This window comes from Trichosurus vulpecula, chromosome 7 (genome assembly GCF_011100635.1).
Source record: "Trichosurus vulpecula isolate mTriVul1 chromosome 7, mTriVul1.pri, whole genome shotgun sequence".
In the NCBI taxonomy this organism is placed as follows: domain Eukaryota; kingdom Metazoa; phylum Chordata; class Mammalia; order Diprotodontia; family Phalangeridae; genus Trichosurus; species Trichosurus vulpecula.
In genome coordinates this window covers 230,994,146-231,066,234 of record NC_050579.1, presented here as the reverse complement: position 1 = coordinate 231,066,234, position 72,089 = coordinate 230,994,146, and the positions used below count along the sequence as shown (strand labels likewise).

The window sequence follows — 72,089 nt, the reverse complement described above, 5'->3', positions numbered from 1 at the left end:
AACAAATACAACGGTGGACTTGTTTTTAAAATGTTGTTATTTATTTGTATAGTGGACATCACATATTTCACTTAGACTTTAAAATAAATTTTTATTCTTTTTATTAAAATGAAAGAGTGCCTTCTCTCTCTCCTACTTTCTTTCTCCTCTCTCCTTATTGAGAAGGAAAAAAACAAAACAAAACAAAACCCTTATTACATTTACAGACAAGCCAAACAAATTCCCACATTGATCATATCCAAAATACATATGTACATATGTCTCAATATATAGACTCTGAGCCTATCACTTCTCTGCCAGAAAGTGGACAACGTGTTCCATTATGAGTTCTTTAGAATGATGATTTCTCATTGTAGTGATCAGAGTTGCTTTAGACTTTAAAACTAAAATGAGAATTATTGCTTTGCAAATGCTTGTAAAGTTTTTGTTGCATCTTCATTCTCAATTTGAAGTGTCAGTATAATAAATAAATAAAATGCTATTAAAAATAAAGGTGATCTTATTATTTTCCCCATTATATAGTTTCCTATACAACTTGAATATATGTTATTCATTCACTCATTCATTTGTTAATTTATTCAAATAAACTGCTTGGAAGTACAGGTGATACTTACCAGACCCATCCAGTGGTAAGTGGGTAATGTTTAACTAGTTCTCTGAAAAACAAAAATATGCATTTGACACACTTTTAAGTTTAATCTGTATTATTAACATTTCCTCCTTAATTTCTTAAGTATAGATAATCAATATCACAATAAATAAAGCCCTGATCTGCAGTGCTTGCCAATTTCTGAGGTGTGAATAAATGCTCACACTAAAAATGTAATGACCAATGCTCTCCAACAATGGGGAGCTGGCTCCAGCACACCCCTAGTCACTAGTACTAGTCACCTACCACTGATCAGCATGGGAGCTTTCACCTTCTCTTTTTCTGACCCGAGCCAGTTGACCCTTCTTTAGGCAAACTAGTGGACTCCACTTAGGGACTCACCATATTAATGCCCAACTTGGTACACACATATGATTGCATAGCAGCTCAGAATTCCCAAACTCAAAACATCTCCTCACCTTAGGCTTTCTGCTAGCCACAATTACAGGTGTGTGCCCTTACACTTGGCTTGAACACATGTCATACCTCTAATTCACACATAGTAATGGTGATTTGTAAATACTTTTATTACCAAAACCTGCTGGGTATTTATTATCAGTGTTACCGTAACCATTTTACAGAACAGGAAACAACCTCGGAGAGATTAAGTGACGGGCCCAGGGATTGCACAACTAGTAAGTTTGTTATACTCTGAACGACTATCAAAACTAGAACTCAGGACTCTTGGCACTAGTTTCAGTGCTCTTCCTGCCAAACCATGGTGGCTCCATATACGCTAAAACTTATCACTTGACTGTTAATTATATAATCCTACATATCACCCTAGCACTTCAGGGAGTTGTACAGTTTTACATTGTACCTGTGATTCTTGCCTCTCTCCAGGATTATGCCTAACCAGAAGAATAAATCTCTATAGTCAGGGAGCAGATTATTTACTCCCTAAGCAGCCAATAGGTGAATGGAAGGATGCATTCATTTCAATTAAAGTCTGTTTTCCTGTGGTTGGATGAATGCAACATCCCAATCTGACAGTCATATTCTTGGCAGCTGCATCTAGCTTCAATCTTGGCCATAATCCATTATGGGTTTATATAGAGGGATGTTTTAGATCAGACAGAGGTCATATGTACCAGGTGCAAGGTTCTGGGGGGGTGGGGGAGAAGGGTAATTGATAAAAGAAAAGTAAGCATAACTAATTAAATTCTCTTATTGCTGAGTTGGCTTCAGAAATAGAGAAATTTAAATACAGAAACATATCACAAGATCAATAACATGGTGCTTCAACTCCCTGAATCACAAAATTTTAGAACTGGGAATGGTCAAAGGTAGGTGGCAATCTCATCCGACACATACTTGAAGAGAACCCCCTATATGATGTGCCCAACAATTAGTCATCCAGCCTTTGTCCAATCATGGGAGAACCAGCTAAACAAAGGCATCCAGGTGGTAGAATAAATAGAGAGCTAGATAAGGAGTTAGTATTAGGATCCTGTCACAGACACTTAAGTTATGAGACCCTGGCCAAGTCATTTAACATCTCTGACCCTCAGTTTCTTCATCTGAATAATAGCATCTACCTCATAGAATTATGAAGGCTCAAACAAAAAAAGGAATTAACATATTCTGAAAACCTTTAAGTACTTCGTAAACGTTAGTAATTAATGTGACTATTACCTCCTGAGGCAGCCCAATTCCACCATGGGATGGATTTAATTGTTAGAAAGGTTTTCTTGGCATCAATCTTAAATCCTCTTCTTTGCAACAGTAATTTGACTTTGGAGTTAAAAGAAACTTCAGAGGTCATCTAGTCCAAAGGGGTCAAAATTAGCACCCATCAGCTACAAGAGGCTGCAAAACTCCCTAGTGCAGCAAACCAGATGAAAACATAATTGGGAGATATTTAACAAAAATAAATAAAAATACAATACAACATGGATAATGCTATTTTGTGATTTTCTCCTTTTCAGGGCTGCTCATCTACCTTTGGTGTCCACCTTCCACCCAACTCTCACCTGTGGTTCCAAGAAGCTGTAGCGTATGCAGCAATCACCCCCTGGTAAAATCATCTCAGCAGACAGGCTAAACCAAGTTGAAGGGAACCAACAGGTTTCAAACCTGTTGGTGAGTTGTGGGGTGGTGGGGGAGTAGCAGGGGGATGTCTATTCCAAGCACATGAAAATTTCTGGTGGAATAGGCAGATAAAAACATTTTGTTCCAATGGCCATGAAGGTGGCTGAAGCAGGCACTGTGGAGCACTTAGAGCTTGATCAGGCACCAAAGATGCCAAGGTCATCCACTGTATCCCAGTGATGACAGTAACTGTCATCTTGACTTTTATGCTGCCACTGGAATGCAATGATTCAGGAAGAGAGAGTGAGGCTGATGACTTTGTGTAACTCTGGTTCACTTAAACCCAATTCACATTCAAGTCAAGACATCACTGGTGATGTCACTAGTCCTCTTCAAAATGAAGGACTTACAACAATTATCCTTTGGGACAAAATAAAACAATCCTAATCTCTCTTCCCAATGAAATCTCTTCAATGACTTGGGGATAATTATCATACCCTCTCCCCTCTCAAGTCTCCTATAGTCTAAACATTCCTGGTTCTTCTAATTGACATTCCTATGGCATGTATATGAGGTCCTTGTTGTATTCTGGTTTTTTCTTTAGATTATAAATTTCTTTCCTAAATTGTGGTACCCAGAATAGCAAGCACAATATCTTTAGTGTGGCCTTACCAGGGCATAGTATAGAAAACCCACCTCCTTATTTTTGACAAATTGTCCTCAACACAATCTGAGATCACATTAGCTTTGTTTAATTCCTATAATCACATTGTTGCTTCATACTTAGTTTATGATCCACAAAAGCCCCAGATCTTCTTCAGAGGAAGTGTAGAACTAAAGCAACTTTTCTGCATCTTTTTCTTCTTAGACTTGTGAAGTTGATTTTTTGAACCTAAGCATAAGATTTTACATGACATCTTATTAGATATGGTCCATTTGGTCCTAAACTGTCAAAATCTTTTTTGAATTCTAGTTCTGTGAACTTGTCTGTTACCTCCTCCCTCTGTGATATCTACAACTTTGATAAGTATACCAAGTATGCCTTTATTCAAATAACTTATTAAATATTAGATAATATAGGCCCAATTGCAGATTCCTGGCATAACCCACTGAACTGTAAGTATACTCCTGGCACCTCCATATTCCGAGTTGGGTGACTTCCTTCAAGATGGCCTCTAAACAATCTGGGACTATTTGAGTAGGGAGAGAATATCAACTAGGAGGATAGCGAGAAGTTTCTTGTGGGAGATGGCATATGAGCTAGACCCTGAAGAAACAGTGATAAAAAAGTACAGGGTAAGAGGGCATTCTAAGGATGGACACCATCTGTGCAAAGGCGTGGAGTATGAAGAGAGAAAATGGAATATTGAGCTTAGGGAATAGCAAGTAAAAAAGTTTGTCTGGAACATAATGTGAGGGTGAGCAATGTGAAATATGCCTAAAATGGTAAGCTGTAGTCATATCATGAAGAGCTTTAGATGCCAGAGGAGTTTGTATTTTATTCTAGATGAAATAGGGAGCCACTGAAGGTACTTGAACAGAAGAGTGTCATGGTCAGACTTGTGTTTTAGAAAGATTATACTCGAACATATTTTTGGACATGTAGGAATTTGTTTTGCTTGACTATGGATATTTATTATAGCAATTTTGTTTTTCTTTTAATTTTGGGGTGGGTAAGAGGAAGAGAAAATATTTATTAATTGAAAAAATAAATTGAAATTTAAAAAGAAAAAGAAAGGTTATATTTGGAGGTATGTGAAAGGTGATTTTGAGAGGGGAGAGATTATAGCTTCTGATTCTGGTAGGGAAGCTGTTGTAATAGTTCGAATGAAAGGTAACAGAGACCTCAATGAATGTGGTGGTCATGTGAGTGTAGAGAAGAGGACAGAAACAAGAAATCTTGTGGAGTTAGAATTCATAACACCTGACAATTAGCTAGATGTAAAGTGAGGAAGAGGGAAAAGTCAAGGATGGTACCAAGCTTGTGAACAGAGTTGATTAGAAGAACTATCATGTACTCAACAGAAATAAGAGAGATTTGGATAAAGGGCATGGTTAGGAGAAGAAAATGACAAATTCTGTTTTTACCACATTGAGGTTGGGTTTATCTATTAGACTTCCAAGGGCAGATGTTCAACAAACTGTTGTTAAGTTAAACTGGAGAACCAGAAAGTCTTTACTAATGGATATAGCCATCCAGAAGCTATCTGGGTAGACAACAATTGATTGGATGAGAGTTGATTATAACCACCAAAAAAGAGGTTAATAAGAAAGAAGAAAAAGGCTCAGGACTGAGTCTTGGAGTACATCCAAAGTTATGGTGCATGACATAGTGATACAAACGAGACTGTGAAGTAGTGGCCAGATAGATAGAAAGAGAACCAAGAGGTACAAAATCCAGGTCATAAACACAAATCTGGTCATATTTGTCTCTTGTTCAGGAATCTTCAGCAATTTCCTTGACCACCAGACCTTGACCACTCTCAGCACAAAGAAAAGTAATAGTAGCTCCAGTTTGTGCCCAAATTCAAATAGGATCAGTGATGATAAAAAGAAACAACGGGTGAGTAGAAAAGAATATCAGACTTGCTCCTTTAAATGCCCAGAATCCAGAACACCATTAGAGACTGGCAATTTGTGGCCTAACTAGAACCTTATTAACAAGAATATTTAAAATAGTAAGCTATCAGACTAATATCATCTTCTTGCCAAAGGTAAACACCTGGAAAAAAAATTATATGCACTCTTTGTCTCTACTTCCTCTTCTCCCACTCACTACTCAATCTCTTGTAATCTGTCTTTAGATGTCACTGCTCAACTTACACTCTTTACTATAAGGTTATCAAGAATATCTTAATTACAAAATCCAAAGATCTTTTCTCAGTTTTCGGCTTTCTTGACTTCTCTGGAACTTTGGACACCATTGATTAGCTCCTGCCCTCCTCCTGGATAGTCTTTCCTTGAATTTTTTGGTGGAATTGTGCTCTCTTGCTTTTCTTTTTATGTTTCGGAACATTTCTCAGTCTCCCTTGCTGGATCATTACCTATACCTTGTCCCATAATCAAAACGTATCCCTCAAGATTCTGTTCTGGGCTCTTTTCTCTTCTCTCCTGTTCTGTCCCCTCTCCCCTACCCTCTTCTCCTCTCCCTTCCCTTCTCTTCTTTTCTCTTCTTCTTTCTTTCTCTCATCTCCTCAGATCTCATAGACTCAATTATTATTTCTGTCTAGATAACTCCCAATGTCTGTCTGTCTATCTATCTATCTATCTATCTATCTATATCTCTAATACTAATCTCTTCTGAGCTCCCTCGGGTGCTCTATAGGCATTTCAGTCTCAATATGTCCACAATGAGACTCATTATCTTCCCTTCAAAAACTCAACCCTCCTGCAAACTTCCTTATTTCTATTGAGAAGTTAATTATCCTTCTAATCAAACTGGTTCACAACTTTGGTGTCAACTTTGACTTTTTTTCCTCTCCCTTTATCTCACCCTCCCATCCAGTCAAGGGATAAGTCTTATGAATTCTACGTACACAGAACTTTAGCATCCATACCCTTCTTTCTATTCTCATGACCACCAGTATAATTCAGGCCTTTATTACCTCTTACATAGAATATTGCACAAACTTCCAGTTTCTAGTCCCTCCCTTCTCAAATCCACACATCTTCCAATATATTCTTCCTAAAGCATAAATATGAGTATGTCTCTCCCCTTCTCAAGAACCCTTGGTAGCTCCCAATTTCCTCTAGTATAAAATACAAATTCTTTAGATAGATATTTAAATTTTCTCCAAATCTGGCTCTAACCTACCTTCCCAGGATTATTTTATATTAGTCCATTCACACACTCTATGTTCCAGACAAACTTGTCTATTAGCTATTTATTAACTCAGAACTGTCTTCTACCTCTATGACTTTGTACTCACCTTCATTTCTCACAATTCCTAGGTTTCTTCAAATCTCAGTTTACGTGAATCCTCAAAGGAAAGCCTTTTCTGATTCCCCTACTCTTTATTCTTCTCTCTCTTCTCAAAATACCATGTATTTGAAGAGAGCCATACTGAAGAGGGGCTGGATTTGGACCTGTGATTTCATGAGTGCAGGGAATGCTACATGAGGAAATTTCTTCTACCAAAGGAGATTGATGCCTATTTGATAGAAAAATAGTCTTGTAGAGTTGTTTAGGAATTTCTCAAATGTTGTACTTGTTTTCCTATTCCTTCTGGCTTTTTTTTCTGTTCTCTTCACATTTTGGGGAGAGGGAATTCTATCTTTAGCCAACATCTCCTTTCTACCTCCTCTTTCCCTCAAATAAAGAAAAAGAGTGGAAAACCTTGTAACAATTATGGAGAACCAAGCAAAAATAAATTTCCACATTGGCCATATCCAAAAATGTGTATCTTATTCTGCCTTTTGAGTTCATTACCTGTATGTTAATGTGTGAGATGCATGCTTCATTATCAGTGAATCTGGAATCATGGTTGGTCATTGCACTGATGAGTTCTTAATTCTTTAAAAGCTAGTTTTTTACAATGTTGTTTGTAATTTATAAATTATCCTGCTACCAGATGATCGTCAGGGATAGAATTCACCTGTTGTCCCCTAACCTGGCTGGTCTGGTATTTCTCCACCTCAAAACTGTGGGGACCTTTTTGGCTTCTTGCTGTATGTAAAAAAAAATCCAAGAGAGAGCTCTGAGACAAGAGCCAAAGAGTCATTCACTACCTTGGGAAGTTCAAAGAACAGAGACTTTGGGTGGAAACAGAATCTGGAATGATAAAATCTGGGAACAACCATGCAATCCTTCTTTTTTATCCACCCTTACCCTCTCACTCTCTGGTTAAGAAGAAAAAGAAAACACAGAAGAGAAATTGGCCCTGTGGCTAAATGTAATAACATTACTCCTGACAATTGGGTTGCATGTATTGGATTATTTATAATTAAATGTAAGTGATTCCATTAATAAAAGCTAAAATAATATAAAATGTTGTTTCACCTTAGGAAACACAAAAGTTAAGGATGACTTTCGAATGGTAGAAATTTCTGAGACTAAAATCTCTAAAGCTGAAATGTGTTGACAAAGAAATTCCTAACCAAATGCATGCAAAGTGATATGCCATCCATTACTTCATCACTGAAATGCTGATTTTCTATAATGGTTAGGCCATAAAGTTAAGTTTACATTAATGCAATTAATATAAAATGCTGTGCAAAAACATATTTGATAATTACTTTATCAATATCCATGAAAGTTTTACAAAAAATAGGAACATCCATTTGCTATTAAAGATGGATTTGGGACTCATGATTTGGGTGAACTTTCAATTGTTTAAGGCTTTTGACAAGCTCCCAAAGAATAGCCTTGCTTTGAGTTCAATCATTATATAAATTCTCTACATTTCTCTTGTGATTTGAAGAGATGTGTCTCTCAAGTGGTTAAAAGGCTTATAAGACCCTCTAGTCATGCCATCAGTGAATAAGGTCATTCTTCAAAGTCACCCATGACTTTGTGTGACTACTGTGTTCCAGGCACTATGCTAAGCACTATTACAAATATTGTCTCATTTAATCCTCACAACAACCTTAAGAGGTAGGTGCTAGTATTATCCCCATTTTACAGCTGAGGAAACTGAGGCAAACAGTGAGTGAAGTGACTTGTCCAGGATCACCTAGTAAGTGTCTGAGACTGATTTGAACTCAGGTTTTCCTGACTTCAGACCCAGTGCTTTGTCAATTGCACCACTTAGTTGCCTTGTTATCAATATTATTACTATTATTTTATTTTATGTGTTTATTATTTACCCTATTGTATCGATTAAATAATTCAATAGCAAAAATAAATTAATAATTGCAAAATAGAACAAAGACAAATTGGGAGACTAATATTTATCCACTAAACTATTGAACATAATACATTTGTAAGTTGTTTTCTATAGGTAGAAATTAGAAAAACTATGCATTACATGAAAATGTGAGCACAGTAGCTACATTAAAATTTCCCAAGATAAAGTAGTGTTAGCATCTATAAAGCTGAAAAGTGTTGTGTTCTTCAATGTAGCTATGTAAATGACAGTGATGTTTAATGATTGAGCTATTAAATCAGTAATACAGAATCAATCCAAATAATTAAAATCAAGGAGGGTAATGACAACAGAATCTTAGGACTGGGAAGCTGGAAGTGATCCTAGAGATTATCTTCCCAACATAATGCATGAATCCCTTTTGCACCTTTCCTGAGAAATGGTCCTTCATCTACTTGCTTAATAGGGAGCTCACTAATTTTTGTAGTGTCCATTGTAGACAATTGTTAAAGAGGCAGCATAGTAAAATGAGCAGAGAGCCAACCTCAGGAAGACCTGGGTTCAAGTTCCATCTCTGGCACATGTTGGCTCTGTGAGACCGGGCAAGTAGCTGAATTTCTCAGTGCCTTCAGGTATCTCCATAAGAGTTCCATTTCTCCCACCTTATGAACATGACTTGTTCCTGGCAAAACTCATATTGCCAATTCTCTCAAACCAAAATGCAATTACCAGTTTCAATGAGAAAAATTTCTATGCCTCTTGAGGTTCAAAGTTGACATCTATTGATTCTCAATGTTTATTGAATTGAACTTTGAGTGCAAAAATAAGTAAATAAACACTAAATAGAAAAGAAATTGATGAAAATGACACAGGTTACGTCACATTCGAGGGTATGAGAGAAGAGAGGGAGACTTCTAAGAAGACTGGATTTATATGCTTAAAAAGAAAAACAAGTTCTGTGTAAAAGAGATACAGATCACGTACAGTCCCTTTTTAATGTCCTACTATGTATATGCACGTTGGCATCCTATCTGGCATTTGTTAAATCCAAAATTAAAATTAGGGGGGATATCTCCATCGATAAATCCCAGAATCCACCTTTAAATCCCTTTTTGAAAAGAAGCTCAGTTTTTGTCTGGTTCCCATGTTTTGGCACTCCTCCCATTCTCCTCTACTTCTCCCAGATTACCAATAGATTTCCATAACCATATTACCAAGTTCTTCAGGAAATCTGGGTTTTGGTCCAGTTCAATAGCTACTGATTGAGTATTTTGTAAAAGTCACTGTCTTTACTACTACAGGAAAAAAAAGTTAGAAAAAGCCTGGAATCTGGTCAATGCTCACAGAAATCTTATTTCTATTGTGAGGTGGGAATAAGACAAAAATACTATAAATTATAATGTGTCTGTAATCTCAACATAAGGAAGGATAAAATAAGTGTCATAACAAAGTGTTATGGAAATTCACAGGACAGACAGAACTCATCTGGTCAGGCTTAAAAGACTTCGAGAAGGAGGTGTCATTTGAGTTGGGCACTGAAGGATGAGTGGGATATCAATAGCTGCATATATAGCAAAGGGTATTCCAAGTTGAAGGAGTGGCATGAGCAAAAGCATAGAGGAAAATAAAAGGAGTATTTCAGGAAACAGTGAATCATCCTATATAGCTAGGTACAAAACATCTGGACATAGGAAATTTAAATGTCTAGGTATTCCCTTGGTATTTGTTAGTATTGCATCATCTTTCCTCAACCGTAGTGCCATTCTGTCCTTAGACATCTTCTTTCACAGAAATAGATAAAAAGACCCTTTTTGATGTCTTAAGCACTTTTTAACAAATGTCTAAACTCAGTTAGTTAGAATGATTTATTGACAAGGGATTCATCATTAACTGAGGTTTTGCTTGGAATATATATTCAGAGCTGTATTTAAGTTAGCATGAACCACTGTGGGAAAACTGAAATAATTTATTTTTAATCTTCCATGAACTAGTTACTAATGAGCATATTGTATTATTAAGAATATTTTCACCATAAAATTATTTTTTCTATTTTTACTAAAATATTTCCAAAAAGTCTTATTCTGATTCCTCATTATAGCATAAAGGGGATCCTGAGATCTTGAAGGCTATGTCAGTGGAGGACAAGCTCTGGAGGGTACCACCATGTTGAAAAAGTTTGAGTATAGGTCAACAAATGTACTCATAGCTATGTCTGATTTCTGGAGACCAGCCTAAGTAAGTACGGAAAGGTTCATCACCTATAGGCTATCCCCTTGGTGATTAATGCTTTGGCTATGAAAACCAATGACACAAAACACCAATAAAGACAAATTGGCTCTAGGTCCTATATGGTCTTTTTCTACTGCTATAGTGATAGAATGGTGCAAAAGCAGAGGTTGCTGAGAATGGCACAGTTTTAGATCATCTCTAAGAATTAACTCAATTGTTGTTACTCTAAATGTGAGATCTTTGGCAAGCAGTCAATGACTGGACACACTAATAAAGAAATGAATCATAGTGATCTTGAGGTTTCCTTATCAATAAAACCAAAAGAGAAAAAAAGAAATTGCAGCTGAATGGAAGGATGGCTCAAAGTTTCTCCCTGGAGAAGCAAATAAATGAGTTGGCAGTCTTAGTTTTGTTTGAAATGAGAAACACAATTTCATAGGACACTTTATTCGTCTTGTTTTACAGTGTTCATGATAAGCATTTGTAAGAAGACCACTTTGAAGATAATTACAGCTACAACATCTGTCTCAAAGGATGAGAAGGCAGAAAAATTTGGTGAAGAGTGCCTTAAGACAACCACTCCCCCAATACTAAGTCAGTATATACTTTTCTATTCAGTGACTTCAATAGAAAGGTGGATATCATTTAGCAAAAAACAAGTGAAAAATGTCTTGCCAAGCATAGTTCAGAAGTAAAAAAAAATGAGAGGCCAAAAGACTGTAGACTATAAGACTCATGACTATATCTCAAAAATACTTTCTTTAAGAAAAGAATTGGCAGGTGCTGGACATGGTGAGTACAAATATCACCACAAAAATAAATTTGTTATATTCTGAAAGAAAATAACTGGATACCAATATGGGAGTCATTTCCAAATCAGTTACCAGTCATATAATCAACATAGGATAATAGATTTTGACCTGGAATTAACCTCAGAGACCATCTAGTCCAATTCTCTCATTTTTCAAATGATGGAGTTAAGACCTAGGGAGAATAAGTGACTTACCAAAGATTTTACATGAGTAGTAAAGCCTCAGATGCTAAAGCAAAAATCAATTCTGTATTAGAAGAAAGAATAAAAATAAAAAGAAGATAAAATACAATGGAGAGAACTCTAACATGACCTAGCATGACTTATTAATCATTGATGCAGGGATAGGTGAAGGGAAGAGGGACATCAGTTGTAATTGCTGTTGTTTTGTTTTCAGAGATTCAATGACATCACAAAGTGTTACTGATATAAATTAATCACTATGACGAAGAAAACAAAAGTGTCCAGGGTCACCCTTAAGCAGTAAACACTTGGCCTCCTTTCTGGCCAAAGAAATATGGCAATGAAGAATATTAATTTATAGCATTAACTTGTTCCTAAAATATGAAGATTATTAACTGTATTATCTCATAAGTCCATGAGAAATGGTAGATAGAGAATAAATTTATAGAAAATTCAGGAAGAGATCCAATTAAACGATATCATTCTGTGAACATTTAAGGTTGAAACTAAATGGAGGATGATGAAAAAATGTCAATATTTCTCTAACAAATTAGCCTCTACCAATGGTGTAGCCATCATATTTAGTCCCCTATGTCATTTCCCCCAGCCTCCTACATGAGGAAGAAGAAGTGGCGAACGCGCGAGCACACACACACACACACGTAAAGATAGGAAAAGAAGGTGAAATAGACCAAAAAGAGACAAAGGAAGGGTGGGCTGATCATGTAGTAAGAGTAAGGAATAATGGGTGGACAGCATTAATACTCCATCGGTACCCATGCAATGCCAAGAGATATAGAGGAAGGCCTCCAACATATTGGGCGACACCCTGTGAGGAACTGAAAGAGGAATAAAATTGTCTAGGATGAGAAGGCATGAATGGGCTTCAATATTTATTGTAAGAGGCAGTACTCATTTAAGTGACAACACAGACCCATTAACGTATTAGGGTTATTAATGTGAGAATGCACATGCAAAGAATGTGAGTGAATTATCTATATCTTAGATAATTTTGTGTATACTATACATTCCATGTAAACTCAGTTTTCTCCAAGAATGAATTAAGAGGAAATTCTATTTTGATGTATACACACACACACACACACACACACACACACATACACACACACACACATAATGTATGTTTAATCATACTTAAAAGTTGTATTTCAGCCCTACATTCTTCTAAGAGTTTGCTTCCTTTTGTTGTTTATTGTTGTTTGAAGGGGTTTGTTGGTCTATTCATAAAATCATAGATCGAGTGCTGTCAGAAACCTCAAAAGTCATCTAATCCCCAATCTCTTCATTTAAGAAAGGAGAAAATTGAAGCCTAGGAAAATAAATGAATTGCCTAACTTCACTCGGATAGGTATCAGAGACAAGATACGAACTCAGATCTTCTGACTCTAGAACCAGTGTCCTGTTTTATTGCACTATATTTCCTATGTTGTATTTTGGATCCAACCTCACTATTTTCAGATTTTGCCCCCTTAAAGCAATGAGTAGGAGAATTTCATAGTATGAGTTTGCTTTGGACAATGAACCTATCAAATCCAAAGCTAGACCAAAGCACTTGCAGATTCCAGGCAAGGTTTGAAAATTTTGTTCACTGTGGATTACAATGTACTGCAACTATATGTAATTTAGGATCAGAGGTTAAGAGTCACCTTAGACATCATTTAATCTAACCCTTTCATTTGATAGATGAATAAATTGAGACCCAAAAAGGTTAAATGATTTGCCCAAGGTCACACAGATGGTAACTGACGAACCAGGGTTTGAGTCCAGGTGTTATAAATACAGCATTTTCCACTGTATCAGAAATAAGTATCTATTTGTCAACAAGAAAATAATTTTCTGGTCTTAAAAACATGCACATTTATTGAAAAGTTATATACAATATGTTCTTCCTCAAAGTTTCCTGGGTATTGTGCTTACAGGGCTTATTTATCTTTAATCTTAGATCCACTGATCTTGTGTTAGGAAACATATGGATAAATTGGAGTATGTTCAAGGGAGAGTGATCAAGATAGTAAAGCATTTCAAGACATGAGGATGAGTTGAAGAAACTAAGGATTATTAGTCTGGAGAAGACCTAGGTAATCTCTGACAGCCATATTCAAGTATATGAAGGCCTTCTACATAGAAGAATGTTTAGAAATGCTCAGCTTAGCCCCAAAGAGCAGAGCTAGTAACACTTGGTGAAAGTGGCAAAGAAGTAGTTAAACTTGATGTCAAGGAAAACTTACTAGTAACTAGAGCTATCTAAAAGTGGAACATTCTGTCTTTAGAGGTACTGGATACTCCTTTCCTAGGGGGTCTTCAAAAAAAGGCTGTCACCCCAGCAATGGATTTAGAAGCAAAGGACTTAGGTTCAATTCCTGTCTTTGCAATTTACTACATGTTTGACCTTGCACGGATCTCTTAATTTTGGGGGGCCTCAGTTTTCTCACCTAAAAATGGAAGCTGCTGGACCAAATGACTTTGAAGGTCCCATTCAGCTCTAACTTAATAGGTATATTGTATGGAAAATTCTTGGTCAGCTATAGGTTGGATTTTGCAGACTAACTCTTAAATTCTGTGACCTATACCTTCTCTTCTTCATTTTTCTTTCCTCTTTCTCTTCTTCCTCTGCCTATTTCTGTCTCTATCCATTTTTCTGTTTCCTTCATTCTCCTTCCCCCCCATATCAACCCCCAAAGAAAAGCAATACTTAGTATAGTTATATTTCTATTCAAATATACATATTCTCTTCCACAGAATCCTATTCATAAAGACATGTCCTATCATATTAGAAGAAATGCAGCTTTTGTTTTTATGACACGGAGAACATTCACTTATATTGGAAATGTGCTGTAAATAATTTATATAAATGGACAATACTATCAATACTAGAGACAGTGGATGGTGGTGCTGGGGATAGAGTGAAGGGCCAGAGTTCAAATCTAGCCTTTGAAGCTTACTAGCTGTTTGACCTGGGACAAGTCATTTAAACTTTGTCTTACTCCTTTTTGGAAGCTTCACAATGGGGACAAGAATAGTATCTACTGCCAGAGTTGTTTGTGAGATAATATTTCTAAAAACACGTAGCACAATGCCTAGTAAATAGTGGATATTGTATAAATGCTTATTCCCCTCCCTTATTCTCCCATAGCATAGTACAAGTATTTCATCACAGCTTCAGATTTTACCTAATCTTCTTACACAGATAAAATTAAGGCAAAAATGCATAAAGAACTTGAATCAGCTTCTTGGGGAAAAGTACGGTTTCATTTTTCTCAGTACCCGACAGCTCTTAATGAATGTGGGTTGGTTGATTGATTGACTTCATTCTATCAAAATAAAATAGTGAGATAATTCTTTTTATTGAAAAACGAGGAAACAAGGAGGATTTTTCTTCAATTCAAGTTAATTGCCATTTTTTCAAGATAATGTCATTTGTAATCACAGGTAAAAGTTGTGTTTATTTGATGTAGACATTGACTAATGTCTCTTTATTACATATTTTGGATGGATTCTGTGATTCTGTCACAGAAACTCCAGTGGGCTACAGATTTCCCAAATATCTAATTAGTATCAAAATAGTGAATGCATTCAGGTGAATCAGAAATATTTATTCAGGAGTGTACTGGCAAATGTTTAATAATCAGCTCTTACTCTACCCCCCCCCCCCAAAGAATATATATATGACACACTTTTAAGTTTAATCTGAATTATTAACATTTTCTCCAGCCTGGAAATCAACAAAACAATAAATTAAGCACTGGTTTCTAGAACTTGCCAATTTCCAAAGTGTAAAGGCTCACACCGAAAATTTAAGAATTGGCTCGCAGGAATTGATAGGGAGCTAGCTCCAGGACACTCCTTTAATGTGTTTAAGTTAAAAATTAAGAAAAGACATAACCAGAGTAAGAAGTTCATCTATTGTGCCACTGTTAGCATCCTGGGTACTAATTCTAAGCTCAAGGAAGGAAGGAAAGGAATTCATGGTTAGGTGATAAGTTTAAAAAATTCAATCTGTAAGAGCTTTTAGAGCAAAGATGATGCTATAATGTGTTCAAAGACATAAGGAGCTTGGACAGCATCTCAGAATTCTAGTTTCATTTTTGTTGAAAGAGAATTTGCTCTTCTCCATAAAGGAAAGAAAAACTGAGAGAATGAGTGGTCTGTGACTAGAAAAGAAAAAACCAGGAAAACATGGAGCCTGCTCTTCAGCTTTTTCTCCACTTAAAGGACCCTTAAAGCCTGGGGGCTAGGGCTGAGATGGGAGAAGCAAAAATTTAAGTTTTTTTCCCCCCAGGGAAAGAGAAGACTGAAGGATCGTCTAAAGTGGACAATTCTTAGATCAGTTCAAGAACAAAAGAGAAATGGGTAGAAAAATTACTAGGGTTAATTAAGTTATTTTTTTCTTTTCTTTTTAATTTTAAGGAAGCTTGTAAAACAAAACAGAGCAAAATAACACCAACTCATTGGTTTCTACTGAGCTCATAACCACCAGCAGAGGGCTCCTTTCTAGATGGATTTATAAACCTAAAGATGTCTCCATGGCAAAAACAAAAACAAGTAAACGAACAAAAAAAAAAAACCCTATAAATCCTATAAACCCTGCTTCTGTCAATATAAATATACACGTGAGAAGCTATACCTTGATACACAGTTATTTCTATGAAACCAGAAAGTACTGCTAAATAACCGGTCAAATAGACATTTGAAATTGTTTCCTACTTTCTTGGTAAAGTCAAAATCTATTATTTTGCTTTGTTTTGAGTTTTGTGTATTGGGTTCTTTCAGGAGCACCCTTTTATGCAGAATAATAGGGAAAATGTAAATTGAAAACAATCATAGCTAAAAAATTTTAAAAAGAGCAAACAAAGTTATGGAAATTGTTCAACACATTTTAGACTTTGATTTGTTTGGTCTTGAAGTGTTTGAACCAAGCTCTACACGTATAGAAATACTTCTGCTCAGATCAGTAGGAAAAGCACACTTCAAACTTAGAAGCTTCCATTAGGCCTAACTGATTTTCTGAAACCAAAAAGGTCTTAAGAGTATAAATGAAATCCAAGTGGTACAAAATAGCTTGTAGGAAAGCCCAACAGAGGGCGCTATTGTCCTGTTCAATGATATTCAAAGGCTAATTTCAAAAGTTTTTTTTTTCTTTTCACCTTAAAGGTTTCTAAAATCGTTAAAATAGAGACAATGAAGAATAATTACTTAGATTTTAATTATCACAATATTTCCTTATATTTCTGAGTAGCTATGCATATTTGAATTTTTAATCTCATCTGTTTTTAACCTGATTTAAATATTCAGATTGAAATCAATTGCAAGGAATCCCAACAAGTTTGGAATTTTGAAAAAAATTGTGAGCATTAAAATGAACTAAAATTAATTGCGGGTCTCCTACAAGATTTTTAAATATTATGTACATATAAGTTTTTAAAAATAGATCCATTGAGGTTCAAGAGAAAAGTGTAGTCCAGAAACTATTCCATCTCATATCTTTGCCTTCAATAGCCTTTAGATTTGATTTCCTTTAGATAAGTTAAATTATTCCATCAAAAGATATCATAAAGCTATATATTTGAAAGCTGTAAAAGGCATTTTTTAAAATGTCCAGCATCCCCTACATTTGTTTGGAATTATCTGCAAACAAAGAAGGAAACAGTAGTATTGATTTGAATGGGGCAAGAGGACCAAAATCCCATTAATAAATATGGGACTGGTGAATCCGAATTTATGACCCTAAAATATTTATCTAGCGAAAAATTGATGAGGGACTGATTTTACTTTTCCTGGGGGAACTGATATCCAGTGCCTACATCCAATAAGGTTAGGAAAGAGAAATACTAAGCTCTCATCCTTTCTTAAGCTATCTTCTGGGAGCAAAAAGAAAAAAAAAAGCCTTCCCATAAGGAAGGGAAAATCTGCAAAGAACTCAGGCTTGTAAACCTGTGTAAGGCCCCTGTGTTTCACGGGAAAAGTTAAGGAAGTCATAAAATCAAAAGGCTTGCTTGTGAAGGAAGTATTTATTTCTAGATTTCCTTCAATAATGTTACCCGTGTGTTCTTTTTCATTTGACTGATCTGCTAAGGAAAAAAAAAGAAAGAAATCTGTCCTACCACTTATTTTACTCCACCACTAAAGCCCTCCCATACTCCGTTGCCTTTTTCAATTGAATCGATAACCACCACCACACCCCCATCACACCACACCCCCAGTTACAAGAAGCTCTTTCCGCCAGCTGAAGATCTTTATAACCCTCCTCACTGACAACACCACACAGCAGCAGTGGATTTAAAGGCAATCCGCCTTTGCAGCGATTCCCTCTTATCAGTTTTAATAACTTCCACCCCAAATTGCCCTGTTTCCCTTATGATTCCTGCCTGTCATTTATTTTCTTCCCCAAGGGTGAAGAGCCCCCTGTGGGCTCACCCACTGGCTGCTGTGACATTTGCATCCTCTGAAGTAGTCAGGGGGAATATGGGAGGGAGGAAAGAAGCAAAGGGGGTGAAATTCCACTCATTAATTTTGGGGTGCCAAAGTGAGAGATTCTGTTTCTTAAAGGTTCCCATTTCTGTGGTTTTGTTAAATTCGAAAGGCAACTACTTGCTTCATTGTGGGATAAAATGGGTGGGTAGGTGGGGGAATATTTATAGTTCTTTTTATGTAGTCCCTCTACTAAAAGCTTCCAGAAATGTAAGTATTTTAGAACCTTGATCTGGGGTTATCAGAAGCTATCAGATTATAAACAATTTAATTCAAGAAACATTTATTAAGTATCTACTATGACCATATGTCAGTATATTGTCTTCTGTGCCTTTGCAAGCATTCTGAAGGCTGCAAAATAAAATATATTTTAATGGCCCAATCCTATGATAAAGTTTCATAAAATGGAGAATCCAAAGGCATGAGTGAGACATCGTCTGTTGAAATCACACATATCAAAAAAGACACAAGTAATATAGATCCAAGAGCTCAATACAATGTTTAAGTTTCCAAATGTCTTTAGAAAGATGGCCAGGAAGCATTAAAACTGGCTTCCTTGGTGAGCTTTTTTTCTGTGTGTTTTGCAATGAAAGGGGAGCCAAGTTACATAAGTGGGAGCCATAAATATAGAGAGATCGTCTTTAAAAACCCTAAGATACATCTCACAAAAACCAGTTTTCCCCTCCCTGTGAATAGAAGCTTTTGTGTTTAAATACCCTGGTGAGGGTCCCTTTCCCCAAAAATCTACATAGAAATAGGGGACTAATGGTTCCCTCTTTCCTCATTATAAATGGGAAAACCAGGCACAGACTTGGATGATTCATCATTTTGAATAGGGAGGTTTTTAAAAATATTTATCACCTGGAGTAGATATCTATTCATTAAATGAACATTTAGAGTCTCTATTCTATGTATGACCCAGAAGTGCTAATATAGCTAAGAGTGCGTGTGCATGGGTGTAAATACATGTATATCATATTTAAAATATATATGTTGCATATAAGTGCTCTGTGTGTAACAGATAATGTTTTACTATCCGACTGAGGTTTACTTCTCCAGCCTATTGTTTCAGACAACAGATATAAGTTGCGATGGGAGAGGAGCGCCGGATTTGGTGTCTATCCCCCATTTCCAATTATAGATGGATCATTTCAGACAGAGAAGTACTGAGAATCCAGACATCTGCTCTTCACATGAATGCACTCACCTCCTAGAGAACAGGCTGCCATCATGCTCTGGAAACTGGTTGAAAACGTCAAGTACGAAGACATCTATGAGGTAAGCAGGCATCCTTATATACATCTTATATCTATAGATACAGAATTAGAAATTCTTGGAAGCCAAAAAGATAAATTTGAACAGAGATTTACTTGCAGATATCTGTTTGGTTTCCCCCAAGTCCCTAAACTTTTGGCAATGCTTGCTTGGGGAGACTTTAACCGTTGGAGGAGAGACTTGTAATGTTGGAATGGGGAAGATTAAGTGTAGGAGACGCCTTTTTATTTTCTTCTTGTTTAAAAAACCCTAAATATTTGGGGGCTCTAGGGTGGAATCTAGTGTGACTGAATATAGACGGAATGTCAGAGAACGCTGGTAAAGGAAGGCTCTCTATGCTTTGTGCCAGAGAATGATGGAAATTGTTTTAATTTTGAGCCTCATTCGAATGGCACTGAGATTTTTAATTTTCATTTTTAAAAGTATTTCTGAAAGACATGGATGAAGAGGAAAGACATTTTATAACGAGATAGAGAGATTGAAGAAGATAAGTAGGTAGGTAGGTAGGTGGATGGATAGATAGGTAAGTAGATAGACAGAAATAGATAAAGAAAGAAATAGATCAGGCAGCCAGGCAAGTTTCAATAGAAGTCAATTTTTTATTTGGTGTTTTCCCCAGGCTTTACATTTTGCATCGCCAATAGTAAGAACTTACTCCTTTATTTTCCCTTTGAGGGAATCATATTTTCTTCCCATACGCAATGCTTTCTCCCCGTAGCTGAAGCCAACAACCTTTCATCGGAACGAAAAAGTTGAGAAACAAAATAACAAAAAGGAGGGGGGGGGCGCAAAATAAAAAGTGATGCCTCTATCTTCCCCACCCCTAGCCCCACCAGAGTAGTTAGTTTTCACTTAAAGCGCTTTTTGCAGGGAAACTCTATCCAACCAACCTTCTAGGAAAGGAGCGGTGGGGTTCAGCTGAGATCCCTGAGATCCCTTAATTCCTGACCCAAAACAGATTATATTTATTATCGATTGTGGAGCTAGTGCGAAACCCGGGATAGGCGATTAAGGAACTTTGAAGGGAAGAAGAAGGATCGAATCCTTGCGGTGAACGGAGGGAAATTGCTGCTCTCTGAACCGGCACAAGGGTAATACAAGAAGTTGATTTTAGTGATCCGCTAAGAATCCGCTGAGAATTTTCCCGTTTGGAAAGCCCTTGGAAAAAGGGGAAAGAATCAAGTATATAGAAGAAAAAGAAAGGTTGGGTTAGAAGAAAGAGAAAAGGGGAGACTGAAGAGATTGATAAGAGGGACTGGAGGCACAAAAGGGAAGAGTAGAAGCAAAGCGGGAAAGTTAGAAGGCAAAGGGGAGAGAAGGGGATCTCTTTGGCAAGCCTGCGCGATCGTCAGGAAGCATTTAATAAACTTAAGTGATCGTGATCTAAAGTACAAAGGCCATCAAAGCTTCCCATAAGCAGCGAGGGGGTGGGGGTGGGGGACGGAAAGAAAATACGATTCCGCCAGCCCTGGGACGACTTCTGTAAGCCCGGCGGGAAGCCGCCTTCCAGATACTAGGAATGATTCAACTCACAAAAGCTCCCGTCAGGCTAATTATCAACTGAACACGGGCAAAATCCGACAGAGGCAGAATTAGTATTGATGGAGCTAACCGAGTTTTCTCCGCTTTTGACCATTTCTCTGTTCCATTCCTAAGAGTGGAAGGGTAGGTCCTGACAAGCAACATTTTCCCTTGCCCACGTCCCATAGGCTGAGCCCTTGTCTCTCCCTGGTGCAGAAGTTGAAAAATACCTAGTCCTGCTCCAGCTCACAGGCAACCAGCACCTAAATTTTTAAGAGTGAAAGGGAGGGGTAACGGGGGAAGGAAAGAGGTAAAAAGAGAAGAACAGAGAACTATGGATTATATTGCCGAGGTCTTTTCTAGAAGGTTGTTCCCAGTTTTTTCTTCTTTTCTTTTTTCCAGTCATGTAGCTACCATGACTAGGAGCAATGGCTCTTCAAAAGTTGTGTTTCCGTCAAATGTACCTCTTTTTTCTGTCTTTAGCAGGACAGAGCTGAGAGCCAAATAGTCAAAAAGATTTTATACATACATGTATATATGCACACATATATGAACATATATACATGTGTGCATATATGTGTATATCTGTTATAGGAGGGGGTTGGGTTAGTGTAAATACCTTTGTATAAACCTCAAATCAAACGTCTCTCTGAGTTTTAAAAACAGAGATTAAAATATCCTTCCTTCGAATATAAGGCAGGAATGGACAACTACCATGCATGTATTGTGTGTGTGTGAGAGAGAGAGAAGCAGGGAGTGTGTGTGTGTATGTGTGTGTGTGTGTGTGTGTGTGTGAGAGAGAGAGAGAGAGAGAGAGAGAGAGAGAGAGAGAGAGAGAGAAAGAGAGAGAGAGAGAGACAGAGAGAGATACAGGTATTCCTCTGTCTGTCTAAATTCTCTGCTCAGAAAACAAGAGAACAACCTCAGTTCTGGAATGAGCCTATTTAAGAAGAAAGGAAGGTTGAACTTTAACAGAAATGGCAGTCAGGCCAGTTGAACGGGTTCCTGAAACATCCAAAAAGGTTTTATGTTGCCCCTGGCTTTGCCTCGAAAGGATAAATTTAGTATCCTTTCAAAATCATTGCATAAATTTAAAATCTGGGTGAAAATGTGGGGCTTTCTCAGCCTTCAAGAGCATGGGAATGAAATGAAAGACAACTACACACTTTTCTCCACTCCTCTTTAATTTAGCAAATAAATGTAATGTCCAACGTTTAGCAGAAATCCTTAATATCCACTGTAAACAGACAAATTAAAGCGGTTAATTTTTTTTTTTAGAAAGGATTGGGAAGGGCGTTTTATTTTTTTAAATCATTACAAAGCACCAAGGGCAATCAATTTCTGGTATTAGGAATGTATAATTAAATGTAAAAGAAGGAAATATGTTTTTGTTTTTGTTTTTGTTTTTCGCCTCTAGCGCTGCTCTCTCCGACTTCCTTGTTCCAAATAAGCAGTGTCTGGTTTACACATCTCCTCGGCTCAGTTAATTGAAGTTATGCTTCTTCCCTGCTAAACTTTTTCCCCAACTCTGCTTTTGCCAGCCCCCCTCGTCTGATTACATCTAGTAATTCTCCACTGAATGAACGTCATTTACAATAGTAGGGGAGCTCTCGAGCTAGCTGCAGCTTCACGCTCCATTTGTCCTCCATTCTCCCTTTAAAGTAGTCGTGTAATATTAATAGTCATGAATATCAATTATTATGAGGCGGTGTAGGCAAGCGGAGGGAGGAAGGGGCACCGAAGCAGTCTGAGCCTAGCTTTGGGTGGAAGAGGATTGTATCTGGAAACCCAAAGAAGGAGAAAAAAAGAGAAAAATAGAAAGAGAGATAGATTAGCAGATCTCTCTGTGTGTGCTATACACTGCCAGTCTGATTTCGGGGGTGACTTTTTGATGGATAGTCCTGGAAATACCTCAAGCTCTGCTCCTGTGTCCAGAACGTTTCTCTGCCGTTCTCCTTGATTTTTTTTATCATTGTTTTATTTTTAGCAGTAACCAGACTTTTTTTTCCAGATGTTAGTCCACACCTATTCAGCCATGGTGAGTTCGGATCCACGTTGTACAAGAATTGCATGCTCTCTCATTCCTCTCTCTCTCTCTCTCTCATATTCTCTCTCTCTCTCTCTCTCTCTCTCTCTCTCTCTCTCTCTCTCTCTCTCTCTCTCGCCTTTGGCTTGGTAATTTAGCACAATAATTGGAGGAGGCTGCAGCTGCTTCTCTCTTTCGCATTGTGTGTTCTTGGTTTGAGCTGGACAAGTCAGCTGGGGTGGGGGGGGGCAGGGGAGAAAAAACTTTTTTGCCATTGCTGTCAGAGATTTGAACTACTGTTTCTACAAAGGAAAACTGGTTTACTTTAGCGTGGCATATTTACAGAAGAAAGTTAGATTTACTAATTCCCTCTTTTCCCTGGTCTTTCTGTTTAGTTTATGACCCACGCTAAGCTGTGTTGGACTGCACCCCCCAACCCCCACCCCTTCCCAACTCCAAGTCCTCCATTTTCACACCATAGAGTATAATAGTGTTTGAAATGGAAAAGCGGTCTTAGGATTACTCCTAGAAACCACAGTTCAACTTAATTTAACACTGGTTGGAGATATTATTTCAAAGGGAATCAATTTAAATCAGACACTATTTAAGTTGTTTAATTCCATCCGGGGAGGGGAGAGTAGAGAATCCGATCAGTTCCTTTTTAGTATGCGAATATAGCATTATTGTGTTCTATTGTAAGTGACTTGTCATTAGGACTGAACTTCCAATGAGGGACTAAGTTGGAGATTTTAAACAGAAGGTGAGCCGGAATGTATATACGTCTCATATTCTATTTTGTCATGCTTTGGGCTCCTTTAACAGTTAGGAGAAATGATTCAAAACCTTGCAGAGAGCACATACCATATATAGCACTCCTACATTTTTAATTATGGCATTTAGTAGCTTCCCCTTCTCCACCCCTACCACCACTCCTTCTCATTCTCCTTCCTTGGTTTGCTACTCGGAGGCTCACATGTTGGGTTTTGTTTTGGTCCCTTTTCCACCACCATCTCCACGTCCCCCCACCCCATCCCCCTTTCCTTCTCATTTTTCTTTTCTCTCCCTCAGTGCTTTGCCTTTAGGAAATTTTGAACATGTTTGTGCAATTTGAGTGAACTTTGGGTCTAAGTTTCTGGCTTTGATTTATTTTCTTTCAGCCTTTCTCTTTTGTGATTAGTATATTTAATCAGGTTTTCTCCGTTTGTTGTCTGTATTTTTGTTTGTTTTTTTTACTTTCAGGACCGGCATGATGGAGTCCCCAGCCACAGTTCTAGGCTGTCCCAGTTGGGTTCAGTGTCCCAGGGACCCTATTCAAGCGCCCCTCCGTTGTCTCACACTCCGTCCTCGGATTTCCAGCCGCCCTATTTCCCACCCCCCTACCAGCCGCTTCCCTATCACCAGAGCCAGGACCCTTACTCCCACGTTAATGATCCCTACTCCCTGAATCCCTTGCACCAACCCCAGCAGCATCCTTGGGGCCAGAGGCAGAGGCAAGAAGTGGGGTCAGAAGCCGGCTCTCTCCTGCCACAGCCTCGGGCCGCCTTGCCTCAGCTCTCGGGACTCGACCCTAGAAGGGACTACCACTCAGTCAGGCGGCCTGATGTGCTGTTACACTCGGCCCACCACGGACTGGACTCCGGCATGGGGGACAGTCTCTCCTTGCATGGCATCGGACACCCTGGAATGGAAGACGTTCAGGTAAGAAGAGTCTGATGGGAGGGGAAGGTGGGAGGGTGCCTAGGCAGGAAAGACGGGCAGGGCTGAAGGAGGAAGAGGCGCGAGTTTGCTCCATCTCCATCACTTTTGCCGAGGTGCTGAGTTTGGAATCTTTATAGAAAAAAAAGTTATACACAGAGGCCTATAATATAGAAGTGGTAAATTCTGGGGGTTCAGTTATGGACACCAAAAGTCTTCAGAAATTAGACATAGGGAAGATTGTCTTTTAAGATATAGTGTCCAAAACCGAGAAAGATTTTTTTTTCTCCCTCAACACTCCCTTTCTGCGTATTTCTATAGTGCTTTGAACAGAGAATGACAGTCTTTCTCCCAAACACACCCAGAAACAAATTACTTTCCCACTAAAATTAAGAAGTAAAAAAACCAGACCTCCGGAGTGGAAGATGATGAGAGACTTTCCTCTAACTGATATCTATCTTTAGAGCGCAGTCAAAGCTGCTTTGATGACAAACACATCTTAGGGAGTCTTGTGAAAAGTCCACCTATGTCCAAGCCGGGATTCTCCTATGTTGTAGGGTACAGAGTGACTCTTACAGGTAATTCGAAATGACAAATTAAAGACCACTTTGTGGGGAAGAGAGCAGGGTGGGCAAGCAAATATTTAAGGCATCATGGGAGGGCCAGAAAGTGTCAGTTCATTTGGGGGAGTCATGGATAGCACGTGGGCTGTCTTTTATTCTCTCTCTTTTTTTTAAATGTACCAACAGTTTTCCAAGCACTATTTCCAACCTCTAGGACCAATACACCCCACCCCATCTCATTTCCCTCATGTGAAAAGGCATCACGTGTTTTAGTGTTTAAAACAAAGCCTCAGAACAATTTCTCTCCCATCTGCAAACCTACACAATAGGGTCTGGGTTTGTGGAGATTAATTTGTGAAACCAAACAAAGAAACAGGCAAGAAGTGATGCATTATAAACAATCTGGGGTATTCTACTCGGGACTCTGTTTTCCCTAATTTAAAATGTCTCAGGATAAGATGAACTTGTCCTATATTTAATTGGCACTTTAGAACTTAAGACACTTAAGCTTAGTTTTATATAGAATGCATACTTTTATTAAAACTCCTCAGGACAAATGAAATTAAAAAGAGGGTGAAATGGTTTTCTCTCATCTTGTTTAACCCGTATATCTTTAAACACTTAGTGTGTTGGGACGTCATCTAAGGCTATATGTGTGGTCCACACTATTGAGTTTAGTGGGTGGTTTTTTTTAAAGGAATTTCACAGTTGTTTGTATATTATTCGTGAAGAAGGTACAGATTTCCAGATTGTTATGTCTAAAAGAATTTGTCGGTAGAAAAGAATCATATAGTTTTACTGATTTAACCTAGTTTGACTATATGTTTCCACTTACATTAAGCGTGTTAGAATAGAGGATATATTTAATTTTATAATGAATCAGCCAACATGTCATGTAAAGCAAACTATTTTTAAAATTAATCTTTCTGAGAGAATAAAGTTCGAAGTGTTGAATAATGAATGTATACCAATTTATTACTGATGTTGATAATAGTTACTATCACAATCTGTGCCACGGAAAGGAATGTTGTACTTAAGTTGTATTATTAATATTTCTATGGAATAGTTTAAGATCTTCCAGCTACTTTCATTCCATCGTTTTTGTCTGAGGATTGGGGTGGGTTGAGAGATTAGTTTTGTTGTTTGTTTTGTTTTTCCTTTTGTCTTGGTCAGAATAGTATGTAAATTTGACTCTTTGAACGAATTCGTGGGATGTTAGAGTCAGGTTTGGTAGAATTGCTTGGGGAAACGGTATCAAAGTTCGCAAATCGAAGCAAAGCTGAGTGTTCCACTTGGAGACAAGCACTTTGTCAAAGGAAAAGCTCCTTCCTTCGAGGTGTCTGGATGCTTATAGAATTTAGGGGTGATTTCCGTCCCCATTTTGACTCTCTCCCAGCTCCTCGAGGATTTTAAATGAAGAGTTTTCACGTTGCAGAACAGCTCAGGGGAACTGTTTTCCACAGCTAGCCGGAGACGCACCAGTACTCTGAAACGATTTGCTCCATAAAGGATTCACCCCCTCCTTCTTCCCACTCTCTGTTGCCTCCCTCCGCCCCAAATTCCCACCCTCTGCCACTCCCACCCCCTTTTAGAAGTGAGAGGATGGCAAGGGAAAATGGTTTCACTTACTCAGCTGTCATGACTTTGGTTTCCTAAGGTGTGTTATAAGTGGATGGAAGGAAGAGGCCGTTCGGTTGACAGAGACCAAAGGAAAGGAGAGCAAAACTAAGGGAGGGCAGAACATAGTTGCTATAGGTGAACAAACCTAATGCTTCTCTAGCGAATGGTTCAAGATCCTATTAAGCAGCTGTGAATGGAATTTTGCCCGTATTCCTATACGTATGTGTGTCCTTCCAATAACCAGCTACCACCGAGAAATTAGGGTGTAGGCGTTTGTTCTTTTTGAAAAAGGGTTAATTACAGGGTCTGTAAGGTCAGGGCCTTAGCCCAGAGGCTGAGTATCTGCCTTAGCTGGGGAAAAACGCAACGGAAAATCGGATCATTCATTGTTCACAGATCTGTCTTCTGCGATAGACACAAAAATGAAGACAAGAACTTGCCATTCCCGCCTCTCCCAGCTTTCATACCTGGTGGAAGCATGGGACTGTTTTAGTGAAAAGACACATTGACTCACACGAAGGGCAACCGCCCAGACTGGGGGAGGGGAGCTAATTAACCAAATGCTTCTAATATTTTTTTTAAATGCAACTATAAAACCCTGTCAATATCTATTTCAATTTACTCTCAGGGGCTATTAAACCAGCAAATCGTTGTTTGGGTTCTGTGTATGCTACATTTCACTCATTCTGTGTGTGTGTGTGTGTGTGTGTGAGAGAGAGAGAGAGAGAGAGAGAGAGAGAGAGAGAGAGAGAGAGAAAGGGAGAGAGAGAGAGAGAACCTTTTTTAGATTTGTTGATTTTGTAGGCAACTCATATTTTCCCATCCCTGTCTCTCTCCTCTCCACTACTACCTAAGCATAGGAGGAAGTTAACTTGGAGGTGGAGTGGGGGTAGGGCTGGATAGAAAGGATCCTAGTCTCTTAAAGCAACCCCTGGTATCACTTTTAACTAAAGAAGTCTAGTAATTAAAAGTCTGAGTTGTTTTTCCACGTTTCCGCATGCAGTCCTAATTAAATCTTTACGATCCTCTCTGTGACTATTAAGTGCCAGCATGCTGCGTGAATATCCTGTACAAAAACCCAGCAGGCGGCCGTAATTAGATAGAAAATCAGACAAGAGTCTTCTCATTAACTACAACAACTAACCCACGTTGCTGATGAAGCGTAATATATATGTATATATAAGACACATATATGCATATAAATATACACACATATGTATAGATCTGCAGATATATGTATGTGCATCGTTGCACCCAGAAATGTGTTTCTTTCCATTTATGAATCTCCTCACAGACGTATATAGATATATCATGTATGTATGTATCACTAGAAGGATTAAAATCAATTTATATTTCATAAGAAAGGGAAAGTGATGATGTAGTAATTGTAACACTAGAATTTGTTTTCTAAGGAGACCAACTTTGCTCGTTTTTGCTATGACAGAAAAGTGGCTTTTTACAAAGCCACCTTATTCACATAATGCCACACCATTTGTTTAGATTATTTTTAAGTGGCTTTCTGACTGCACACACACACATACTCTTTTTTATCTGTATTAAGAACACACATACACACACATGTTAGAAATTGCAGGAGAAAGGGACGGAGCTTCATATACATATATATATATATATATATGTGTGTGTGTGTGTGTGTGTGTGTGTGTGTGTGTGTGTGTATACACACATATATATAGTTCCCTGGTGACACAGAAGTGCTTTTGAAATATATAATCTTACTCTTAAAGTATTTTGCTTTCTACTTACAGCACTCTAAGGGAGACTGGGGAAACTGGGCCAAAACAGGAGAAGTCAGGGACCAGGCAAAATATGTTAGTTTAAGAAATACATTTAGGGGTTCCTCCTATAGAAAATCAAATTCAAAGGTTATATCTGTATTCAGGTGATCATATAAATGACAATGTTCATATTCCATTCAGTTAATATAAGAAACATTTTTTAAGTGCACACTACATTCAAGGGTGATATTTCTGTAACCATATTTGTACTAGGATCAAAATTGACAAATGAACTCCCCAATAAGCAATTTTCCATAGAAATATGTTGCAAATAGTTGTATCTAACCTTGATTCTCTGAAAAAATTTTATAGGTAAGATAGGATACTCTTATTTGTAATTACTTGAGCTTGGCTTATTTAAGGTTTTATTTGGGGATAGGGAGGAAGAGAGCTGTTGGATTATGTCATCTACAATGAACACCTTTCTAACAGGTGTGCCCCTTGCTGGAGAAAGAACATCCTTGTTGGGAATAAAGCAAGTAAATTATTCAGGCTCATATTTTTCTCATTGTGCAATGAGACGCTCACACATGCACAGAGAACATGTACTAACTACAATAGTTGTGAGGTCCTGTTTGCTTACAAACGTGTTCCTATGTGTTTCTGTTTGCATTCCACTCCAAATTGCTCAGACTTTAATTAAAATCCCATAATGTAAACTATTATGTATAAAAAAGAAATTGTCCTTGAGTTATTAAGATGCAGGGGGATAAAAGTAAAAAAGAAAAATGGTCCTTTATCATCTTCTTAAAATCATATAGATCTTACAGCTGTTGTCAAATTGCTGTAATCCTTAAAAGCAAATGATATAAAGGTTTATTGGATGCAAAAACATCTATGGATTATCTATGTGTTATATGATAACAAAACTCAATATTGCACCCCAGATGGTTCTCACCTTTTTTCTTCTTCCACTGCAAGATTGTATCATTTGGGTGAATTTCATTTCCATGTGAATTTGGGGGTAATAATAATAATAATAAACCACCTCCCTTTGTGAATTAATATAAATGGAAATAACAGAAACTCCAGTTTGGAATGACATGATTTATGTGTGTGATTCTTTAATATCCAGTCAATTTGAATAGTGATGTTTTTATATTCACAGTCAGTTGAAGATGCCAATAACAGCGGCATGAATCTATTGGACCAGTCTGTCATTAAAAAAGGTATGGATTATCTCCCCAAAGCAGACCAAGTTTTATTGTGTATTAATGACTTTATAATATGTTTTCACTTTGAGAAAATTCTTTATCCTATGAGGCATAAATCTATGTCCACAATGATATGGCCCTACTGATTGACTTGACTGACTGTGCGGAAGTGGGAGTTGGGTTGGATGAGGGAGAAGTTAGAAGCGAGGGAAGGGAGAGAAAGGGAGAGGGAAGGAAGAGATACCGTTGCCATTTTCCTGGTCATATATTCATCTAAAGAGAATTAAAAGGACCTCAAATGTGTTCTTGGCAATTGAGCTCATGATCAGGATTGTGACTAGGTAGGAAATCCTTATTTGAAAAATATGCAGTAACTGGATTTTGCAGAGGCAATGCCGAAGTTGCTTATATTTTCTGTTTTTACTCTTTTGTAATTTTTTATCTCAACTTAGAATTTTAGGGAGGTGAAGATTCCATTATGGGTTATTATTTTCCTATTGTGCCAAATATGTTTGCTAAACACACATATCCCAGAAAGCAGTCAATGCACATTTTAAAATCTTTTATACATACATATGCATATATGATTTAATGTGACTGCAGAATCACCCCATACTGTTAAAGGGCATGTGATATTAACAAATGTTTGCAGTCTCTCGTACAGCTGTAAGCAAAATAATTAACTAATTAAACTAATTAAATGTAATTACAATAACTCATTTCGGGCGTATTGCAGCTGCTTGCTCTCTCTCTCTCTCTCTCTCTCTCTCTCTCTCTCTCTCTCTCTCTCTTTCTCTCTCTCTCTTTCTGTCTCCTTTCCTCTCCTCTCCTCTGCTCTCCTCTGACAGTCGCCGGGAGAATGCATGACGATTAGTGTGCTGCAGAAATATTCTAATGCCACTCACACACCACAAATTTAGAAATCCAAATGTGTAAACAGTGAGATCTTTAATTATCAAAAGGACTGCTATTCCAGGATACAGTGTTAAATACTGTAGGATGTTCTTTAGCAGTGCCTGGAGAATGTCTATACTTACGCTTAATGTCAACAACGCCTGGTCTCAGTAGTTTAGTATTCATTTGATCCAAATGAAATTCAGAGTCTTTACAAGAAAGGATTCTCTGGGAAGCCATAAAATGTTCCAAAAGGCCAGAACATTCAAAGGGTTGTGGGATACAGATTCAAGATGAGGTGATGTATTCCAAATTTTCTTTTTCTTTTAGGATGGCAGAGATAACATATCTCTTAGCTTTGGGGAAAAACAACTGCTCTAGAATGAAATGAGGAAATGTTGGAATGAGGACATGTTGGCATTTGGTTTTAGAATCTTGATACTGAATATCAGAATTGGGTAGAAAACTGTTTACGTGAAGTGCTGGTTAAATCTTGCTTCTTGCCCCCATTTAGTTACTTAGGTTTTCTTTTGGCTGACTTGCTTTTAAGTCTGCATGTTTTTCAGCCTGAATGCTTTGACTTGGGATGCTGCAGTTTTTGTAAAGCATACCCTCTTCTTTGACAGCGAATCTACATCATTGTCTCTTGGGTTTTCCCTTTGGTTAATTGCTAAGTGATTTGTGGAGGGAGTTTTCCTCATTTTAAACTCATATCCATGGTTGTAAGGGTACAATTTTTCCCATAGACTTGTTTGATTTGGGGTAGGATATGTGTGTGTGTGTAAAGAAAGAACACTTTCTATGTACTTTGGCTACAGGCACGTTTGGCATTACTCTAGCATAGTTATAGTATGTGGAATCTAGGAAGGGCATATAAAACATGAAAAATAAGAAATGGTAATAATATACAGTCTTTGAAAATATTTAGAATTAAAGTTTACAGTTGAATGTAGCAAAAGCTATATATATGTATATTTATATGTCACAAGATACTGTGTTTTCATCTATATGTGTATGTATACATCAATAAAGTATGTGTGTAAATGTGAATGTCTTAATAGGGAGAATTAAGGCTACCTTTTAAAATATTGCTTTAAAGTTGCTGGGTCTTTTAAACCGGCACCATTTTTATACTAAAAAGTTTTGTGCTTAACTTTCTGACATTATATTACATTCCAAAACTTAAATTTTAAATTTATTTGTGGAAAAGTGCACATTCATTGCTGTCAAGTCTATTGTTCATATTATTTAATAAATACTGTATCATACTAAGTGCAGAGACGATCCCATTAAAAAAAGCCAAGGGTTTTTTTTTATCTTACATTCACAGTAAAAGAATTAAACAACCACTTAACACTCAGTTTAAGATTTTATTACTCTTCACTCCATTCTTCCTCCACTCCTTTCTTCTCCCCCACATCTCTGACTCTCCATACCATAACCTTTAACAGGAATGTGTCCACCAGAGGGTGAGAAAGGTGGGCTCCTGAATTGGGTAGACTAAATTTCAATAAATGGCAGGGGACAGAGTTGTTTAATGTATTTTCTAATAGACTTTTGGAGGTTTCCACAAATAGTTTAGCCCATCAAACAGAAGGAAAAGAGCTTATCCATGACTGGGTGTCTTCTAGGATTCTATATTTAAGAAATCACAGGAGATTAGGCCCTAATGAACCTGGGTATTTTGCACACATTCTTTCTTCCTAGAATAATGGTAATTTAAAAAAAAAAAACCTTTTGGGGGAAAAATTAACCTATCCAATCTATCATTTCTGTTGATGTCCTACCATAGATTCTAGGCTTTCTCTCTTGTTATGTTTCCTATCTGGGCTTAGTTGACATTTCTGAAGTAATTTAGTTAAGAGGAAATGAGTTGTTCCCAGTAGAGAGAGCAAACGAGTGGAGTGAAGGTAGCCAGCGTGATAAATGGCTCTTTCATTTGAAGATCTCCAGAGCTCGTTTAAGGCTAATTTTCTGTATTAGCCCCCTTTGAGCTATTAATGCAATAGGCAGGGACCGTGGCCCCTCATCTCTGAGCTGCCCCATTAGAGCTAACATTAAGCTGCCAAGTCTGAACTCCATTGTGGGGTGGGGGTGGGGGGGCAGTAATGAAAGGTGCTTTTTAAACTCTCCTAATCTAAACTGGCAGAGGGTGGTTAATACGATTTGAAGGGGGCTGGTCAATGAGCAATCAATAAAGTAATAATGAGAAGGATGCGGTACATTAACAGTCTAAAAATCCAACGAGACATTAAAAAATCATTCTTAACTCTTAGTTCCATTAAGATCAGGAAGGTGGGGGGAGCCTTGCTTATGGAAATAATCGCCATTATCATAATACGTTCCCAAAAAGCTCAACTCTCCTTTTAAAATACTATCAGTATTCGGAACCCAAAAAGAAAATTTGTTTGACACCACAGACCACATAAACATGTCATATTACACCCTGGAAATTCTGACCTGGTTTAAGTCCAAAGTTCATATATTGCTGCAATGTTCATAGTCACCTACCCGTTTCGGTTTTTATTTTCTTGGTTTCTTTTCAACCTTTCTCTTCATTTTTCTCGCTGAAAAGCATCCACAATTCCTCCCCGCTCCCCACCATAAAATTTTTGTTGTGCCTATTTCTTTAGCAGAAAAAAAAAGTGTGGTAAAAGCGCATTGAATTGGGATTATAACGATGAAGACCTACGTTCCAATCCTCTGATTAGTTGTATGACCTTGGGCAAGTCACTTAATACTCTCTAAAGTTGTGTTTTTTCTAGAGTAAGGGATCAAGTTTCGTTTTCCCTGCTTGCCTCACAGGGTTGTGTGGCAGACAGCAAAAGAGGTATAGTGTGAAAGTGATTTGCAAAATGTAAAGCACTAAAGAAGCCTAAGATATTTTTTACATAATTATGGGAAACTATTTTACATAAAGGTGAAAGCGCCAGGAGTTCGTCGATGCTTTTGCAAGTGTCCAATCACTTCGAAAGATACCACACATATCCCAGCCCCCTAGTTTTTTTCCACCGCTAAAATGAACCGCAATAACCACATTCGCAGTGCAAAAAAATATCGTATTACAACCACCCAAGTAATAAAATTATAGATACCTGTAGTGTGAAACGTGACTTTTGCATCAGGTTTCCTTCTGGGAACCTGATTTTCCCCCGAAAGTAAGCTGTCCCCTTTGGGCAAAGATTCTCTCAAGTACCATCGCAGCAGAATACAATTTTGCCCTAGGGAGGAATAGAAAGTGGTGCAGGGGTAAGGAAAGGAGGGAACTAGGATCTGAGTAACCATTTCAGAGAGGGGCTTCATCTTTGGAAGACCTCCAAAGAGCCATGTCCATTTGATTTTTAATAGCGAAGACTTCTTTCAGGTGACTTTTCTCTTGCCAGGGGGGCCTTACAATATTCCGTTCTAATGCACCTTACTCCCACCACCTCCAGTATTAAATGAATACAAGGAACAATTAGAATGAATTCAGACTTCTCAGTCAGCCAGAGGAACCCAAAGTAGAGATTCTAATCAATCAACAAACATTTATTAAGCGCTCACTATGTGCCAGGCACTGTGCTAAGCGTATGGAAAGTAACAGTTACAATATTAAAAATGTTTTATGCAGATCATTAAAGTAATATTTTACTTTGATCTCCCCCTCCTTAAATAAAGCTTTAGTCACTGTAATGAAATATTGATTGTTTAATGAACGTTTCTCCCCACCCCCTTCTTATGTGGAGAGAAAGAGTTAGATTAAATGAGTTTTTGTATTTTTTTAATCTCGAAGTTGCCTGTGCAACCCAATAGAGAACTAGGGGCGGGGGTGAGGGGTGGGGGTGGGGCGGAGGAACCACTCAGCTTTAATGTATGCACAGAAAATTGTAAACATGTAAAGAATTGAAAGCTTCACGCTGAGTTTTGCTATGCTCCATTTCTTTACCATTTCCTGCTGTCGCTTTAAACCTATCTCACTCATCTAGAGATTCGTGCGCTAGAACAGTATGCTCATAATTACTAACAAATCAACCGGGCACTGTTGCTCTGTCGGTTTATTGATAAGCTGAGGGGAAACGGAAGGAAAAAGACAAAGAGAATAAAATATTAGGTTAATCAGGCTCAAGCAAAGTGGGGTGGAGTGCAGACAGGTGATAATGGAGCAGAGAGTTTGGAAAAGGAAAGAATGCTCTAGGGAAATGGGAGAGGAGTCAAATTCAACAGAAAGGGTTAAAATCGGGAAAGAAGTTTGGGGCTATGTGTGAGGGTTAGAGGAAATTATTTTGACACTTGAAACAAATTAGAAACTACAAGCAGAACAAAAAAACAAATACACAATAAAATGTACATACATACATACATGCATACATATATACAAACATGTTTCTTCGCAAATGAAGCCACTCCATTCATTAGGCACTTTCGATGGCTGATTAGATCAGTAGTATTTAAATGCTAATATATATGCATAGATGCACACATACCTTCTTGTGCACACGTGGGAGGCAGTGAAATATATTCCCCAAAGGAACTGGCTCTTGTCAGGTAAATCAGGTAATTAACAATAGCTAAATTAGAGGGAAGGTTATAAATGTCTCCAGAGCTGTGGTTTTTTAAGAGACTGTGTCTCTGGAACTTCCCAAATGTGATAATATCATATGTCTCAGGGGATTTTAAGATGTCCCAGTGGATTTTATTTCATGGCCTGTGGAAAGCAAGACATGACCTTGGGGTGGGGGAAGAACTGCCATAACAGAGGAGGTGGGCTATTAAGAGCCCACATTTTTCCAATGTTATTTCAATTGAAGACAATGGAAGATTGCGTTGGGCCAAAAGTAAAGCTTTGTCCCACTTATTTGTTACATGTTAAGTTTGGAAATTTCAAAAGTTGTATTCAAAATTTTCAAAAATATTGAGTGTACCAAAGGGCAGAGAAAATGAGGCTGATAAATTGTAAGGTTGAATATTTCTTCCAGGCTTATCTAATGCACTTTTCAAGTGTTCTAGAGCACTTGCTTATGTTGCCTTGGGAAATTCACAGGCCATGTGTCTCTCTGATGTATCAAAATGGGTGCTGCTGTCCAAATAGAAGTATATTAAAGTTGGATGGGTTTGTTGGGTGAAGGAATAGAAAGACAGGCCATGCCTAACACAGTCTTTAGATAAACAGAATGACTTTAACTTGGGTCATTTTAAATTTCAAATTTCATTTTCAACCCTTTGAGTGTTTTCATTGGGCCATTCTCAGATGAAAATATTCACTGCTGAGAGAAAGGTGAGGGACCCTGGAGTGAAGACAGCCTTTCAGAATCCACTTAGAAAATCAAACATTGGTGAATCATATCTGCTCTCTCTTTTTTTTTCGTTTTTTTTTTCTTCCTTTTTTTCCTTTTTTTGTCTCTCTTTCAAACAATCACTTGGGATAGAGGATTCTGTGCTCTGAAGTAATTTTAGTGGAGATGGAGGTGGGAGTGGAGAAGAGAAAAGAGGAAATAAACTCCCTTTAAATTTACTAAGACTTAGAGCCCTGAAAAGTCTGTGTGGTTCTTACATCTAGTTTTTTACTTTCAAAGCCCATCTTCATAATTGGTGTAGACTCTCTGGAGCAGAGACCATATAGATGTTTATGAAGCAATATATTTGTAATTTGGGGATGTCTTTTAAGGGGATTCTAGGCTGTCACAAGGTTCTGGTTGTGAAGTTCTATGGTAGTGAGCAATCAGCTATAACAACAGCAAAGTTCTGCTGTACCTAGTCTGTAAAACAAATTATGAAATTGTCAGATGGCAGAACATATTAGGATTCTTAGATCCAAGTGGCATAAAGAGATCGACAATGTGGAACAGCAGGTTGATGTTAGGGTATTCTTCAGGTCCAAAATTTCAGGGGGAGAAGATCCCTTCTCCACCTAGATTGGAAGTTTTGGGGTCACCCTAAATTAAACATTACCTAAAGACATCACTTAAGAGAAGATGCCTACCTATTCACCTTAACAGCATGCAAAAAAGGGACCAGGCAATATAAGTTCTGGGAGCAGGAAGTCTGATTATGTTGCTTGTTTGATAATTGCAACTTAAAGTTCTTCTTATCTTCTCTTCCTTTCCCTTCCCCATTACTTCCCACCAATGTTGCTTAGAAAGCAAGAAAATAAAAATACAGTTTTTAAAAAATCAGCCTGGAGAGGTGGCAGTGGAAAATAGCTGTCAGGTCGTGTTAACTTCTGCATAAACCATACCTGGAATAGGATTTATTATCAATTTCTTGCCCCACGAAGCAACCTCAGGAAGGCCATCCCCTAACAATATAAAAAAGGAAAATGATTGGCTGTTGGAACACCTGTTGTAAATCCTAACTTCTCGAAACAATTATGAGCTACTTATTTAGATTTATTTTTAAACGTAATTCATGTCACTAGAGGAACTGTTTTCACTTAGAATTTAAATCATTTGTTATTTGTTTCTAGAGCTGCCTTTTTTTTCATCTCTACTTTAAAGAATCTTTAACGTTCTTTTTATTCAAGCCCAAATTCACAACTAAGTTTTGTAACAAGGGTGCAAGGGTCCTGAGTTGATGGACCCCATGGCCAGAGTCCCTTCTCTCTTTATTCTAGTTTAGACAATAGTAAAGAATAATCGAATTGGCTACAAATGTGGATTCTCTCGAACAGAATTAGTCCATCCTTTTTATTTCACTCTCCTGGAAAGATTCCTCCAGTAACTGTTTCCTTAACGAATAAGGACATAGTGGAGCTAAAATTAGCAGAATCAATGTAAAATAATATCATAGTCCATTTGGATTTTGGTGACTTTTCTGTACAGTGTTGTCTGTCCATTTGCTCTTTACCTTTTAGAGCTATTGTGCCAAATCAACAAACAAGGCTACAATTTTCTGCTTCCGTCGCCTAGTTTGCTAGAGGATGGTGGGGGAGGGATGTTACCCTTTAAAATGGGCACAATATCGCAAAGATAGATTTCAGTTTCTTGGCCGTCTTTCTTACATGCTTTATTATTTTTTTCCAGTTCCAGTTCCTCCCAAATCTGTGACTTCTCTGATGATGAATAAAGATGGCTTCCTGGGAGGGATGTCGGTTAATACAGGAGAAGTGTTTTGTTCTGTTCCTGGTCGTTTGTCCCTCCTCAGTTCAACCTCAAAGTACAAAGTGACTGTGGGGGAAGTTCAAAGACGACTCTCCCCTCCTGAATGCCTGAACGCTTCTCTCCTTGGCGGAGTCCTGCGAAGGTAAAACTCCCCAGCAACCAATGTGTTCTCACGACCCGTACCTCCCCTTGTGCCATTACCATACAGAAGAAATTGGCAGACAATCTGTTATTTTTGCTTCGGGTTGGGGAGTGGGGCACGAAAGGCAAAGACTAAGTGATGTCTTCCGGAAACATGGAAATGAATTCTAGGTACCAGAACCTAACTGGTGTATCCAAGGCAAACACGTGCTCAGACACCCAAACACACACACATACACACACACACACACACACACACACACACACACACACACACACGGCACAGAACAATGAAATGTTCTCAAATTAAAGCATACCGCACCACTGCAAGGGTGCTCCATTTTTTTTTCTTCGCTTTCTCTACGACTGTTTTTTGGTCTCTGCCTTTCTTGTTCTGATCTCTTACCTTCACCCATGACTCTCCCGCATAAACTCAATATGCATTTTTCTAGGCCAAAAAAAAATTAACTGTTTCCTCTCTATAAGTTACTTCCTGGCGTCCCTTGGGTCACTTCCTACTTAGAAAGAGGTGGAACAACAACCTCAAGGAGACTCACTAAAAATCGGATGTGGAGATGTCATTTAACTCAAGTTTTAAAGATACACATCCGTTGTCCCTCAACGGTGACAAATGAGGCTTTTTCTCTGGTGGCTTATTTCACAGTCAGATCATCAGACGAAATATTTAAGGAAAAAAGCCTTCCACTAACAGTCTTGGGGGCAAAGGAGGCTCTGTCCATTTCCTTTCATAATGAAGAGAAGAGAGGAGAATTAGGTAGATTTGATTTCCTAGGACTCTCAATGCCTAGGCACAATAACATGGTCTTCCTATTGGTGAAGGCTTTCTTGTCCCTTTTACCGAGAGTTCTCTTTAATTTAAGTACAATGGGAATGTGGAGATCTCCCCAGAAACTGAGTTTAGGAATTTCTTTAAAAGTTTCAATTTCTCAATCCTTCATTCACCCAACCAACACATGTACATACATGTATAACATGTATGTGTATAGATAAATATAATGATAAGCCTGCCATTTACTTACCTCATTCCCTAGTAAACCTGCCCCTTCTCCTTTTCCTTGATTTGGTCATCTGTTAACTATAGTAAATTCACTACTTTATCTGGACGGTATATCTCCCTTGCTTCTTTCACAGGGCAATGGGACTTTATAAGGAAAGAGAATGGACAGGTAGGAGGTAAAGGCTCGGGAGTTTTGCCTTAAAAACTATCTGTGTATTTCCCGCTTCAGCGACTTTTCTAAAAGAAAATAACTGTCTCTGTATGCTTGTGCAAGTTTTACCTTCTCTGGACTTATATCAGTACCTACACACTAATGATTCCCATCTGGTATCATTTGTTCTCCGCAGATAAAAGAAAACTACTCAATTTTTAAAATGTCCTGTATTGCAGAAATTAAGCAAACCTCAGCAAACTATCAGCAAACAACCAAAAGGAAAGGGAAAAAAATGTGCTAACCTCAAGTTAAAACCTCTTCAAGCTCCAGTGGTCTTTAGATTGCTAAGTCTAAACTTTGTTTCAGGAACACTCTGAGGTTAATCAGAATGTTAATTCTTGCAATTTCAGAGCCAAATCGAAAAATGGGGGGAGATCTTTGCGAGAAAGGCTAGAAAAAATCGGTTTGAATTTACCCGCGGGCAGGCGCAAAGCCGCAAATGTCACTTTACTCACCTCCCTGGTGGAAGGTAAGCAGAGAATTGCAGTTCATTTTACAGACTGGCTGATCTTAACTATTTTGGTTGTAGGCTGACATTTTACATGTTTCGTGATTAACTGGAAATCATTGCAATTTTTGTGCCTCTATAAGTCAAGCATCAGATTAGATGAGACTGCAAAGATACTTTAATAATGGCCCAGAGCGTACAGGCAGTTTTTCACAGAAGCGACTGAAAGTTTACTTTTCGACTAAAATAATCGGAGAATTTAGATCTGAAAGAGACCTCCATCTCATGAAAGAATCTCAATATGTAGCAATATGTAACTTCTACTTGATGTAGTTACCATGCCGTCTTTGGAACATGCCCTAGAATTTGGGGAAAACAAAACAAAACAAAACTTATTATTTACTTAAAAATGGAAACTTTAAAAATCATCAGGTCACTCCTGCTGTCACTGCACATGCAGATGACCTTGAGGATATTAATTTTGAAATAAAACTTAATCATTCACGATTCCTTCTGCATCCAGAAGAAAATGCAGAAGGGCCAATAATACTCTATGAGTAACCATCCCCTGCTTATTCACTAGCCATGGTTATATGTATTCTAATTAATTCCTTAGTTTGGCATAGCCTGTCTGTGTTGTGCAATAAGTAAGACTATTTGCCCAGTCCAAAAAACAGTGGAGTAAATATAAAGTTCAATTTGTGAACAGAGGATGGATAGATCGGAAATCCATTCAGATGGTCTTAGCAGGAAGCAGTTGTGGAGTCTAATACATGCTTTGTTATATAGGCTTTGGAATTGCAAAATAACAAGCTTGATGGCCTTAAACTGTTCCTTGTGGATTCAGTCTCATTACTTTATAGTCACACCAATTTGGGGGTTTGGACGAATGCAACAAAAATGGATGTTTTGGTTATTATGACATCATATCTGCAATAATTAAGAACTACTCACACAGATGTTGAAAGCAACTTTGAATTTTAACATCTCATTGAAAGTGTTACCTGTGCCAAAGGCTGCATCTGGACAATTGCCAGAGTATTTATGGACCTATCTCAATAATACTATGGATTCTGAATAAACAAGATACTTCATTCAAGTTCAGGCATGACTCAGTACATCCACTGTTGGAAGAAAGGAAGGAAAGAAGGAAGGAAGGAAGGAGGGAAGAAAGGAAGGAAAAAGGGAGGGACAGAGGGAGAGTGGAAGGAAGAAAGGGAGGAAAGGAGGGAGGGAGGGAAGAAGAAAAAAAAATCAAGGTGGCATCAACTTATCATTTAGAAGTAAGGTTCCCAGTGAAGAGGAACTGGAAGTCCGTTGAAATACCACCACTTGGTGAGTGGTTCTCAAGTTGATTAATCTGTTAGTCTATTATGGGGACTCCCTTTAATAGTCCCTTTAAGTGACGTTTAAAAGTAAGTCACTTTCATTCAAAATAATGTGGTTGTGGAATTAGATATATCTGTTTTGCATGTTATGAATCTTCCCCCAGAGCACCTGGGGCAGTGCTTTAAAGAGTCTTTTTTTAATGCTTTATTCTAAAGGGGCTGCAAAAAAAGCTGCTGGAATCCCCCCCCCCCCCCACTAGAGCTTTAGTTTTCTCCAGCTCCCAGTCTTCTTCTGGTGGTAGAAAGCACATCAGTAGGAGTTTGATGACACAAACCTCTGGAGGGTAGAAACCTGAAACCTGACTACCAGGGGAAGTGACAATTAGAATTAAATTTGGAATAATTATTTCTTTCATGAATGTATGTATGCATGTATGTATGTGCGTATGTATGTATTATCTTTGGCCACCTGGGGTTTTTCCAGTGTGGTGAGAGAGTGAGGAATGTAGTGACACTTGGATTTTTAAAACGAGGATTGGTGATGCTTTAGAAATGGGGAGGGAAAGGGTCTGAAGAAACTTGGGGGAAAGTCTGGTTGGGCAGTCAGGTTTTTTTTTTTTAACTCTCTTGTAGAAGCAGTTTCTGAACTTATTACCTCCCTCCTTAAGACAAAAATACCAGGGACCCTGAAACTGATTACTTAGGCAAGACCAGGCTCAAGCTCAGGCTGAAAAGATGTTCAGAAGCTCACCTGGGGGTGGGGTGGAAGTGGAGGGGGCAGAAACGCTTCTTTCCCCTTTGATTTAAGAAAAGACGTGCTAGCCTTTCATTTGCTCTCACCCCCCCCCAAAAAAAAAACAGCTAACCTCTTCCCTCTCCTATGTCCCTACAGAGTAGGGAGGGGAAGTTGGTTATTTCTTCTATCCCCTTGAGCACCTTTAGGATCCCATGTTGATTGTGGCTTCTATGGTTGCTTTTTTCAGGAGAAGCTGTTCATTTAGCTCGGGATTTTGGGTATATTTGCGAAACTGAATTTCCCGCCAAAGCTGTTTCGGAATATCTAAATCGGCAGCACACCGATCCCAGTGATCTGCACTCCCGAAAGAATATGCTCCTGGCTACAAAGTGAGTGTCACTGTTCCCCAGTCTTCTCTGGTCACAGCCTCCTACCCTTCAACCTTTTTAGCTGAAATCATAGGGGACCTGGAGGTTCTGCCTTTTTGACCTGCTTAATCTCAGAGCAGTCAGTGGAGGAATTTTCTCCCAGAAAGTTCTCTCTAGTTCCACCTCTTTGTATGTAGGCCTTGTGCCGCACTGTTCTATCTCTCTGTCTCTCTGGGATGCTGGTTTGAAGGTGGGGCAAGGTGAAAATGAATAGTGGTACCAGCCCCATGGGGTCTATTTTTCTTCCCTCCCTCCCTCCTTCCTTCCCTCCTTCCTTCCTGCCTTTCTTCTCTCCTTCCTTCCCTCCTTCTTTCCTTCCCTCCTTTCCTTTCTCCTTTTTTCTTCCTTCCTTCCCTCCTTGTTTCCTTTTTTTTCCTTTCTTTCCTTCCTTCCTTTCTTCCTTCCCTCCCTCCCTCTCTAACTGTGTAGATATGGAAAAGACAGTTATAGTCTCTGAGCCTCGTGGTGGTGGTAAGATCATGGATCAAGAGCTGGGAGGGACCTCAGCCTTTATCTAGCCCAGCCTTCTCATTTGACAGATGCAGAAACTGAGGTCCTGAGTGGATAAGTGACTTGCTCAATGTTATAGAGTACAAAAAAAACACAGAATTCAAATCCATATCTAGGATTTTTTCCACAAAATATCTATAGTACCTATTTCAAAGGGTTGTTGTGAGATAATGAGATAATTTCTAGAAAGTGTTTTGGAAACTCTGAAGCAATATATAAGTATTGGTTATTTTATTAACATTCTTTCCCTTTCTCTTCTTTCCTTGGTTCATTTGTTCCTTCCTTCCTTCCTTCCTTCTTTCCTTCTTTCTTTTCTTCCTTCCGTCCCTCCTTCCTTCCGTCCTTCCTTCCTTCCTTCCTTCCTTCCTTCCTTCCTTCCTTCTTTCTTTCCCAATCCCTCTCCCTTTTCAATGTATATCTCTGGGTTGGGTGTATGTGTGCGACTGACTTAGAGTGCCCTGAATTCATCTCCCAAGCATCGCTGGGGTTTTAAGAAAGACTGAATATGTGCTTACTTGTATCCCTGGTCTTCCTTAGATTTCTATATGTGGGTTTCTGTATGCCTTTTTATCTGTAATTCTCTCTATACTACACTGTAACATACAAATAAACACATATAGATATATGCATGATATGTATATGCTATACATGTGTATCTATACATGTGCCCATCTATAATTACTATGTTTCCAACGTTACTGTTTGTCATCTTCCACAGACTTGTAAAATTTACTACGACTCCAGAGGGGAAAATAGTAAATCTATTGCTAAATTTAGGTCTATAGCTCATTTGAACTTTTACAGTGGGTTTTCTATTTATTTGATTTACTCCTGTCTTTGGCTTCTGTGTCATATTGTTTGGTGTTTTATGGTCGGCTTAGGCCTTCAGTGGTGCAGCTCTGCATGTTCTCGCACGTTTATCTTGCAGGCACGGCCCAAACAGCGATCATTTATTTAGTGCTCTAGGACGCGGTTTGCTCCGTTGACAGCGTAATTTAAAGAAATATATGGAAGGCTGAAAAATCATTTGCTCAAATTTGTCCAGATGTTTTCTAGACGTGATTTGAATTTGATTGCCCCTTTCCGCAGGGTCAAAAGATATTAATGTCCCAGAACTTTAATTGCTTACAGACCCCGGTTTGGGCTTTGAAGATTTAAAATGTTTGACTCTACCATTTGTTCTTCCAAATTCAAAGTTTCCTTTTTGGCACTTTGGTAATGTAAAAGAACTCAAGGGAAGACTGTAACCATTTCCCTCATCAGAGCTTGTCAGGGATTCCCCACAACTTTGGGCCAGTTTTGCCTCTGAAAGGCCAATTACCTATGAAATTGTAGACATCTTCCTCATCCTCTTTATCAAATCACTCTTCCCCTGTTTCACTGGGGGAAGGGACTTCTCTTTTTTGGAATCCTAAGACCATGAACTTCTTGAATTTGATGCTTTGTAGGGAAGGAAAAAGGTCCTGGGAGATCAGAAAAGGGGTCAACATTGAAAAGGGAAATGGATGTCAGGAAGCTGTGAAATACATTATTTTTCTAATGTAGTAAAATTGATGTTTTTAATGGCATCATTTGAAACAGAGTAGGGTCCCTGGGCTCCCCCAACATCTTTTTTTTTTGTCTTTGCCCTGGCAAAGTCAAGAGAACCAATCCTGAGGGGGCTGCCTTGATTTCTCTTTTTATGCAGCATTTATGTGCTAATGATCTGCCTCACCCCTTGGTGGTAGTGGGGGGGGGAATTAACTTAGATTTAATACTGTACTTATTTCTCACTCAGCTATGGGAGAAAGGGTCTCTGAAAATTGGGGTAAATGGAAGGAGAAAAGTGAAAAGGGAGAGTGCTAATGCATTTTTCCCTTCTTCAAAGTAAGAGGAACATGCCCTAAAGGCAAGCATTTTTTTCCTGGTCAGCCACCCTGAAGGGACAAGGGTATAGTAGAGATGTTGTTAAGACAAAAGCCATATTGCATTTTAGCACCTTCTTTCTGAAATCTGCACTGGGTCTCCCTTTCCTGCCCAATGTAAGTGAAATATTGATTTAAGTCTACAAAGTATGCTAAGATTTGAGATTCTGATACAGAAGATAGGTCCCACTGCACCCTCAGGATTCTTTACTATCAGATGGGGTATTTCCCATTGAAATACTTTTAAAAAGAGAAGACATTTGTTTCTCCTGAAGGGATGGTATCTCTGGAATTCTGTGCCCTTGCCCAACCAATAAAGTTGGGTTTTGTGTTTTGTTTTGTTTTTTTACCTCTAGGGCATAGTATAAGACATACTTCTCTTTTAGGCTGATATCCTAGTGGATATGGATTATTGCTTCATTTTTTCCTGTTATAGAAACTAAAACAAAAGCAATTCATAAATAATTATGAATACAGCAATTCCAAGCTGGATGTTTTCTCCTAATAATAAATATTTTGAGTGCTATTCTTTTTATATCCACTTATTCCCCACTTGTTCTCCTTACCTTCCATTGTTCAGGTTTTGAACTACTGCTATAATCCTTTATTTTCCTATTAAGACCCAATTAGTACCTAAAGTAAAGCATAAAAGATCATAAAAATAGTATCCTCCCCTTTCCCACTTTCTCCAAACTTTTGAAAATGGCATCAGCATTCCTTACTGCTCTCCTGGCATAAACAGTGACTGGCCTGGGGCAAACCAGAACCTTGGCAATTTGTAGAGTTGCAGTAAGTGATATTATACTTCAGTCAGACTTGTGAATGAAGGACTAAGTGCTTAAGGGTCATTTGCCTTTGCTGGAAGGTGATTAGAAAGGGAAGAAAGCTTGGGGAAAGTGGCCTTGGAAAGAAAGAAGTCAGGCAAGAACTCAAAGGGGTTATCGCTTTCGAGGAACAGTAGGAAAGAAAGTTGCGTTTTGTAAAAAGAGGACCAAGCTGTAACTCAGTTCTGCCATTTAGTTTCTGTATGACCGTCAATTTGTCACTTAACCTTTTTCAGCCTCAGTTTCTTCGTCTATAAAATGAGGGACTTGGATTAGATGTCCTTGAAGGTTGTTTCCCGTTGTAAGTCTTTGTGTGAGCTACGTTAAAAAAAAAATCTTGAAAATGGTCTCAGGGTGATATGCAATTGTTCAGACGTGGAGCCCATAGAGCCAACAAACAGAAAACTGAAAACTATAGAGAAAACTCATAGAAGAAAAGTAAAACTTAGTGTTGAAATGCTCTCCCTTCCAGTTAGGGAATTTCCACCTCTATGTGCTCTCTTTTTCATCCCCAGCTGCTTAGTAACAGAAGCAATCGGAAAGAGAAGTGATAGAATCACCTAAATTGCCTCTATCTTGGCTAGAAGTGTGTCTGGGGTTTGTTTGAGTTTTTCCTTTTTGGGTGACGATCAGGAGGAGGGGAGGAAGATGTTGATGGAAAGTATCATTTTTGCTGTTGTTCTTGTTCTTCCCCCTGTAGGCAACTGTGTAAAGAATTTACAGACCTACTCGCCCAGGACAGGACACCTATTGGAAACAGTAGGCCCAGCCCCATTTTGGAACCCGGGATTCAGAGCTGCTTGACCCACTTCAGCCTCATCACCCACGGCTTTGGGGCTCCAGCTATCTGCGCTGCCCTCACAGCACTGCAGAACTACCTGACAGAGGCTCTCAAAGGCATGGACAAGATGTTTTTGAACAACAGCACCACTAACAGGCACACATCTGGGGAAGGACCAGGTAGTAAAACTGGAGACAAGGAGGAAAAACACAGAAAATGATTTTTTTAAAGGAAAAGGGAAAAATCTTTTAAATAAAAAAAGAAAAAAGAAACATTTTAATTTTAGCTTTAAAATATTGGATTGGCTTTGGAAGAATTAGGTAGAGCACACACACACAAACAAAAGTTAACAAAAAAAGAAAAGGAAAGAAAAATAACTTTTTAAAAATCAGAGGCGCACAACGGAGCAACAATACCGGTTCTCGGTGTCTATTCAAGATACACTTGGAGACAACCTCTCGGATTTTCCACATCGGTTCTTTCGATCTTAGTAATGCTGATAATAAAAAAAAACCTGATTTTCTTTTCTTTGGAAAAATAAACATGAGACAAAACATGAGAAAACAGTAACTTATTGGAAGAAAATCGGATAAACATTGGTGGTGTCAGTGCTTTGAAATCTGGTTGGCTGAGACGCACGAACTGTTTTTAGACAATTCTTTCCCTTTCTCCTCCCTTTGAACTTTCCCCCTCCCTCATTCCCAATCCGTTCTCTCTTTTTCTCCACCCCTTCTTCCCTGTCTCCATTATGAAAATCTCCCGGGATGAAATGATTGTATCTGGGATTTAGGCATTGTGTTTAAAACCTTTCATTTTCATTTGACGCTTCGTTTTTAAGTCACTGGTACCATTTTTCCCCTCCCATAGCTTTGATGGTTAAGGTTAGCGAAGAGCAGGGCCGGTGGAGGTTGATGGGGCTGGGAAGGGGAAAGCCAACAGCGTTAGAGGAGGTCGCTGCGATCTTTGGCAGGGACTAGGGAGAGAGCCTGGGAATCTGGAAAACAAGGACGAATAAGCGTTTTAGTCATCTACTTCAGCTTCCTCATTTCCTTAAAGAAGTGTTTCTATTTCCCAGCAATGCCAGCGTCTGCACAGGAACCTCTCATTTGTTCTAATATCTGTGTGAGGTACCGGTTTTCAGAACTGTAGTAAAAGAAAACAAAACAAAAATACGAATAAGTTAATTAGTATGTATTCCTTCGGAGGGGTATGTACCATTTCATTCTCTTCTGTTTTCCAAAGCTGTGCCCGCATGGTTTATGAGCTTCTTCAAAGAGGACTTGGGCTTTCTACACAATCTATAAGGTACAGAGACAAGCAAAGTTCTGATACTTTTTTAATCAAAGCCGGTGTTTCAGGATTCTGCAGGTGCACTTCTTTAAAGAAGCTCAAAGGGAATAATTTAGGAAGCACCCGATATCGAGGTGGAAACAGCTGTCAAAATGGTTGTTGCTAACAGTGACCTGAGCCCTGGGATTCTATGCAGAGACCAAATTAAAGGGGAGAAAGGGGAGGGTCTACAGGAAATTGGGGGAAGGTGAGAAGGGGAGGGGAGCCCAGTATTCTTGGCATATTCTTCTCTCTAGTAGATTCCACTTCTCTAGAGGAAATTATTGAGATGGTCTGGGATTCTTGTTTTTCCAGAAAGCAGCAGGAGGGGGGAAGCAGGCACTAGTGTCTGCATTACTTGCTATATTACAGGATGCTTTATGAATGGGGATCTTTTTTTTTTCCCAGGCATGCACTTGTTTTGGCATATAGATGGTAAAATAATGCAAAGTGAAAGGAGATGAGTTTTAGCTTTGATTTTTGCCGTCTGGATACATTTTGACTATTCCCAGTGGGTAGAGTTTTATGCGTTTAAGATCTCTCACTTATGGCAGAACAGCCACTTTCTCTGTCTTATTTCGAGCATTATCTTGAAATAAGATATAGAATGCAGGCACACCCAAAAAGCAGAGTGAAGAAAATGCCCGTGGGGGGTATGTCTTAGAATTCAGTGTAAACAGACACGCACGCACTTTCCTAAGCAAGGCCAAAGAGAACATCCTCGTGCAATTTTATTATTCTATTATGCACCCCCTCCCCACCTTCCCTCTCCACCTTCCAACATCCCTCTAAGATAAAAATCCAGATGTTATTGGCCTTGAGTTTTTGACTTCTGAATATTTACAGTAGACCGCATAAACATTAATGCTGAGTTATTTGCTCAGTCACTCCCCCCTCCCCTTTCCGCTGCTCTCTCCCACCTCACGCGCAGAAACCTTCAGCTAGGTGCCTCTCTCTCAAGCAGCCAAAGCTGGCATCTCCATAGGATGCAAAATGATTGGCATTTTCATTTCACGGGGGTGCCTGGCTTCAAGGACATTTCCTCCTGGTTTTTCTCTTAGCCTTTCAGAGCCAAACTTGATGGGTTAAAAAAAAAAAGGCAGAACTGCGCTGGAGGAGTTCCGCTCAGTAGGGCCTTGGCGCTTGTATCTTGAGGAGAATGCCAATGCCCTAGGATGGGCGTTATAAAGCATATGGAGCTCCAGCCTTATTATTCCAGGAGCTAAGAAACATCTTTGGTCAGGCAGCGACAGCAAGCTAAAGCAGATGTGTTCTGATTACTCTTAGCCCGGATAAACTGCACTGAAAAACCATCATCTCCTTTCCTTGCAGGACAACCTGTCCCACGTGCGTGACGTGAGGGAAACGTAATGGACACGCATTGCACTTACTGTCCAGTACTGCCCTTTGAAAGCGTGTCTCCGATTCTGGCCGGGCTCTGTTGAGGAAATAGAATCAGGTCGAGCTCGCCCTCCCCACTGTCAGACTCACCCCAAGGGCTAAACCGGACTGAAAACCCAAATCTCTCTCAACTAGGAAACAGGCCGAAAAGCACGACAGGTTATCAAGGGGAGTAGTAGGGCTCTTGGGTCCTTTTGAGTCCCCTTTGGACGAGATGTCCACATTTGGAGCATCCTCCTTGAGATCTAGTTTGGATATATTGAGGGATTTGCCTCCTCTTAGATCACGTCGCTCCATTCCGCTTCCCCCCTCCAAAAAAAAAAAAAACTATTAAAAAAAGAAAACATATCAGCGAGCTCTTATGTCAAAGCAGACATATGTCTGAGTATTTAAAAACCAAAATGTGTCATATATGAAAACCTACTCTATGGCCCATCGCTATAATATTTGTGTGTTCCTCCACCTCCAATCATTCCTTCAACTTCTGACAAGTTCCAGGAGGCTTTTTTCCCGCAACCCCTCTTCAAGGAAACCCCTTCCATCCCCACCCCTTTGCACTTAGACACACTTCTTGCCGGCCAGGCAGCTCTGACGTTTATCTGATAATTGAGTTATTAAAAGATTTGGTTTCCGTGGGCCCATAAATCAATAAACAGTAGGATTAGCGCGAAAGTTTGACTTTTAACTCAGGGGAAACGTTTAAGGCAAGCCCCTTTTAGCCTTGTTTTCAAACCAAACAGGTGGGTCACGGTACTTTTTTCTTTTCTTTCTTCTTCTCCTTTCTCTTTTTAAACAATCACTCAGTATGGGCACCTTCTTCAATTAGTTCCTTTGGTTTTTTCCTCCCCACCCCCACCCTCACCCTATCCAAAACCGGTTAGAGAAAGACTAGGGGCACCAAAGTCACAAAACTTGCCTCAGAAAGTTCTTTGGAAGGGACTAAAGCTAGTATACTTGGGTTCTATCCGATATTCATGCAACAAGTCTTTACGGAAGACCTACTATGGATGTACCAGGCACTGTGCTCTCGCCCCTGGTCAATGACTTCAACGCCAGATTGCTACTTTTAAAAAGTATCCTTCTTCTAAGACTCCTGAACCCTTCTCCTTCTACTGTCTCCTTCCCTCCCTATTCGGCGCCACCCCACTTCCCAACCTTCCAGCTCACCATCTTTGCCCTAGCAAACCTCTTTTTTTCCTTTCTGGTCTTCAGCTCCCCAATTTCCTTGCATCCATGGAAAGAACCTATGTAGGATTTGTTAACACCTTGCTTTATTTATTTATTTATTTTTCTTAAGACACAGATTTGTCTCCCCCAGTTAAGTCACATCCTCTACCGCCTTGGTGGAATGAAAAAGGAAAGTCCGAATATACCTTGGCACTGTTGACACCCTTTATCTACGTCTCAAAGGAAAAGGGCAGTGCGTTCTTAACCATATTTTTTGTGTGTGTGAATGTCATCACATCAGATACTTTGTAAATTTTAATGTATTATGTGAAAAGAAAATATACTAAAACAAAATCTGATGCTTCTCCAGAGCCCAAATAAAGTTTTCCCTCGTGTGCCAATGTATGCTAAACTATCTGAAAATAAACAAAAAAGACAGACAAAAATAATAAAATTCTTTTTTTAAAAGGGTGAAATGAATACCATCCGTCTTTATATGCCAAAATATACTCCTTTCTTGGATTTGTCTTATTCACTAAGAATCTGACCACACTCGAGAAATATCAGTTTACTGACTCTTCATGAGAAGAAACCTGGAAGGGCAACGCTGTTAAGTTTGTATATATTTATTTATGCTTAATTTAATGGGAATGTGTAAATATGGCGAGCAAGTAGTTTGGGATTATTTATCTGTGAATCTATACCTCTGTGAATGGGTGGAAAAAACCGCTTGACTCTAGATAGTATCCTATCTGAATTTTTCTGTTCTTTATAGACAAGATGTTATGGTAATGGGTAGAAATTGGTTTATTGTCCAGTGTTGATCTCATTTACATAAATAAAAAAAAGATTGTTGTGTTTTGGTTGTGTTTTATCTTCAGTTTCTTGAATGTGGGTACTGCTTCGTTCTGCAGACAGATAAAGTATAGCTAAGAAGTTTTGCTGTTTCTTTTCTCTCCTACCGTATGGGGATTGGAAAACACAGAAAATGTTTTCGTTACAAAAGAAATACAATAAATATTGCTTCTCAGAAATACTGGCACTTTTTGTCTGACTAGGAAGTGTTAATAATTTTTTATTCCAAATTGATACCCTTCTCTCCTATTTCTAAGCAGATTTACAATAAAATTCATATTAACTATATCCTTTGGTTTATTTTTGCCTTTTGAAGAATGAGGTGTCAAATCCTTTCCCCATGTCGCCATTAAAAAGGATCCTTTCTCTAAATAAAGCTCCTCACCCACAAGGGCCGGACCTTTGGGATACTTTTTCCTGAATGGAGGTGTATTTGTGTTAGAGCTTTTCAGGGGTTGGTTGGAAGCTGAGGAGGGAGGGTAGGAAATGGAGCAGGAGCGGGGGAAGGGGTGGGGAAGAGGGATTGGATGCTATTTGCGGCCTTGAAACTGAACAAAGTTAATTGGCCCATTCGGGATCGAAACCACGACCTTGGTCTTAGGAAGCAGCCCCACGGTCCCGAACCAACTAAATAAAGACTCTGAACTGAAGATGAAAGGGATTATGTTAGGGTAGAGAAAAGGAACCCATGTTTTGGGAAGGCAAGTGCCATGTACCCAAGGCTGTCATCACTATCTAAATGCCTTTGGCGACCCTTCTTCCTACAGTTAATGGGCAAGCCTGTTTATTCAATAACTATTATTAAATGACTACTATATGAAATATGTTCATAATCAATCTATCACCAGGAAGATTGGGTACCTTCCTCTGTGCCAGGGGAACATTAAGAATACAGCATCTCCAGATGGCAGTCCAAGTTGTTATATAGCTTTATTTCTGAAGGTGGAGGTGAGAGAGGACAGCTACAACCTCACAGAATGGTGTAGAATCATGGAAAGATTAATGAAAAAGACTCCTCTCTTTTTTTCCAAAATGATTGTTAGGTCTTCTTGATAATTATTTACACAGTAAGATTATCTGTCTTAAGTTATTATATTAATCAGGAACGAAATCTGAGGAGGGAGGAAAGAAGGAAGAAAAATGAGTGGAATGAAGAAAAGATAGGAAGGAAGCAAGGAAGGAGGAGGAGAAGGAAGTAAAGAAGGGACGGAGAGGAAGAAGAAAGGAAAGAGGGAGGGAGAAAAGAGGCAGGAAAGAAGGAAAAAAGGCAGGAAAGAGGATGCCAAATTGGAAGAGAAAAGGAGGAATGAAAAAAGTAAAGGGAGGAAGGGGAGAAAAGGCTAGAGGAAGTGAAGGAGAAAAAGCAAGAAAGGGAAATGGGTAACAGAGGGGAAGGAGGAGAGGAGTGAAGGAAGAAAGGAATGAGGAAAGTAGAGAGAAGTGGAGGAAGAAAGGAGAGAAGAAGAAAGGAAATAAGAAATTAGGGAAGGAAGGAGATGGGTAGGTGGACAAGAAAACCTAGGAATACAGCATTGAGAAGGTTGTAATTAAGGTGTATAGAAAGCAAATTGTTATTTGTTTCAGGTTCAGGTGAATAGATGAATCATTTAGTTTCATTTTCATTTGCCTTGGTAAACAGTTTCCCACAGTAGGAAGACAAAGTAATGACCACATTATTTTTGCTTGTTTTTTTCCCCCATCCACCTATCCATCTATTCATTCATGCATTCATCTACAGGACAAACCTTTATTAAGAACCTACTATTAGGAGGTAGTTGTGATTGGTGCTCTGGGGATAAGGAGAAGAACCAAGCAAGTTTCTGCCCTCAAGAAGTTTATAGTCTAGCAGAGATAATAAGATATGTATACGCACAACTATAATATAAAATAGAATCTGAGCTGGAGATGGTTGACTTCAGCCTCAAGGGACCACTCTAACAACCTATTAGACAGCAGACAAGGCTTCAGATATCCCAGACTTAGTGACCTTGATGACAAAGGGTATTCAATGCTATTCAATGCTTTCCGGGTCTGAAGAATCAGTCTTCGTAAGAAACCCGGAGGCAGCAAAGAAATGAAGGACATCTGGAAGAGAATAGGGCAAAGAGGGTAATGGCAAGGAGAGTATAAGGGAGAAAGGAAAAGAAAGAGGAATATGTGAAGACGGGTGTAAGGAAGAACCTGGTAGATAACTGAAGACCAACTGGTGGATAACTCTCCAAACTCACCTGGAATGAGGAAGCTTCATGAACTAATAGCCATTCCCTTGGAGCTCCGAATCATTGGGTTGAGTGAGCTGATCTCGGCTCTCCTGGGTCTATTGATATACCCTGGAGGCAGAGGAGGGGGGGTTCTGCAGGTTCTGTTAGGGATTAATGAAACAGCTAGGTGCAGAACATTGATGGTGATGATGAATGGGCTTTCAGCCTCAGGGTGACTGGCCTCTTTTGGCCTGACTCGGCTAGTACTATCCCTGCCCAGCTACCGCCAGACGTTCTCCTTGTCTGCTCTGTACTCCCGCGGTCAATAAAAACGTTTCTCAACCGCTCAGTCCAAGTTGCAATACTCTCACCTTCAATTCACCCCCATTTCCCCAAACTCAGGTCTTGACCAGGATACCCGGTGCAAATACCAAGCCCCGACTAAGAAAGCTTATTGTACCAAGAAGCGCTTACTTGAAAACGTTAAGGGAGGGTAGTACTGAAAAAGAGTCATGAATGAATAGATAAAGGGAATTCTTTTACGAATTTGAGAATCAGTGGGAGAGATTCACGGCCTTCAGCAGAGGAGATTCGCGACCTCCCTCAAGCTCCCTGAGGCATTTACGCGCCTCGTGCCCACGGAGGAACCGGTCTCCTCTCTCCTGGACGCCGGCCCACCTTCCCCATTCGCTCACCAAGGCTTCGAGGGCGGATAGCCTGTCATGTTTCAACCGGTGAAATTAAACGCGCAGTTCCCGAGTCCATTAATTTTAGCTTCTCATTAATCTATTTATAAGTGAGCCCGCGCTGGCTCTATAAATACGGTCCTATAAAATGCACCTCCCGCCCATAAATCTTCCCAGTTGTTTATTTACATGGAGGCCCCACACTTCCTAACGATCCCCCGGTAAACTTCATTAAGGCCCTGCCGCCTGGGTCCAGGCACGAATGTTCGCTGCTGTCTCCCCCACCTTGGTGCGAGGCTATTTGAGGAAGGGATGGGAATGGGGAGGGGTCGAGGACCACCGCTCATTTTTTCTTCTTCACTTTGTTTCCACGTTTTTGTCCCAAATTCAGCTCTTCCTATTTTTCCATCACAAACTTCACATTGATTTATATCGTCATAAACAGCCTTCTCCTGGCCGCGGGCTTTCTCATAGCTTGGGGTGAGCTCCCTCGTTTGCCGGCGTGGCAGCCGCTGCTTCTGTACTAGCACTCATAAATAACCGCCCCAGCTGCCCTTTGATTAGGTCAGTCAAATATATTCTTGAGCCCCATTTATTCGTTCCCTGCCTCTTACTCCTGGTTGAGGTCTCTCCTTCTCGCTCTAACATGCGCCACACTTCTCTAAGAGTACATATTGACATAGGTTTACATTGACCCTGTTGTGTCTCGGGTCTGTTTCTCCCCTACTCTCGTGCCATTCGCTTGCGCCCGACTCCGGCCACGAGAGCTTTGCAGAAGCACACCAGCACAAACGCACCTCCCTCTGAGTGCGAATTGTCCGCACGAACGTGCGCGCGCGTGCGTACCCACGTACATGTACGCTGCACAACCCAGCAGAGGGGACCTATTCGGGCGTATTGCCCAGGCTCGCATGCAATCTGTCTCGCCAGCTCCTGGAGCTCGCTTGTTAGCTGGAGCGGAGGTCTCTCTCTGGTCTGCCCCTCGCTGATTGAGCCTGCTGGGGGAAACTCGGTTTTGCAGGGGCCCAGCAGCTGTAGTTTAACCAGTTAACTTCAGCACCTTTCACAGAGTTGCGCAAGGCAAGCATAACATCCCCATGGAATAGTTTGCAGCCCTAATCATTGGTACTTCGCTGAATTGGTCTGGAATTGACCCCAAGCTACAAGTGACCTGGGTAAGATAACAATCACACCTGCCTAGGAGAGAGGCATGGGTCTTTTCAACAGGAGAGAGGGGCTGTTGCAAAGCCAAGCATAGTCACGCTAAAAAATTTAGGAGCACCTTGGTGGCATGGGCAACTCTGGCATTATCTGTGGCTCAAGTAGTTAACACGTCCAGAGCGCATCCCCGAAGATACTTGCAAAGGTTCTAAGGACATTGCTGTCAGTTGTCATTAACAAGCTTCTTTGCTTACCGGGAGCCTGGTAGGGATCTGAGATGCAGATAACAGCCAAGTGCACTTTGGTAGGCTAAATTTGTTCTGTTAAATGTCACAGGAAAATGTCATGGGCGTTAGGGGTGTTTCAGGAACGGTCAGGCTGGAGTTTGACACATGGGCTACAGAGTACGAATTGCTGGGAAGGAATGGAAAGAGGGCTTTCTCTTTAGTACATCCCAGGGGTTAAGTGTCATCAGAAGAGCTGACCCAAATCCAATAGGGGTTTCTCTCTGGAAGCTTTCACACACATTCATCTAAGACCGGACTGGAACACAGTGACAGAGCTCTGAAGTGCAGTTACAGCTGATGCAACCATTCAGCATGGAAGGTCTTCAAAGAAGCTGATGATGACTTGTGCAGCCTGGCCATAGATGGGGAGGGAGAGCAGTCTGTCCTCTGGGAATTGTAAAGTTCAGAGAACTTTTCAAAACAGTCTCAATGTCAAGTTCTTACCAAGAAAATGCTTGCTTACAGACCCAGAAAAATGCATCAATTTGAATCAGGGTAAGAAACAGAGGGAGTAATACTTCTAAGAAACTCTTTAGAAACACACATGCACAGGCCCTCTCAGCCTTTTACCCTATTCTTTCCCCATTACCCTATTGGACTACTTCCTAGATTACTTAAAATGTAATAATAAACCAGAGAGCAGGATCTCCCAAAGAATTGTTCTGATTCTTCACTGCAGGGTGACTTCTGGTGGAGTATCCATCAGTTTGGTCAGGTCTTAGCCAGCTGGAAAGACTGAGAACAGACCAGGTATCATCCAAGAACCAAACCAAGGTCAAGAGAACCTCCTCACCCCCTGGAAGATGACCATCAGAAGATGACTTCCTGTTTGTTTCTTCACATCAGTTCATTAAGAATCATCCATTAATGAGTGGAGGGACTGCTTTGCCAAAAGATTAGGAGGTGCCCTTGCCAACAATAGCAAGATGTATGGATTAAATTTGATAATTCCTCTCCCCCTCAGGGCATTAAATCTGGTGACTTCTGCTAAAATGAGTCTCTAGGTAAACAAGACTTTCAGATAAGAGTCTAGATCAATTTGCCTGACCTTCTACACCTGCTTTAGTAGAGTGAGTAACCAGTTTGGCCTAGGTATATGTGGAAAATAAAACAAGCAGGGCTGGATTTCCATAGCCATATTGAAGAATTTAGTACCCACCATAGGAGCCTAGATCTAGAGCTAGAAGAGGTGGGAGAGGAAGTCTAATTTGAGCCACCCATTTTACAGATGAAGGAACTGGGGCCCAGGGAAGTTAAGTGACTTGCACAAGGTCACCCAGATAGTAGGTATTAGAGGCTAAATTTGAACCCAAGTCCTTGGACTGAAAATGCAGGGCTTTTAAAAAATTGTTATATGCCACTGCTGCAGAGAATTATTAATCTTGTGAATTCAGATCTCTTTATCTATTGAAGCCCCTCATACGAGGAAAAGGAAAGAACTTGAATTCTGTTCGTTGGACTAGTTCAGTAGAATTTGATGAAATATTCCTTAACACAAAGAGCTCTGAGATCTTGGGAAGAGTGGAGGAGAAACTGAAGATTGCTCTTTGAATATGCATATTTCCTTTTCTTTTGTGGGGAAAGAAAAAGGAGGAAAAAAGGTCATGGAGAATCAGAAATCCATTCCAAGCAACCTAGAATAGGGAGCATGGGGAAGCCTGAAGTTTTGTCTTCACTTGAAAAGAAGTTCAACTAAATAGTGCCCTGTGCTTTCTTTGGGGATGATGACCCAAGACACGGGGGTCAAGTAACCCAAATAAGGATGGAATCTCCTTTATCTTCACCCTTCCTTTGATACTGAATCCTGAACTTGTATGTTTTGGGGGCTAAAATTAGAGTAATAAAGATTGGGAGAGTTTTGTTTTGTTTTGGTTTTTTTTGGTGAGGAGGAAGGAAAGGAATATATCTTCGTTATCTGGTTATAAAAATACTCTTCATAATAAAATTGGGGGTGGGGAGAATAATAGCCCCTGTGCTTCTGGGGCCTTCAGAATTTGAAAAAAAATTCCTTTGGCATTTATATATATTGAAGCCCCAGGTAATTAATGTTGCTCTTTCCCTCCCCATCCCCCATTAACCTCTGGGTAAATTCTTAACAATCCTAACCCTGTTTGTTACCTCTTCCTCAGTAACAGAAGCCGGGTCCTGCCTCGCCCCAGCCTAGCTCTACCCTGTGGACTTCCAGCTGTCAAGAGGATATATTTCTCCTGATATCTCACCAGTGTTTTGAAGACCAACCCTCTTCTGTCCCTCTCCCTACTCTGAGTACCCCTTCTCCCCCTTCCCATCACAGGCTCAGCAATCTGGAAGAGTGTAGGGCCCACCCTGGCACGATGCAGGGCAGGTACAATAACCCACTCACCTCTCTTCAGCTGAATGGGTTAAAAACCCCCAAATAGCATCTAGTTCCAGGGATGATCAATTAGAGAAAGTGTCCAAAACAAATAGGAGATATATAGCTGAGGAGTACTTTGCCTAGTTACATTTTCACCCCCATCACACTTAGACTGCAGAGCTTTTAGGCATGGAAACTTTTTTTATTGGTAGGAAAATAAAACTGGCTTCCACATAGATGGGTGTGGTCACCCACTTTGTATGCCTCCATATATATATTTGTGTGTGTGTGTGTTTGTGTCTGTATGTATACACACATACGTATGTGTGTATACACATGCATATATATGCATGTAGTGCTTTATATAAATAAATGTGATATACATATACTCTCTCACACACATATATTCATATACATATAATAGTTTTAAATCCTTGGGTTATTTTGAGGCAGAAAAATGGCATTCAACTGTAACATATATGCCTATATGTACGAATGCATTTATATATCAGCCTGTAGAAATCTCTGTTGTAGTATATAAAAAAATTAAGGACATTGAAAACAACTATTTTTTGTTTGTTTCTTTTTTGTTTCATTTTTTCTTTTTTAGTGCCCTAGAATTGGATGATGACCAGAAAGGAACCTTGGCTGAAGGTAGAGTTCTGTGAATCAAATGACTTTCTTGAAAGGTTCACTACCTCTGGTGCAAGTGGAAAGAGCAATAAATTTGGAGTCAGAGAACTAGAATTAAAATCCTGGCTCTCTCAGTGACTACCTATGTGTCCTTGTACTAGTCACTTGACCTTTGTGCCTCAGTTTCCTTATCTGTAAAACAAGCCACTTGAACTAGATGACAGCTAAGGTCCTTGCCAAATCTAAAGTTTTATCACTGCCAAAACATATACATGTTACATTCATGGTGATGTATTTAAACTATTCTCAATAGCAATTGGTTACATGGACACACATGTGAACTATGTTCGTTACTTTCTCTTAATATTAAATATATACGTAGAACTTTGGGACACTGCCTCGCCCACATCCTTTTGACTTTTTTTCTTCCATATGCTATTCAGTAATCTACAGTGATAACTAGGTTGAACTTCCTGCTCTCCCCCTTTTTGTTAATACCTCTGACCATCTTCCCCGACCCTCCCCCACTGTTTCCCCCCCTCCTCACATTCTGTCAAGCAATAGGCTGTAAAATAGTTATCCAGACCAGCAGACAGGCAAGTGCCTTTTGAGAGTAATTTCTGCCCCAAGCATTTAGCCTGGGGCAAAGCAAGCGTGCTCTCTAACTGATCAACCTGGATATTTCATTATTCATTAATTTACTGTTTAACCAAATCCCACTCATTATCAGAGGCAACGCTTGGCAGAGCCCAGCGAACAGTAGCAGTTGGTGTCAGGCGTGGAGAATTGGCCCATTTGATCCCAGGCTGTTTTATTATTCAACACCACTGACTGAGAAAAAGGTCCATGAATAATAAAGAGCCAAAGCGTGTTTGAACTGAGAAGCATGACACAGCCTTACAAAACAGCAGTTAGAAAATTAAAGGCGAGGTGGCCCAGGCTTTGCATTTTTTATCCTGGCTGTGGGCACAGACATTTAGATTCCCTACATTGTTTTCAATAATAATAATAAATCCTTAAGATGGGAGACAGTTGTTTCAACTACTCGCACCCTTTTCAAAACTTACCACTGAGGAACTCCGGATCAAACCTACAAAGCCAGAAACAAACATGCCTGAAGAGGGGACCTGGGAAACCTACCTTCTAATCAGAAAACTGGAAAGACCTTCTCAAAGAAGAGGAGAGATTCAGAGAAATTTCATTCTTCTTTGGCCCTCTTGTCATCCTTACTCTGGGCAGGTTTGTAAATTACTTACTTCACCAGGCTGATCAAATCCTTGCTGTATTCTTTACCATCTAAATTGGTCCCTCGATAGGCCCGGGTTTGTAGGCACATATCTACACAGGGTATGAGGAAATGCTTCATTTCCTATTGACATATGCACTAGCAATGCTCATATCTGGAAGGAATATCAGAAACCTAGTACCACCTCTGGAATTTGGCAAATAAGGGACTGATAACTATAAAAGGAAAGGATATCCAGATACCCTTAAACGTCATTATTTTAAAATGCTGGAGCCCCAGAAATACGTCCCCTGAGGTTACTTAGTCTATGAGAAGGTTATCATCCAGTCTGCTCTGTCCAAGTCTACATAATACCATTCATTAAACATTTAAGGTGTCTCTTCATACAAAACACTATGTTGGGCACACGGCAGAGTTGGGGGACGGGGTGGGGGGGAGGGAATGGACAATTTACATGAGGCCTAATCTCTGTTCTCATGAAGCTTTCAAAGATTAGACAGTTAGTTAAGTAAAGTATGCGATATGACATGATAATTCAATTCCAGTTCAACAAATATCTATTAAGGTCCTACTGTGTGCAAGTCCTGTACGAGGCACTGCAGGCACAAAGACAAGGAGTAAGACAATCCTGCTCTCAAGAAGCTTAAATTATATGTTCTTACATCCTCCATGAAACACTTCTAAAGTCCCTGTTTATTAGGGTCCCTACCAATGCCCCACTCCCTGGCTATCTTGTATTTATCTTGTAAGTAGTTAGTATTAATTTTTGTTGGTTGTCCTCTAGTAGAATGTAAACTCCTCAAGAGCAGGGCCTAGAGACAGTAAATGGAGAGCTGGTCTTGGAATCAAACAGACCTGGGTTCCAAACTGGTCTGTGATGGATGCTGGCTGTATGATCTTGGCTGGGTCATGTTACTTCTCAGTGCTCCCAGATAATGGTCTAATATGATAAATTGCCGGACAGTTACAGTTCTGCATATGTAGAGTTTCACTGATAGTACTTCCCTATACCAAAAAAAAACAAACCAAAAACACAAGTCAGACCCACTCTGTCTCCCCTCTTCCCTAAAATTTCTAAATTTTATTTAGTGACTGGCATATAGTAGGTGCTTAATAAATGTGGAGTTGAACTCAAGTGCATAATAGATTCATTCTGTTGCTCATTTGTGGCTGACTCTTCACAACCCCATTTGGAGTTTTCTTGAAAAAGATATGAGAATGATTTGCTATTTTCTTCTCCAGCTTATTTTACAGATGAGAAAACTGAGGCAAACAGGGTTAAATGACTTGCCCAGGGTCACACAACCAGTAAACATCTGAGGCCAGATTTGGACTGAGGAAGTTGAGTCTTCCTGACTCTAGGCCCTGCCCTCTATCCACTGTACCATCATCTAGCTGCAGGAAAATCATTAACACTACCAAAAAAATAGCAATCATATCTTGAATTGTCCATTAACTTGAGTCAGATCTTTGTGTAACAATAATAACTAAACTTTATATGATGCCTTATGGTTTAGAAAGCATTTTCTGTACAACCACCCCTCTTGGTAAATTGTACAAATAGCATTACCATCTTACAAAAAGAATAAACTGATGCTCAAAGGGCTGAGATGACTTGGCCCAAAATTGTTAGTGTATTCTCCAAACTTTTTATTGTGATCTTGTGTTACATATGGGACCAGAAGCTAGGTCTTCTGAATTCAAGGCTCTTTTCTGTACTCCCTCCTTACCTCCCACATAGCCACTGCCTCTCTGTACACCAGCAAAAATCTCCTATATGGAAGGAGAAAACTGAAGCAATTGCCTAATAATTCAGGTGAAAATTTAGTTTCTGAGGAAGAAAAAAAGATCTAAGGACCTGTTTGGTCCAGATGAACTGTCTCCATTGATCAGATCTAATGGCTAAATGAGGTCTTCATATTACTTTGGCAGCATGCATATTCATAGAGAAAAATAGAGTGTAAATTCCAAAACAAAGGTGTCCTGGATTAGCCAAAAGAATATTGAACTGAGGAGGTAGAATTTTTTTTTTTTTAACTTTTGGTGCACCTACAGAACTTCGTTGCTCTGAGTTTCCTTTTCCTCAACTGGAAAATGAAGGAGTTGGTTCATGGGGATAATTATATTTGTACCACCTACTTCACAGGAGCATTTGGGAGGATCATAGAAGTTGCTATTTGTTCAGTCTCATAGGGTGTCCCAGAATTCTTAGCGAAGGTTTAAGGATTAAAACTGTACAGTTCTGGAGCAACTTGTATCTGTAAATGATACTAAATGATCCCCATTTTTCCCCCAAAGAACAAAAATGGAATGTTCCTTGCTGTAAAACTCAGCAGTAATTTAATGTACACATTTCTCAGGGTTCGAGTTTTGTTTCTGTAAAGTGGGTGATGATGATGATGATGATGATGGTGATGATGGTGATGATGATGATGGTGGTGATGGTGATGATGGTGATGATAGCAGCTAGGTGGCACAGTGGGCAGAATGCCAGGCCTGGAATCAGGAAAACCTGCATTCAAATATGGCCTCAGACATTTACTAGTTGTGTGACCCTGGGCAAGCCACTTCTCTTTGTCTCGGTTTTGTCAGCCTTAAAATGAGGATAATAACATCACATACCTGCCAGGGTATGTGAGTGTCAAATGAGATATTATTTGTAAAACGCTCAGCATAATTCTTTTTTTTTAAAATCATTATTTATTTATTTAATATTTTTAGTTTTCAGCATTAATTTTCACGAGTTTGAATTACAAATTTTCTCCCCTTTTCTACCCTTCCCCCACTCCAAGATGGCATATATTCTGATTGCCCCATTCCCCAGTCACCCCACTCCCCCCCATCCCCTTTTCCCTTACTTTCTTGTAGGGCAAGATAGAGGTTTATGCCCTATTGCCTGTATATCTTGTTTCTTAGTTGCATGCAAAAACTTTTTTTTTAACATCTTCAGGGCACTAGGGCCTGTTCCGCTGGGCTCCTGGTCTGGTTGGTCCGTGCACAGCCCACGCTGGGCTCTGCTCCACTCCGCTCCCTGCTCCATGTGCAATAGACCTTACCCAGCGACCATCCAGGCTGTCCTGGGCTGGAGCCCTACTTCCCTCTGCTATTTTGTGGGTTCTGCAGTTCTAGAATTTGTTCAGAGCCATTTTTTGTTAGTGTTTGGAGGGTCCTGGGGGAGAGCCCTAGGCAAGTCCCTGCTTTCCAGCTGCCATCTTGGCTCCGCCCCCTCTTAAACTCCATAATTCTTGATACATAGTAGGTGCTATACAAATGTTTATGATAACCTCAACAACAAATAATAAAATGCAAATATATAATAAACATACTTGAAAAAAAATCCATATAATAGTCATATGATAAATAATAAATAAAATCATAAAATCTATTAATTATATGACATAACAGTAATTGTAACAGTAATTATGAATAATAATAGCAGTAATATAATTACTACTATCATTATAGTAATTATTATCAATAGCAATAGTGATTTTAATAGTAATTAATAATCACACTAGTGATTATTAATAGTAATAATAGTAATTATTATCAATAGCAATAATGATTTTAATGGTAATTTATAATCACACTAGTGATTATTAATAGTTATTATTATTAGCCACTTATCTTGCTTAGGTCCTGAAACAAATAGGTCTTGAATTACACTATAAGCTTTCAAATACAAAACTTTAAAATCCAATAGATCTCATGCTCTTACTCATAGGGGGAAGACTGGTTAGGGGAGGAAGACAAAGGCAGGGCTGAAAATATCCAGGACTTGAAAAGAAAACAAACCAAAAAAGCTGATGGAACAAGGCCTGAAAAATAAATATAGGTGAGGCTGCTGAAACATCACTAGAGGGGCACAACGCCTGACACACAGAAGGCACACAGAAGACACATATCAAATTGGGTTGAGTTGAAGCTCCGTAAGAAGATGCTCTAGTCCAGGCAACCAAAGATTGCTATTTTCTTATCACTGACTGACCTGTAGCTGGTCTAATCTCCCACCCTAAAGTGACCAAAACAGCACCACAAATTTAAAGGCAAAGTATTTGTTGTCTGTGCCTCTCATTGTTTAATTAATTCTTTCCAGCACCAACCTAAGGTTTGCATGCTCTGTAGCTAGCTTGTAGATGAGTGATGACTGCAGTGACCTAGCTGGTCTCCTACTGACTACATAGAGTTAGTGAATTTTCCTTCTGACTTAAGCTTATATCTGGGCAAATCATTCTGGCTCTCTGAGTTCTATCTCTACTTCAGCGAGGAGAGGTATGGCAGTCACCTAGGGAGGTGAAGTTGGGGTGGCCAGTGGATCCGAGAGAGATGTTACAGCTGCAGATATTGTGGACTGAATGTGAGTAGTTGATTACAACTGAATCCAGGATTCAATCAAAGGGCTGCACTTAAGGACCTAGATGGCCACATGTGTCCTCGAGGCCGCAGATTCCCCATCCCTGCTCTAGACCCTATACTGTGCTACCTCTGTGAATGTGTGTTTATTATACATGCACAATTCATATATACATGCACACATTCATATATACACACACATGTACATGTGACCTGGCAAGACACTTGTCCTCAGCATGATGTGCCAGGGTCATGAAGACCTGGATTCAAATCCCACCTTAGATACTTGCTAGCTTTGTGACCCTGGGAAAGTCATTTAAGTCTGTGGGTCTCAGTTCCCTCATTTACAAACTGAAGAGGTTGGACTTGATAATCTCTAAGGTCTTTTCTAGCTCTAAATCTATTTTTGTGAGAGTCCCAGGCAAATTTTTAAGATGTGTTGCAGAACACATCTTAAAGCAAGGCATCAGCAAGGCAGTTGCTGATCTGCCTTGAAAGAGGGAATAGACTTACCAGGAACTCCTTACAACAGTGAAATTACTGGTCCTGACCAACATACATGCGTGCATATGCACACAGGTACATAGGTACACATACATGTACGTACATATATGTATGTATGATATATACTTGATCAAATGAAATTACAGATGAAACTGCTTAAAAACATAAAGTACTATATAAAGTAGTATCAATTTCAGGAAATCCTCATTAATTCAAGTGTATTAGAGGGAAAGAAGGTCTGAATGATAAAAATTCTAAATTATGAAATAAAATCAATATAAAAAACTAAAAGTGTTGTTTTTTTTAAATGTAACTTTATTTCCTTTAAAGTATACACAGCAAATGGAGGTAGGTTAACAAAAACTGGCTTGTTAGAAATTCTTAGGGGACTCACTTTGATGGCTAGGTATAGATATTAATAATAATTAATAATAATAGTTGCCATTTATGTTTGCAAATAACACTATATATAATATACATATATGTGTGGGTGTGTATATATATATATGTATATGTATACACACATATACATATAATTTTTGCTTTACAACAACTCCTGGAGTTAGAGACTATAGTATTCCATTTTTCAGGTGAAGAAACTGAGCCTGAGAGAGATTGACTGTCTTAACCTATGTCACACAAGTGAGTGTGTGTCTAAGTGTGAGACAGGTTTGGAGCACAGGCCTTCCTGATTCCAAGTCTAGCACTCTTATCCAAGGTACCATAAGGGCCACTCTAGTGGTGTAAAATTAGCATATCTATATTTGTATTTGTGAAAATGGATGCTTCTACAATTCTTGGGTTGAGAGTAAACTCTATTCCCTTAGGTAGTTTAAATATCATCTTCAAAATCTTGTTTTCAACATTTATTGGCTTAACAAAACGTTCTTCACCAAGCAAGGGCAAATGTGGAAAAAATATAAAACAGCAACAAAGAAATTTCAGCTCCGCCTGGTCCCAAATTGCTACCAGTTTAGGTTTAGAGGAGTTTGAATTAACAAGGTATCACTCCAGATGCACATTTACTACATGGCTATAACAAAACCTCATGAGTAAATAGCCCCTTTAATATATCCTTTCTAAGTCAAGTCTCAGCTTTGCTCACCAGCTCCCTCCTAGGCTAATCAAAGACCCTGAGCAGGTTTGAATGATTTCATCACTTTCTACTCTATATTATTGTTCATCTGCAACAGTTGAGGGGAAATCCAGATTTTCCTTAAGTCCTTTCATACGTAAAGGTGCCAAAAGGTATAAAATATGAAGCCACTTCACAGGCAACCTTTTTGAAACCACTCAACACAGTGTGCATGCTAAGTTTAATCATACTGATGGATTTACATGTAATGTCTCAATTTCAGACTCTCTCATTAGTACAGTCAATCTTGGTGTTCTCCCTGGTGAGCAAAGGGTAAAGGTGACTTCAACCCCATTGACAGGACTGCTGGAAGTTGAATAAGGAACTTGGAGAAAAAGACAGAAAACCTCCACCATATGAGGCTATAATCCTAGTTGTGGTCAACGTGTTGAAAGCTTTATATTTCCTGACCACAGGATCTTTCTATAAAATGAAGGGGGAGGTGGGGTATTCCTAGGATTAGCCAGCTGGCTATTTCTATATGCTTATTAAAATTTCTTGAAGACATGGTGGGGGCTCTAAGCCCATCTTTAGTCAGATGATTGTGTCAGCTTGATAAACCATAAGCTTTTTCTTTTTTTTTTCTTCTGTACAATTTTGGTGAGGAAGGGGAAAATAATCTGAAGTTCTTTTCAGCTATGGGAGAGGGTTGTATTTTTTTTTCGTTGTCAATAAGAAGCAAGGAACTTGGACAATAGTGGTCAAAACAGTGGCAACAGAAGCAGAAACAAGGCAAGATCCAGATGTCACCTTAATAAGGAAATCCTCTGCTAGCCTGAGTGTCATGTCCCCCTCCCCACTACCTCCCAGTCAAGCTCTTTTCTTCTGGACAAAACACAGTTCCGTTCCATCCTGTGCAGGGTTCAGGGATAGATTCTTCATTGGGAGACTTCGATTGAACAAGCTGCCTCTTTCGTATTCAAAATCCACACGCTGTTCCCCGTGGCTTTTTGAGTATCTGGCTATTCAAACATTGTATTAAGTGAAACAAAGCCCTGACTTGGGCACTCTGGAGCCTTTTGTATAGTGAGGAAAACAAGTAACTTAACACTTAACATTAAACAAATGAGCCTGGATTGTCAGAAATTTTACAGAAGGTATATGAACTGTTATTGTTTATTCATAATTAGGAAACATAGATGCCTTGAATGTTAAACTCTCCATGAAACTTAAGGACACTAAAAATATTTCAGGAAGTAAAGCCTTGAACTAGAAAACAAACAAAACATAACTAAGCAGGGCAATTGGAGCTTCGCGCAAGGCACTGTCATGGGGGTGGAGGGGACCCTAGATGCACTTCCATGTGTTATCCAGACAACATCTACCCCAAGCCTTTTGGTGGTCTGCACCATATAAGATGACCCCAACTCCTCCAGCTCTGCATGATGCCCCTCGGAGTCTATTTCCATGGCACCTTCACTTTCAGGGCCAATCACTAGGGTACCCTCTCTATCAGGACCCCCAAACTCCAGGACTGTACCCACTGTTAAATTGTCTTCTGTATCACTACTGGCATTACTCCCATACTGATGAGCTGCTAGTCATACCTTCTTCCACACTGTACTGTGGCCACCATTTCACACCCTACCAAGAAAAAAAATCTGTTTTTTGAATCCACAAAGAAAATATTCTAGTTACCAGTGTGTAAAGAACTATGATGGATACATCCTTTTATCAATCACCCCTGGCTAGATCTCAGTTTGCTGTCCTTTTCAGAGGCTCATAGCACCTAGTTTGGTCATACAAATACTCTTCAGAATTAGTGCAAAAGCACAAGTAGTTTTTGAGGGCTGTAGAAGAACACTGGGGAGTCTGAACACCTGAATTTGCAGGCCAAATGTAACACTAACAGGTCATGTGGTCTTGGACATGTCAGTTCCCTTCTCTGGGATTCAGTTTCCTCAGCTGTAAAATGTGTGTGGGGGGTAAGATTATATTAGGGCAGCTAGGTGGTACAGCGGATAGACTGCCTGGCCTAGAGTCAGGAAGACCTGAGCTCAAATCCAACCTCAGAAACTTACTGATTGTGTGACCCTGGGCAAGTTACTTAACCCTGTGTTTGCCTCAGTTTCCTCATCTGAAAAATGAGCTGAAAAAGGAATGACAAAACATTCCAGTATCCTTTCTAAGAAAACCCCAAAAAGGAGTCATGAAGAGTTATACATGATTGAAAACGACTCAGTAACAACAAGATCAGGGTCTCTCCCAGAACTAACATGATGGAATTCTAAAAAGTGGGACCAATAAACGTTTTTTGATAAAAATAATAGTCAGTGAACATTTACTAGTTAGTCTGGCATAGTTTAGGGAAGAAATGGGGAGAATAGATAAGGTGACTTCTAGAAGTCTTCTCTGTGTCCAGCTCTATAAGTTTGTAGAGGCTATGTTTGGTGGGGGCCCTAAATGGGTCTAAATGATGGGCAAGGCCTGGATTCTGTCCTCCTGCCTGCATGACCATTGCATGACATGTAACTTCTCAGTGTTTTATCTCTAAAAAGAGCAGTAATGATTATCTGTAACCATTCACCCCCTTCTTCCCTCACTCCCTCCCACTCGCTCCACCAACATATGTACATTCTCCCTCTCATGTTGCAGAGAATAAGAAACCAAGTGCTAAAACTACTTTGAAGTGGGGCCATAGTAACTTAGATGAAATGAAATACCCACTTAGTTCAGGCTTGGTTTAGAAAATATTTTTGATGCTATTCCTTAGTTCAAATTCAATAGCTTTAGAAAATATATAGGTTTGGTTCCATTTCAGACTGGTGGATTAGGTGTTGATTTGAAAAAATAAAAAGCTTTGGTTTGGTTCCTCATTTAGTATAAAATGAATATTTACATCCAGTGCCAAAGCTTGCCTTTTTGTGGATTTTGTTTCACAATTTAGTTTGGTTCAAGTTCTTGATGATAGTAAACTTCTGTTCTTGAATTGAACGATTCATTTTGTCTAGATTAACGCAATACCTTACACATGACTAGGCACTTCTGCTTTCTTCCTTTTTACGATATATCTGTCTTATGGGAGCATATCCTTCAGTCTTCTTGCTGCCTGTCTGGTGACTGGAGAGCAGTCTAAACAACCAGCTGTGCTTCAATGGACTGAGACAGCGATGAAGAATAGCTGGGTAGAGAATGGGATTAAGGATAAATTGGCTGGTGACCTAGGGAGGAAGGCTCTCTGAAGAGTTCCCTGGGGTGAAGAAGCCTAGAGTAAAAGAGTTGTAAGGATTGATTCCTTTTTTTTTTTAAGTTGTGAGAAGCAACCATGTAGCGAGAGCAGGTGAACAGCAAACTGGAGTTCATTATTTTAATCAAATAAACTTACAATAGTTCATTTGACACATAGTCAACCATTCACATAGCTACGTTCATCCACATATGGAATATAATGAGGTTTACTTTTACACAGACCAAATTTATGTTATACTCTTTTTATTTTGTTACTTTGTCATTAGCTATAGTCAGAGTCAGTGTCAGTCAACTAGCATTTATTAAGCTGTGTGCTAGGAAATGTGGGGGATACAAAGGCAAAGGACAGTCCCTGCTATAAGAAGCTTATAGCCTAATGCAGGGGGAGGCAATATGTAAACAACTATATACAAGCAAATATATATACATATATGTATATGTGTGTATGTATACACATGTGTATATCCACATGCATATATACATATATGTATATACACATAATGTAAATTGGAGATAATAACAATTAACAGAGAGAATACACTAGGATTAAGGGAGACTAGAAAGGTCTTCTTGTAGAAGGTGGGACTTTGGCTGAAACTGAAGGAAGTCCAGGAATCTAGGAGGCAACCATAAGAAAGGAGATATCTAAGCACAGAAGATAACGAAAGTACCACTAGATCTCCAAGTTAAGAATATAAGGGGAGTGTCCATGGGAGGAGCAGTGGAGACACAGAGAGTGACTGTGGCGGAAGCGATCTCAGGCCAGGAGCCACCATGTCTGAAGACATCAAGACCAAGATCCGAAACTACCGCACTGCAGCCTTCGACAGCTGCTTTCCCAAACAGAACCAGACCCACAACTGCTGGCAGAACTACCTGGATTTTCACCGTTGTGAGAAGGCCATGAAATGTGAGAGGCAGTGATGTGTCTGTCAGCCAGTGGTACAAACGTGTCTACAAGTTCCTCTGTCCCATGTCCTGGGTGGATATTTGGGATGATAGCCAAGCAGAAGATATGTTCCCTGGGAAGATCTGTGCTGCTTCCTCTTCCTCCCTTATCCCCACTCCATGACTGGGGCTGGATCCCTTCTTCCTTCAGGGTGGAGAAATGTGATCTGTGACCACTCCTGCTCTGGGGGACCTAAATCATGGTAAAATAAACTGTTGGAATAGAAAAAAAAGAACATGTGTAAAAAACCTGAAAGGCAGGAAGAGGACAGGTTACGAAGGGATTTAAAAAGCAAAGGATTTTATGCTTGATTGTGGAGGCAAAAGGTGGTCCACTAAAACTTATTGAATAGTTGGATGATATGTATTATAGGGAGGACAGATTTGAGGCAGAGAGTCCAAACAGCAGGCTATTGAAATAGTCTAGGTGTGAGGTGATGAGGACCTGCATCAGGTGGTGGCATTGTCAGAACAAAGGAGGGATAATATTTAAGAGATATTCAGAACTCGGTAACTGATTTGTTATAGGGAAGGAAGTGAAAGTGAAGGGTCAAGGAATACCTAGGTGGAAAGCCTGGATAACTAGGAGGATAGTAGAACCCTCAACAGTAATGGATTAATTAGGTAGAAAGGAGAGTTTTGGGGGGAAGATAATGCATTCAGTTTTGGACATGTTGAGTTTAAGGTGTCTAGGAGAGGAGCAGATAGGTGGTATATTGGATAGAGCACTGGACCTGGAGTCAGGAGAACCTGAGTTCAAATATGACCTTAGGCAACTACTAGCTATGTGACTCTGGGCAAGTCACTTAACCCATACTGGCTTAAAAAATGTCTAGGTCAGCTCCTAAAGACTCATGATGGAAAATACTGTCCACAGCTGGAGAGATAACTGTGGAGTCTGAATACAGATTGAAGCATACTGTTTTCTCTTTTTTTTGTTTGTTTTTTATTTCTTGTAATTTTTCCCTTTTGTTCTGATTCTTCTTTCATGACATGCCTTATGTGGAAATATGTTTAATATGATTATACACGTATGGCCTATATTAGATTGCTTGCCATCTTAGGGGAGAGAAGCAGGGAGAAAAATCTGGAACTCAATATCTTATAAATGTGAATGTTGAAAACCATCTTTACATGTAATAGGAAAAAAATACTATTATTTATAGATAAATAGCATCTAACTAAAAAATGTCTACAGTTCAACGTGCATGATAGGCAGGTAGAGATGTGGGTCTGGAAGTCAGGAGAGGGGATAGGGACAAAATTTAAGAATCCTGACCATAGAGATGATAGTTGAATCCCTGGGAGCTGATGAGATCACCAAGTGAAATAGCATAGAATAAGTAGAGGGCCCAGGCCAGAGCCCCGTGGCACACTCATGGTTGAAGATCCAGCAAAAGCAACTGAGGAGGAATGGTGAGACAGGTAGGAAGAGAACCAGGAGAGAGCAGTGTCATGAAAACCTGGAGAGAGGGGGGAAAAGTATCAAGGAGAAGAGAGTGATTGACAGTGTCAAAAACTGCAGAGAGGTTCAGAAGGATAGAGACTTCAGAGAAGACCATTTAAAAGTGAAGAGATCACTGGTAACTGGAGAGAGTGCTTTCAGTTGAATGATAAAGTCAGAAACCAGAGTGTAGAAAATTAAGAAGAGAGTCAGAAGAAAGGACCTGGAAGCATTTGTTGCAGAAAGATTTCTCAAAGATTTTGGCCAGAAAAGGGAGAAAAGATGTAGTGTGGTAGCTAGCAGGGATGGATGAATCAAGAGATGGATTTTGAGAATGGGTGGCACATGGGTGTGTTAGTAGACAGTAAGGAAACAGCCAGCTGATGGGGTGAGACTGAAGATAAGTGAGAGAATAATGATGATAGAGGGGGCATTCAACCGGGGAAGTTGGGAAGGAATGGGATCACATGTGCAGGTAGAGGATTTTGCCTTGGCAAGGAGAATGGCCACCTATTCATGTGAATCAGGGGTGAAGGAAGAAAAAGTGAAGAAGGATCTTAGTGATCTGAGATGAGGAGAGAAGAAGGAACACCAGACAAGTTGCTTCACTTTTTTCCGCAGAGAAATATGAGCAAGATTCTCAGCTGAGAGAGTGAGGAAGGGTTAATAATGAGAAGTGTGAAGAGAGATGAAAAGTTTGGAGGAAATTGCTGTGGTAAGCAGGATAGTGGTGCGACAATTTTTTTTTAGATATAATGTGCCCTTTTAATCCTGATAATTTTACTTTTTCACACACAGTTATTTACATACATTAAAGGAGGAAAGTCTTGAATCCTATCCCCAGCAGCTGGTCCCACTGCATTATACTCCTATGTTCCTTTATTCTGTTCGTGTGCTCTTGTTGGATCAGTCTTCTCTGTCCGTCTGCCCTCCAACCTGAGGTGTCATTAATCACTTGATTTCTTTTCACCTTCCCTTTACCAGGTGTCCTAGATGAACAAATGCCACAGCAGAAATTGTGGTTTATAAAACCATGGCTTGGCTCTTATGAAGATTTCCCATAA

The 72,089-nt window shown here is 39.4% G+C and overlaps 1 protein-coding gene and 1 pseudogene across 3 annotated transcripts; both read left to right on the top strand.

Annotated features, from left to right (window-relative positions):
- The first annotated feature begins 19,393 nt into the window (after nucleotides 1–19,393).
- TFAP2B (transcription factor AP-2 beta) lies at nucleotides 19,394–46,499 on the top strand. 3 transcript variants are annotated; one of them, XM_036768089.1, is made up of 7 exons: nucleotides 19,394–19,474; nucleotides 24,258–24,716; nucleotides 29,804–29,864; nucleotides 37,742–37,961; nucleotides 39,543–39,661; nucleotides 41,952–42,093; nucleotides 46,071–46,499. In XM_036768089.1, the coding sequence occupies exons 1-7, from the start codon at nucleotides 19,394–19,396 to the stop codon at nucleotides 46,369–46,371; spliced, it is 1,383 nt and encodes a 460-aa protein (XP_036623984.1). In that variant the 3' UTR covers nucleotides 46,372–46,499. The 3 variants fall into 3 exon arrangements, with proteins under 3 accessions (XP_036623984.1, XP_036623985.1, XP_036623986.1); XM_036768090.1 differs by having other exon boundaries at nucleotides 19,427–19,474; nucleotides 29,804–29,903; nucleotides 37,748–37,961; nucleotides 46,071–46,371; XM_036768091.1 differs by lacking the exon at nucleotides 19,394–19,474 and adding an exon at nucleotides 23,004–23,030 and having other exon boundaries at nucleotides 29,804–29,903; nucleotides 37,748–37,961; nucleotides 46,071–46,371.
- Nucleotides 46,500–69,407: 22,908 nt separating this feature from the next.
- On the top strand, nucleotides 69,408–69,705 carry LOC118857832 (annotated as a pseudogene).
- Nucleotides 69,706–72,089: the final 2,384 nt, after the last annotated feature.

Bases quoted from the DNA above. Each gene is read 5' to 3' on its own strand.
- TFAP2B (XM_036768089.1), top strand. From the start codon at position 19,394: ATGCACTCACCTCCTAGAGAACAGGCTGCCATCATGCTCTGGAAACTG. The intron at 24,717-29,803 runs GTAAGAAGAGTC...TTATATTCACAG, and splicing joins CTGGAATGGAAGACGTTCAG to TCAGTTGAAGATGCCAATAA. The intron at 29,865-37,741 runs GTATGGATTATC...ATTTTTTTCCAG, and splicing joins CCAGTCTGTCATTAAAAAAG to TTCCAGTTCCTCCCAAATCT.